The 52,638-nt window shown below is 35.7% G+C and overlaps 4 protein-coding genes and 1 long non-coding RNA gene across 5 annotated transcripts; 3 read left to right on the forward strand and 2 right to left on the reverse strand.

Annotated features, from left to right (window-relative positions):
* Positions 1–14,837: 14,837 nt before the first annotated feature.
* LOC110271158 (uncharacterized) lies at positions 14,838–17,128 on the forward strand. Its single transcript, XM_088485815.1, has 8 exons — positions 14,838–15,191; positions 15,453–15,488; positions 15,597–15,665; positions 15,819–16,109; positions 16,294–16,389; positions 16,481–16,578; positions 16,685–16,769; positions 16,864–17,128. Exons 4-8 carry the CDS (start codon positions 16,023–16,025, stop codon positions 17,011–17,013), a joined length of 516 nt encoding a protein of 171 aa, XP_088341941.1. The 5' UTR covers positions 14,838–15,191; positions 15,453–15,488; positions 15,597–15,665; positions 15,819–16,022; the 3' UTR covers positions 17,014–17,128.
* Positions 17,129–18,235: 1,107 nt separating this feature from the next.
* On the forward strand, positions 18,236–19,271 carry LOC148568896 (uncharacterized). The gene is made up of 3 exons (XR_015881357.1): positions 18,236–18,675; positions 18,957–19,120; positions 19,203–19,271. It is a non-coding gene; the product is annotated as an uncharacterized LOC148568896 (long non-coding RNA).
* A 3,771-nt stretch (positions 19,272–23,042) lies between these two features.
* Positions 23,043–25,894, reverse strand: LOC148568897 (uncharacterized). Its single transcript, XM_088483275.1, has 3 exons — positions 23,668–25,894; positions 23,222–23,382; positions 23,043–23,087 (listed from the first exon to the last, which is right to left on the reverse strand). Exons 1-3 carry the CDS (start codon positions 24,215–24,217, stop codon positions 23,043–23,045), a joined length of 756 nt encoding a protein of 251 aa, XP_088339401.1. The 5' UTR covers positions 24,218–25,894.
* Positions 24,611–25,894, reverse strand: LOC107636925 (protein FAR1-RELATED SEQUENCE 5-like). The gene has a single exon (XM_016340396.3). It carries the CDS (start codon positions 25,892–25,894, stop codon positions 24,611–24,613), a length of 1,284 nt encoding a protein of 427 aa, XP_016195882.1.
* A 6,484-nt stretch (positions 25,895–32,378) lies between these two features.
* LOC107639691 (uncharacterized) lies at positions 32,379–39,210 on the forward strand. Its single transcript, XM_088485744.1, has 6 exons — positions 32,379–32,646; positions 33,437–33,732; positions 37,072–37,283; positions 37,364–37,452; positions 38,137–38,253; positions 38,740–39,210. The coding sequence occupies exons 3-6, from the start codon at positions 37,100–37,102 to the stop codon at positions 38,983–38,985; spliced, it is 636 nt and encodes a 211-aa protein (XP_088341870.1). The 5' UTR covers positions 32,379–32,646; positions 33,437–33,732; positions 37,072–37,099; the 3' UTR covers positions 38,986–39,210.
* Positions 39,211–52,638: the final 13,428 nt, after the last annotated feature.

The raw sequence follows: 52,638 nt of genomic DNA on the forward strand, positions 1-52,638 counted from the left end.
TTAAAATTTGAGTCCTTGATTAACCTAGGATCCCACTAGACACATAGAACAACCTATACAACTATAATACATTACCTAGCTACCCTTGAGTTTCACTTTCTTGCATACTCATGCATTCTTTTTAATTCACACCCATTTGTATTGTTTTCTTCATTACTTTGTCTTGGGGTTTCTTTGTCCCCTTTGTTGCTTATATTATTATTTTTTTTATCCCCTTTTCTTGGGGCCTTGTGAATAAAAGTTTCAATGTATATAGTCCAATCATTCAATGCATGAATATGTTCCAAAATCCTAGAATTTTCAATTACACTACAATTACACACCTATATATCTACCCAAATTTCCCAAGTATACCCTAATTGAATGATACACATCCTAACTTACCTAAGCCAATCAAGGATCCAAATTTAGGGACATTCATGGTTTTTCGCTTAGGGTTGTTGATGTGCTCTATTTAAGAACAAAGAAGGGTTTATTATGGGCTCAAAATTGGTTAGCAATGGTAGATAAGAGGGTTAAGGCGATTTGGGAAAAAGTGACTATTGAAATGATGGCCTCAATCATGTAAATGCATTCATACACAAAGTAATGGACATATAGAATCAGACAAAGCAAGGATCACAATCATAGAGAGAGAGAGAGATATGCACACAAGAATGGAATTAATGGTTAGAAGGTGTAACCATGCAATAGGCTCAAAACTTTCATGCTTGTGTTCTTAGCTCAATCACTATGTTCCAAAATACATTCTTAAAGCAAGTTTACTGCAAAAATTTTCAAAAATTTGGTAGGGTAGGGTACCCCAAAACACAGTTTCTTGGAAAAGAAGTTATTGTTTTGACCAAGTAACTCTATAGAAACTAACTATCATGCAAGGAGTATTTACAAGCAAAACTAACTACACATGCAATGTACTAACTACTAAGCAAAAGATAAATCCATGGGTATTGAAGGAAAGAGATTGTTACCCATGGAGATCGGTCGAACGACCTCCCCACACTTAAAATTTAGCACGGTCCTCCGTGCTATGAACAATGCGCAAAGGGCCGTCGGGACCGGAACCGTCACTATCCTCTCCTTCAGAGCTCCCATCACTCGGGTTTGAGGTCGATGTGAATATTTTGGGTTCCTCCATGCTAGGGGTAACACAACGCAGAAGCTTCTTGATGTAAGTATATCGGCGTTGATTGCGCCGCTCATATCTATCAAGCTTTCGATGAAGATCTTCTATCCTTTGATGTGTGGATCTTTGCCGTGGTGGTGATGATGAAGTGGAAGGAATAGTAGGTAGAAGGGCTATGTCAAGGCTTGGGTTGTTCATGGAAAGATGTAAGTATTTTCCGGTTGGGACCACATCGCCCTTAGTCGGAACTATAATCTTTCTGTCCTTTGCTTCCCAAGGAACACCCGCAGCAGCAACTAAATCAGATACTAATGCTGGAAATCGTAAATTACCCCGGTCATGAACTTGACTCATCGCTTGCTTGACAAGAAGCGGAATGTTCACCGGCTTCTCCGTGAGAACACACCAAACGAGCAAGGCGAGGTCTGCCGTGAAGGACGACTTGTGGGTGCTAGGTAGCACATAGTGAGATAGGATCTGGGCCCAAGCTCTAGCTTCCACAGTGAGAAAGCGAGCATCAATGCTCTTGGGCCTCATCCGGAGTCGACCTTGGGTCCAAAATGTCTCTGGCTCAGCAATGACTCGAAGGATCGAGTCCCAATCAAATCCAAACTTCTCTGGCTGGCGTAAGACTTCTTGGTAGCCATCCATGTCACTTGGTACCGGTAGGACATTAAGCACTTGCTGAATAGCCTCTTCCGAAACTGAAACTTGCTTGCGGCGCATGTACACCAATTGAAGGGAGGAAAGATGGTAGTTAGTGTAGAATTCTTTAACCCAAGAGAGGTTGATTTCCCTTGGTTTCCTCAAAAGAAACTCCCATCCTCGTCGTTCAATGCGGGGTAAAATGCAAGGAGCAACCTTGTCCGGCGGAGCAAGTAGATGCTCGGGATTATAGTTCCGAACAGCTATGGAGGGGAACATAAGTTCACAGAAGCGGTTGGGGAACCTTGAAGAATCTTTCGCCGGCTTGCTCTTTTCCTTCTCATCAATAGGAGCGGGTGTCTTTGCTTTCTTAGTTAAGGATCCGACTCTCGATGAAGAGTGCGCCTTAGAAGTGGATCTTTGGGGTGCCCTCTTTGCGGCTGGTTTCCTTGGAGTTTTTGCCTTGCCTTTCGCGGTGGCCATCCTAAGAAAGGAAGGGAAACAGGAAAACATTAAACCCAAAGTGTCATTTTAATAAAAACATGCAAGTGAAGGATAGGAATCATAAAGACATGGGTCACAACACTTGGCATGGGATGCAAGAGGAAGTAAAGCATGCAGTGGCATGAGAGGAGTAATCTCAAACATCCATAACAAAGAGCAAGTCATATTCAATGAGTATCTAATTAGCAAGCAAAGTGAACTCAATGCTTGTAGAGGATAACAAGTGAATGAGGAGAAGCATACAATTGAAAGTACATTGTCAAAAGAAACCAAAATGGTATTCTTGCATTTCCTCAAACACTTGGTGTGCAATTATTAAGCAAAGAGTAATTATGAGATACTTAATCAATTTAAAGCCCAAAATGGAACATCAATCATCACATAAACATCACACATTGGCAAAGATAAGAAAAAAGAATGATAAAAGATCTATTAAAGCAAATTAAACTCAATTCAACATCCATGGAAAAATAAGGAAAAAGGAAAAATAAGCAAAAAAAAAAAGAAACATCATCATGTAAGTAAAAGAGAAACTAAGTAAAGCAACAAGAAGCATCTAACTAGAAGAAATAATGCAAAGAAAATGAAAGAAAAGAAATGAAAGAAGTGAAACCTTGAGAAGTAGAAAAGAACAAGGTTGAATCTTCTTTTGTGAAGATGAGAAAGAAGATAAGAGAAGTGTAGTGCCACCAGAAGAGGTGGTTGTCGCCGGTGAGTGGCCGGAGACAAGGGTGTGGATTGTGGAAGAAGAAGAAGAAGAGGGGTGTGATGGAGGAAGAAGAAAAGTGGAATTAAGAAAGAAAAGGGTTGGGAATTGGGAAACAGAACAGGGCGCAAAGTTATAAAACTGATTCGCGCAACCGGCGCGCGCGCACACAGTGCGCTGGCGCGTCAGTGAGGGTGTTAGCAAGGGCCGCGTGCGCGGCAGTGGCGCGCATGCGCGAGGGGAGTTGTGCCCCTGACACAGAAGTGGCACAAAGTTGGCATAAGTCTCTGGATTTTGTACCAGAGTTGGTGAATGGCACAGGCGCGCGGACGCACACTTTGCGCGGACGCGTGCTTGAGAGATTTCGCGGCTGGCGCGGGCGCGCACAACGCGCGAACGCATCAGTTCTGGCATCAGGTTGGCCCAAATGTGGCACAACTCTCTGGTTTTTGTACCAGGGAGTCCAGATGTCACCATCGGCGCGCGCGCACAATGCGCTTGTGCGTCGATGGTTAAATTGTAATGGCACGCGCCGGCGGCAAGTACGCGGACACGTGAGTACCTGGCGCGAGTTGGGCACAGAATGGGCATAACTCTCGGGTATTTGGCCCAAGAGGTAGAATTGCGCCACACGCGCGCGCGCGCACAGTGCGCTGGCGCGTCGGTGCTCATTTTTCATTTTTCTATCTCTTTTTTTTTCAGTATAACAAGACCTATTCTAACACATTCTTGGTAGGTGCTTAAGCTAGTAGCCAAAGAGAATTCTTCACAATATCATTCACAATCCAAAATATAGCATTCTCCCTACTTCACTACTTCATCCATACCAAAATGAGGAAAACTACATTAACATTCTAACTATTCAACAAGAAGACTAAAACTAACATTCCTATGCAATCAATCAATCATCAAGAAGTCACAAAATTCACAAGAAATTGAAGGTTACACACGAGATGGTATAAACAAGGAAGATCTTACCACGGTGGGGTGCCTCCCACCTAGCACTTTTCTTTAACGTCCTTAAGTTGGACGGTCCTTTTCTTAACCTTCTTCTCTCCTTGGTGCATCCTCCAATAGGTACACCTCTAGCTCTTTTGGGGGCTTGTAACCATGATACTTCTTCACTCTATGTCCATTCACTTTGAAATTTGCTTCACTCTTGGGATCAAACAACTCCACCACTCCATATGGCTTTATCTCCTTCACCTTGAAAGGTCTTTCCCATCTAGAGTGGAGCTTGCCAGGCATGAATCGAAGCCTTGAGTTGTAGAGGAGGACTTCATCACCTTCTTGAAAGTCCTTCTTCCAGAAGTGATGGTCATGAAATGCTTTGGTCTTCTCTTTATAGATCCGGGCATTCTCATATGACTCATTCCTCAAACACTCAAGCTCCTCTAGTTGTAGCTTCCTAGCTTCACCCGCCTTGACTAAATCCATGTTGCACTACTTTACCGCCCAATAGGCTCGATGCTCAATCTCCACCGGAAGATGGCATGCCTTACCATAGACGATCCGTAAGGGACTCATACTTATCGGAGTCTTGTAGGCCGTTCTATATGCCCGTAGTGCATCTCCTAACCGGAGGCTCCAATCCTTTCTTTGTGGATTAACCACTTTCTCCAAAATCCTCTTAATTTCCCGATTGGACACTTCTGCTTGTCCATTTGTTTGCGGATGATAAGCAGTAGCAACCTTATGTGACACTCCATAGCGCTTGAGCAATGCTTCTACCTTCTTGTTACAAAAGTGGGATCCATGGTCGCTCACAATTGCTCGTGGCGACCCATAACGGCACACAATGTGATTCCTAATAAAAGAAACAACGGCATTGGCATCATCAAGGCGGCTAGGTATGGCCTCTACCCACTTTGACACGTAGTCAACCGCTAACAGAATATACAGATACCCACTAGAGTTGGGAAACGGTCCCATAAAGTCAATGCCCCATACATCAAATATCTCACAGAACAACATAGGTTGCTAAGGCATTTCATCCCTTTAGGATGTGTTTCCCGACCTCTGACACTGATGGCAAGACACACACAACCGGTTAGCATCCTTGAATAAGGTTGGCCACCAGAATCCACAATCCAACACTTTTTTAGCGGTCCTTTGTGGGCCAAAGTGGCCACCACATTCGGACGAATGACAAGCTTCAAGAATTGGTTGGGTTTCAGATTCCGGGATACATCTTCGAATTACTTGGTCCATGCCTCTCTTCCACAAGTGAGGGTCATCCCAAATACAGTATTTGGAATCACTCCTTAACTTGTCCCTTTGGTTTTTCGAAAAGTTGGGAGGGAAGATTTTCACAACCAAGTAGTTCGCCATTGGGGCAAACCAAGGAAAGCTATCCGACACAGAATGCAAACTATCCAATGGGAATGAGTCATTGATTGAAAATGGATCAAATTTTAAATTCTCAATGCGGCTTAAATGATCCGCAACCAAGTTTTGAGATCCACTCCAGTCCCTAATCTCAATGTCAAATTCTTGCAAAAGCAAGATCCAACGTATGAGTCTAGGCTTTGACTCATTCTTTGTCAATAAGTACTTTAAAGCTGCATGATCTGTGTATATCACTATCTTTGACCCTAGCAAATAAGATCTGAATTTATCTAAAACATGAACAATAGCTAAGAGTTCTTTTTCAGTAGTGGTATAGTTGGATTGTGCTGCATCTAGTGTCTTGGAAGAGTAAGCAATGACATAAGGGAGTTTACCATCGCGCTGTGCAAGCGCGGCACCTACAGTATGGTTTGACGCATCGCACATTATCTCAAATGGCAACGTCCAGTTGGGGCCTCGCACAATTGATGCCGTGGTAAGAACTCTCCTTTGCTCTTCAAAAGCTTTCACGCATTCACTATCAAACTCAAAATCCACATCTTTTTGGAGTAGGCGCGACAATGGCAAAGCAATCTTGCTGAAATCCTTGATAAAGCGCCTATAGAATCCTGCCAAGCGGTCTAGCATCTGATCGATGAAGGGTAAGGGATAATGGTCCTTCCGTGTAGCGGCGTTCAGTCTTCTGTAATCAATACATACTCGCCACGCATTTTGTACTCTTTTAGTGACCATTTTACCGTCGTCCTTCTTGACCGTTGTAATGCCCAACTTCTTGGGGACAACTTGAACCGGGCTCACCCGCTCACTGTCGGCTATTGGGTATATGATACCCGCATCCAGTAATCTGGTGACCTCTTTCTTCACTACATCGAGGACGGTTGGGTTGAGCCTCCTTTGCGGTTGCCTAACTGGCCTAGCTCCATCTTGGAGATATATCCTATGCATGCACTTGCGGGGGTCAATTCCCACAATATCCGCTAGGCTCCATCCTATTGCTTTCTTGTACTTTCTTAGAATATCTAGGAGTCTCTCTTCTTCTTCACTTGAAAGCTCACTAGCAATAGTGACCGGAAATCCTTGGTTGTCCTCTAAGAAAGCATACTTCAAATGAGATGGAAGGGGCTTCAGTTCACTTTTTACTTCAAGCTGGGGCTCCTTTTCATCAAGCTCATGGAGTTCATTCATGAAAACTTTCTCATGTTTATCCTCTTGGTCATTCGTCTCCTCAATAATAGGGTAGCACAACTTGTTGTGGTCTTCTTCTTGCACTTCTGCTACCACTTCATCAATTACATCATATCGGAACACAGAATGTTCTTCGGGAGGATGTTTCATGGCTTCCTCTAAATTGAACTTGATAGTCTTGTCTCCAACCTCAAAGGAATATGTGCCGGTGAAGGCATCTAACTTGAATTTAGAGGTCTTGAGGAAGGGTCTACCAAGTAGAACAGAGGATGAGCTTCTATTTTCTGTTGGGGGCATTTCAAGGATGTAAAAGTCAACCGGAAAAACCAAATCCTTGATCGCCACAAGTACATCTTCCGCTATCCCCATCACCGTGATCACACTTTTATCGGCTAAGGCAAACCTTGCCGCCGACTTCTTTAATGGAGCTAAATTCAACCGCACATAGATAGAAAGTGGCATGATACTTACACAAGCTCCCAAGTCACACATATAATCATGAAAAGTGCATCCACCAATACAACAAGACACTAAGCAAGGTCCAGGGTCACCACATTTCTTTGGAATAGGTTCCATCAAGGAAGAAATTGAACTACCCAAGGATAATGTCTCCAATTCTCCTATCCTATCTTTGTGTGTACACAAGTCTTTCAAAAATTTTGCATAATTCGGAATTTGTTGAATAGCATCAAGAAGGGGTATGGTTACCTCAACCTTCTTGAACACTTGAAGCATGTTTAAATCGAATTTCGGTGTTTTCTTCGCCTTCTTCACCATGGAAGGGAATGGAATAGGAATGGACTCGTCCACTATAGCTTTTCTCTTGGGTTCCTTGAGGTTTACTCCTTCTTCTTCATGCCTTTTATCTACCACCTCCTCTTCATGTGTAGCTTCAACAACCATTTCTTCCTCATGAATGTCTCCCATGACTCTTGGAGGTATCTCCTCTAATGTAGTTTCCGACCATAGAGTGATGGCGTTGAGACCGCCCTTTGGGTTTGGTTGGGGTTAGGATGGAAGGTTGGAAGAACTTGAGGGTTGGTTGGTGTTGTTGTTGGGAGTTGGTGTTTGGTTGGACATAGTCATCTTTGAGAACATGTTGGTGAGGTTAGCCAATTGAGTGCCCAAGGCATCGAATTGAGCCTTGTTGCTCTTATCTCGCTTCTCCATGGCGGCTCTAAGCTCATCAACTTGATTGTTGGAAGATGGAGGAGTTTGGTTTTGGTTTTGTTGTCTATGGTGTGGTGCTTGGTACTTGGTGTAGTTGTTTTGGTTTTGGTTGGAGTGGCCTTGGTTGGCTTGGTAGTTGGTGTTGTTATGGTGGTATTGGGATGAGGATTGGTTGTTGTTGTGGGGAGAAGAAGAGTTGTTCCATCTTTGATTTTGATTGCTTCCTTGTGCATTATCCCTCCACCCTTGATGTTGATTACCACCTTGATGGTAATTATTTTGGCCTTAGGGTAAGGTGGACGGTTGTTGTAATTCACATTGGCTACTACAAAAGCATGTTCCTCTTAAATTTGATGGCATTGATCGGTGTAATGTGTGGTGCTAGAGCACAAACCACAAATCCTATGAGGGCCTTCAAGTTGAGCAACCGGAGGCGGGGCTTGGATGGCTTGGATGGAGTAGTATTCCTTTTGATCCTTTTGTATCTAGGTGAGGATGGTAGTCATATCCCCAAGTGCTTTGGTTAGACTTGATTCGGAAGGAGATGGGTCTACCACACCCTTGAGAGGATTACTTCTCACCCTTGTGTGTTGTGTAGCCTCGGCAACATCCTTTATCAAATTCTAAGCTTCTCCCTCCGTCTTGTTTTTCGAAAGGGAACCACCACTAGAAGCGGTAAGCAATCTTCTATCTTCCACACAAAGACCTCCGGTGAAGTAGCTAATGAGCAAGTGAGTGTTCATTCCATGATGTGGACAAGATTCCAATAGCCTCTTAAACCGAGACCAATATTCATATAAACTCTCTTGGTCTCTTTGCATTATGCCCGAAATCTCTTTCCGGATGTAGTCGGTCTTCTCCGGTGGAAAGAATTTATCTAGAAACTCTCTTCTCAAGAAATCCCAATTAGTAGCAATCTCATCCGGTAGCGAATAAAACCATGTCTTTGCTTGCCCTTCTAGAGAGAAAGGGAAGGCAAAAACCATGATAGCCACCTCATCGGCTCCATGCCTTCGAGCAGTAGAACAAGCAACTTGAAAATCTCTTAGATGTCGGATGGGGTCTTGGCCCGGCAACCCATGATATTTAGGAAGTAAATGTATCAAGCTACCCTTCAATTCAAAATTTGGATCAAGGTTAGGATACCTTGCTTGCAACGGTTGAAGTATGATATCCGGAGCTCCTTGCTCATGCAAAGTGATCTGTCGTAGCTCCGCCATGTGTGGCTCACCTGTAGGATGTAAAGATGTATTATTAGTGCCAACAGAAGAATAGGAATTAGCGGACTCCAAGTCACTCTCGGTACCGCCTAGTGATTCGGTATGTTCCTCAAGAGAGGCCGAAGTACTAGCCGTATAGTCCAACCTCCGTCTAGCTTGCCGAGTATGTAACAAAGTTCTTTCAATCTCGGGATCAAAATTGGCTAAGCTAGAATTCGGTTGAGACTGAGTCATCAAACTTGAGAGTCATAGCACAAATATAAAAGAAATCTAAACTAGAGCTAAGTATTGAAAACAATTAAAATATCAACAATATTCACATATTCACATAACCAATATCAAGGCCTATGTTGCAACCATTCTCCAGCAACGGCGCCAAAAATTTGATGGTCACCCAAGGGTGTATTGGTAAAGATTTTCCTTTAATGAAACTGCGTTGCAAGTATAGCTCTACGAACAACAATCTTCGGGCGTCAAATTTAGAAGAGGGATTTGGTTGTCACAAGTTCAACCCCAATAGAAATAACCGAAGTATTCAAACCTCGGGTCGTCTCACAAGGAATGGGCAAACATGTGCTTCAACATTGGTCAGAAATCCGGGGTTGTGAGTTATGAGCATAAAAATAAATGGGAATCTTAACAAGCAAGTAATCTTAGATTGCAAGAAACTAATTCAATTAACTAAGCAATATATGAGTCATTTCAAACTAACAAAGTAACATCCAATATGATTCTATTCTAATTTAAACAAGTAACTATAACTAAAGCAAGTGATTGGGAATTTTGGTTTTCAAGTACGAATAATAAAAGCAACTCTTGACTAGGCATGGGAATTGGGGTCACCATCCTTGTCTAATAACCATATCATGACAATTATGAGGAACCAAACTCATTAAGTCTACTTCTATACTTGAAGTACGTCAAATGGTTTGGTCAACATTAATCCATAAGTTCTAACCTTACTACTAATTGACTTAGTAGAAAGTTAACGTCAATGGTTATAAAATTAACCACTAAGGGCTCCCAAATCATCAAATCCATTAGACCCAATGACTCAAGTTTACCCAATTCCCTTGACCTAGGCCAAGAGTAAAGAGAACTACTCCATAATCAAAGTAAACATTTCGTCAAACACATGGTAAGCATTAACAAAAGACATGTTCAAAATAGCAATTAAATTGAAATCAACAAGTACCCACTAACATTTGTCAACATACAATCATCCAAACAACATAATTAAACATAGAAATCATCAATATAACATCAACAAGACAATATTCACAACATTCATGGAATGGGTATAAAATGATAATTGACAAGAATTCTTAAAACTATCACAAGGTATAAGCAAAACTATACTAGGAAATTCAAATTGAACAATTAAAACTAGTAATTAACAAGATCCAATTCACAATTTAACAAGGGAAGATCAAATTAAAACTAGATCTAGAGAGAAACAAGGGTTTCTCTCTCTAGAAGAACAAAAGAACCAAAAACTAGCTAAAAATTGTGTCTTAGTGTAAAATGGTTGATCCTTCCTTTTTCCCCTAGCATCCTTGGGTCTTTTTCATGCAGAAACAGCTTGAAATTGGGCCTGATGAGCCTCAGAAATTTCCAGGCACGATTTCCTTTAATGAGGTCACGTGCAGCTTCCCACGCATGCGCGCCAAGTGCGCGTGTGCGTCGATAGGAATCTTCTGATCCACGCGGATGCGTCCATCCTTGCGCGCCGCTTCCAGCCAACCTCATCCACGCATGCGCGTGGAGTGCGCGGGCGTGCCAATGCTACTTTTTCCAAAATTTCAAGTCTTCATGTTCCTCCCTTTTGTACATGCTTTCTTCCTCTCTTCTAGGCCATTCCTACCCTATAATTCCTGAAATCACTCAACAAATACATCACAGCATCGAATGGCAATAGAAGAGGATTAAACTATGGCAATTTTGAGGCAAAATAAGCATGTTTTTCATCATGGGGAAATATTAGGAAGTGAACATAAAACCATGCATTTCTTGTGAATAAGTGTGAGAAATATTGACAAAACCCCCCAAATTCTACATAATATAAACCACAAAATTGGGGTTTATCATACATCTCGTGGTTAATGTTGTTAGCCTCTTGTCTAAAGCTCTAATGTAAAGCTTTGAATCTTTTAATTTGTTAAATCATGTAAAGGGAATTCAATTCAGTCAGTTATAAGATTTCAAGTGTGATTAAACAAAAAGGTGTACGGTGTATTGACGTTTCTCAAGAATCGCGTTTAGAAAAAAAAGGAGCGCTTACAAAATTAGAGATTGCTTTATTTTACACGAAAGTAAAAGTGTAAAACTCAAGACTAAAATACAACTAGTTCTCATAATAACTGGAAATTACCTAGAAATTACAGAGCGATCGCTTCAGTTTTAAATATTTCTGTTGTTACCTAACTAGACGTACACTCAAACAATACAAAAACCTAGTAGTCATTTATTTTTAAAGAAAACTTATTGATACAATGACCAATGTCCGACTACATAGGGAAATTTTTATTTTAATGTAAGTATAAAGTTTTTTAAGATTAAAAAAAATTATTGATTAATGCAATAATGAAGAATTAAAAATAAAATTATATCATATCTAACACATTAGGAAACAAAATATCGGTACAACTGTATCACAATTGTCTTCTATTCCTGCTAGAATGAAAACCACTTTAAGTGGCCCCAAATTTTTTATGGCATGACTATAACATTCCATCACGATAAATGAAATGGCCACACACAGCTTCAGTATATTTCTTACTGACCCTCTAAGATAATTCAAATCTATACATTTATTATATATTGTCCAAAATATTGTATAACTATGTTTCAATTTAATTATGTGCCTAGCACAACTAGCAAAATTCAATTGCAACTTGAAGAGAGGATGCAAGTGAGGAGAGCAAAAAATGGGATCCATGAGGTTGATGGAAAAGACAAGAAAGCTATAGACATAGCATTGATTAGTATATATTCAGAGTAACTTAATATTACATAAGATAAATTAAATTCTATGAATCCATAGGAGATGATTTCACGTGACTTTGTTAATTCAATTGGATCAGTTGGACTAGTTATAACACTTTAAATATAACATTTTATATGAAAAATATTTTAGTTTAATAATTTAAACCAATCAAACCTTTTCATTAAACAAAAAAATCAGTCATTTTTAATGTAAGAATCTTTTTCTTATCTAATGATTTTGCTAGTGTATATATCAATTTTGTGTTGTTTTACTTAAATCATGGATTATTAATTGAAATCCTTAATTACTTTTTTTTCTTTGAACGATAATCAATCTTTAAGAATGAAATCACATAGTTTTTATGTCAAATTTTTCTTTCCTTTTTCTAATGATATCATCAATTTTAACTATATATGAAATACAAAATATATATAACTTTTCTTTATAAAAATGACCAATATCCGACTACAAGTGAAAATTTTTATTTTAATTTTAGTATAAAATTATAATTATTAAAAAAATTATTGATTAATGCAATAATGAAGAACTAAGAATAAAATCATATAATATTTAATACATTAGGAAACAAAATATCGGTATAACTATGTAAATTACATTAATCACGAGATTTTGAAGCATGAATAAAATTTAAAATATTATTCTATTCTCAAAATTCAATCTAAAAATTATGTTTAATAACTTAATTCACTTAATTAGAGTATATTCATTAGAATTATTTTTGTAATAATAGCTAATGAAAATAAATTTATTCAGGATCAAGTTTAAAATAAAATAATAGCAATTAATATGAATTTAAGCAAGTATTAAAATAAAATAATGATAAACTATTGTTGTATTGATATAGTGGCATCCTGAATTTGATTTGTTTATAGATTTATAACTGAGTTAAGGAAGAACGATAGCCAACTCAAACTTACTTCGTTAACAGTTTGATAAGTTAAAGTGATGATGTTGATGGCATATTTTGAACTTTAATTTGAACTTATATATTAATGTGAATTTAATATGGTACTGAAAAAAAAAATAAGATTTTTTTTATGACATAAAAGATAGCCAAAGTAAGAAAAAGAGAAAACAAAAATTTCATGTCTAGGACGAAGACTGGGAGACTGAGACTCAGTATCATGTTTGTTAGTTCAGAAAATAGTACTAAAATTTTAGTATCTGTTCCCAAAATTTTAGAAGTACCTCCAAAAAGTGGAGACAGGAGACTGAAATTTGGTGGGACGAAGACTAAAACTTTAATAATATTTTACACCTAAAATATCATCATTTCAATTAATTAATTTCAAGTTTACTCTGTGTACAAATTAAATTAAAGCTTTATTCTTATTTTAGTCTCTGTCTCTCAATCTCAGTCTCTCAGTCTCTGTCGCTCTTCCAAACGCTACCTAACATAAGCGCTGACGAAAACAATGGTGAATATTATCTTATCCGCACTGTCATCGCATCGGATAAGATCCACACTCTAAAAGGATCGGTGTGGTTGTAGGACGTAACAAATTTTCTGTTGGTCTATGATGGATACCAATCTAGAGATACCATTTTATCAATACTCTAAAAATATATTTGTTTCTTGAATATGATAGAAAAAATAGGTTTAAAATAAAGAAATAAATAAAAAATAACCTAAAAATATAATCTTTTACAAAAAAGATTAATATATATATATAAAAAATTAAAATTAAAATAAAAATTAAAAATATGAGATTTTATTAATAGTTATAATATTATATTCTTTAAAAAAAAGGTAATACGTCTGGGTTTGGTTTCTATAATTATGATTTTTACTTGTTAGCATTCTCTACATTATATCTTAATGACATCAATACATGTTCAAAGTATAACTATTCAAGATTTTTATTTCTCTACTGTATGACTGAAGTTAGAGTTTTTATCCATTTCTATCACTGGATTAAAAAATTGTGTAAAATTGAATTTAAAAAAATATAATAAAAGACTATCAGAGATATTTAATTATCAAAAAGACCTTTAATATAAAAATTATTAAGTGAGAATAATTTTTATAATATTTATAAAAATTAATTTTCTAAAATTTCGAATGTATATGTAAACTATAGCCCACTTATTATTATTATTATTATTATTATTATTATTATTATTATTATTATTATTATTATTATTATTTATACATATTTTAAGTTAATGTTGCCAATTTTTTTGTAAGGATTTATACATATTTTTAAGTTGATTTGATTATAGGATTTTACCATGTCAGACATAATTAGCATGTTATAATTGAATTGAGTTCTTTAATTTTCATAATTTTCTAAAAATAATAAATAAAAATATATAATTTAGATGTAAATTTTGAATAAAAAAATACTTATTCATCAATATGTATTCGTTATATTTATTCATTAGTATTTAACTCTAAATTATAATTAAGAAAATATTAATTGCTATGTTTGATTATCTAAACCGATCAGTCGCGGATATGTACCTGCAGATCTGATATGCAGGTTCACATATTCACACACCTAATAAATGAAGAGTAAATTATTTGTTCAATTATAGTATAATTTATATTTAGTATAATTTGTAATACATTAGAATATTATCTTTCTCCGAATAATATAAGAGTTTATCTATCTTGTACCCATATTAAAGTTACAAAATTAGAAAGAAAATCAAAAGAATATCAAAATTAGAATAATATAAGAGTTTATCTATCTTGTACCCATCTTAAATGTTTTACTATTTTCATTCTATTATCATTATATTTATTTATTAGCATTTAAGTTTAAATTATAATAGAATTGTCTTAATTTAATTTTAAAATAAATGTATAAATAAAAAAAATGCATTAGTTATTTGGGAAATTATGAAACCCTACTAGCTACTAAACTCTTTGTTTTCATCTACACTGTTTCATTTCTTCATTTTTACTTTCACATTTTCCTTTTTTCCTTCCCCTCCATCCACTTCTCAGATCTCTGAATCCCCAATCTACTTGACCATCACCACTGCCGTTTCCTCTTCTCCGGTCTCGCATTCCCAATGCCTCCCCACATCGCGACAGTCTTCTATTCTCTTCTCCAGGTCTCGCATCCCCAATGCCTCCCCACATCCCTTCGTCCCTTCATTTCACCTCAACAATTGCAGCCACTGCCGTTGAGATTACGGAGACAATATGGCCTACGCATAACAATTGCAGCCACATCCCTTGGTCCCTTCTTTTCACCATTTCTGAGTGGTGGTTTGTTATTTCTCATAGCAACGATGGAGATTCATGGAAGCAGCCACTCTCATAACAAATGGGTAAATTAGAATTTCAATATAAGATCTTTAATTAGAATATAAAATCGTAAATTGGATTAATTTTATTATTTGGAGGATATTTTTATAAAAATTACTAGATTGAATTTGATTTTGAATATCAGATTTGAAATTAGAATATTGTTATTATTTATTAGGATATCTTTATAATAAAATTAGATTTTTGCACCATTTTTGTTGATTATCGCTATAAATAACAGTGTTTTACGTCATGTTTTAAAACTAAGCACTCCTTTTTTTCAGGTACAGTAAACTGGAGGAGCAAAGAGGATGAGTAAGGTAATCATACTTGTTTTTGTTAAATAAAAAATATGATTATCAATCTTTTGTAATCTGTTTTTATCTTTTATTCTAATATCAATATTGAAATTTATTTGGTTTGACTAGCAAACACCGGCAGCCTCTGTAACTTTGAAGGGAGAATCGAACATGCACTTTTCTGCTTTGGATGAGAAGGTAACGTATTTTTTTGCTGTCATATCCGAAGATGCCTTGCTTTTTTAGCAAGTTTTTTTTTAAAGTGTGTAGTTATCTTTTGTGATGTCTAGATTTGCTGTGTTGTTACCTTATTATTTAGTAATGCGTGTCTTATTTTATGGCATCTTGAAGCTTGGAAAGGGTGTTGTCGAGGCATTGTCAGCAATAATACGCAAAGTTGTTGTGAATGGAATAACAACGGTTCTGCCAAAGTTTGTGGAAACGGTTGGTTCCTCATAAAAAATTGAGAGTCACGGTGTCAAGCTTTTGGATACTGCTCCAACTGTTACACCACCGTCAGACAGTTTGAAATGCTTCCTTGACGCCAACCCCACAATGTATTTGGGTGAAGAGCCAGTAACGAAAAAAAGGACACCGACGTGCAAAGGAAAAAAGCGTGAATTACCGGTCTCCGAAGTTAAGGTTTTATATTTTTTTAACAAATGTCACAATTTGTTTTTTATTTTTAATTATTGTTATTAATTTTTATAATTATATTTTTTATCATTATTCTTTTTTCTTAAATCCTTTTAAATAAAAGAATAAAAATAAACCAAACTGTTACCCTTACTTCTTAAATTAATTGTCATGTTTTTTGGATTTGCAGAAAGAATTACATTTTGGAGAGAAGCTTCCTCCAGGCCGTTCATGGCTTTATTACAATAATTACAATCCAAATATGGATGGAGATGACATGCCACATGTAAGTTTTGGTCTTTAGGATAACATTGTTATTAATAGAATTTTGTGTATACACTTTGACTAAATAATTAATGTTGACATTGTTTTTATAGTGTTTGGACTTTTTATTTCGACCAACTAAAGAGATAAAATTTTTTGAATATGAGCTGGCCATTACTGCTTACATTTTTGGAAACAATTTGGATCCAAAGTAAGTAAAATTAATTTATTTCTCATTTTAATTGTTGATTTGTCATGTAATTATTTTTTTAACATTTTCTAACACTATAGTATAATATTCTTTTACATGATTTAAGGGAAGTGCTTATTCCAGACGATCATTGTATGGGCACACGTGAGACTCTTCTGACTGTTATGCCCGGCAAGCCAATAATTGGTGATGTAAGAATCATTTCAGCAGTATTTCTTTGTTATGCTTGCAAATTTATAAAATTTGGATTAGTGCAACATAACCGTGATTGTCTTTTATCCATAGGTCCTTACCTTAGTTTGTTCGATGATGACCAAAGGGCCATTTAGGCCAAGTAAAGTCAAATTAGACAACAAATGGTTTTTGCCATTGACATTCTCTGTAAGTTTATTAGCAATTCAAAATTTACTCTTCAATATAAATATATCTTCCTAGTTAATTTATAAATATAATAAGATTCCTCACTTAGTTCAATATGCAAGGTAGCAAATTGTTTTAAGTTCGAAACAGAAATGTTCCGGCATAATGAAATACATCAAGGATAACTTTATGGGAGACCTCGACGGTTTACACGAGGTTCGTTAATTCCGATCAACATTCAATTAATTGGAATATTAATATTTCAATGCTGTTTTTATTAAAAAATATTTTCTGAATGTTGTAGATTTTTGTGCCAATTCACCTTAATGGTCATTGGTTTTCTCATAGTGGTTAATTTGCTTTATGAAACCGTGAGATATATGGACTCGTTCAAGCGTGGTACATCGATGACAGAGCGTAAGAAAGTCATTGACGATGTGTTAACTTATCTTGAGAAGTTTGTATCCGACAAAAACTTCCAAGAAACACCTTCACATAAAAACCTTCAATTTTCTAAATATAAATTCTCTAAGTCAGCTGTCCCGCAACAAAAGGCCAAGTCGTAAGTTTAAAAATATGAATTTTTAGAGTACAAGTTAATTTTTCTGGCTGTTTGTTCTTTTATATTATTGCTTTGTTAATGTGTGCCTTGAATTGTGGTGAAGGAATGATTGTGGTATTTGGGTCACTGAATGGATGATCCTCAACCACTATTGGGGCGTCAATAAGCCATGGGTAGGAAAATCGTCTATGGATTTTATAATGTTTAGTTTGTTGGGTTTATTTAATTAAATAATATCATTGTAACTGTCTGTTAGGTTGTCAATGATTACTCAAGGATGTGATTGGCTGTAGATTTGGTGTACAAATGGCACAATCCGAAACGGGATATGATAAAAGAGCTTGCTGTTGCTGACTGGAATAAAAAGATGCAGCAGTCTGTCCTTCAAACTTAGGATTTTAAGACGCCTCTAGTTAAAATTTTATTAATCGTAATCGTGTATTTTAAGAACACATTTATTTAGTTAAGTTATGGATTGATTAGGCCATTTTAAATTTGTTTGAAGTACACTTTATCTTTATATTTAAATCTATAATAATTTATATATTACTGTTTTTGGACTATTTAGATATATATTGTTCTTTTTTATTTATAATAATTTATACATGATCTTTCTAGCAATTGTTTCAATATTATTGAACCTAACCTAAATTTTAAGTTCAGTAGTATACTCTATAATTTAGATATATATTATTGAATGGATGAGAATTCCTTTAACCTTCCATGATGCAGTCGCAGTGGTTATGGTAACAACAATTACTATGTTAAAAATCTGAAGTGCATATGGCAGATATTGTGGTGGCAGGTACTTTTGCATTTTAGTAATAAGGAATGGTTAGGGTGAGTTAGGTAATTCTGTTATGGCCATTATAGATTATTTGCATTATAGTGTTTCTATTCAATTTTTTGTGTTACAGCATAGTACTATATACTTATCCTTTGTGTTTGTGAGAAATCTTTTGAGTGCAAACTGAAACAGAACTTTGTGGTTGTGGCAGCCTACAATAAATCCAATTTCCGCAGCTGCTGCTAGTAGTGCTGCAATTTTAGAAAGGGCCCCATCTGTGGTAGCTATGGATGGACTGGCACCATTTTTCCTGCAGTTCCTCTTTTGAAATTTATTTATTTATTTCTGTAGATCCTTGAAGCTACCTAAGAATGTACGAGTAACCAAGGTATGTTCTTTACCTTAGGCATACAATATTGGAAGTTTAGTGAAACTTAGTTGTTTTATAAATCATTTTAATATCTGGATATATTTCCCTTTTTTATAAAAGAAATTTTAGTATGAAGAGAAGAAAGGAAAAATAAAAGAAAAATAAACCTCACATGCAATTTCCTGGATAAGTGCTACCTTTGGTGGATAATGTTAAGCCCTCCCTCAAGTTTCCTTCTTCTAACCCCCTTACCCTCTTCAAACTAAGTAATATGATCATCTCTATCCCTATTATGACAGATGTCAAGGTTGATATACACTAATTCAGGGAATGCTATTCTGGCATTAGCTTCAAATTCCATTCATCTGCAACCTTTCCTGCTTTCCATCCTCAGGATAACAATATCATTGCTATAGGCATGGATGATTCTTCAATTCAGATATATAATGTCCGTGTAGATGAGGTATGATTGATGTTCATAAACTGTTTTTGCTAACTTATGATTTGTGTAATTTAGTGTTTATGCATAGCTTTCTTATTTGCAGGTTAAAAGTAAACTCAAAGGCCACACTAAAAGAATCACAGGTCTTGCTTTCTCTCATGTATTGAATGTCCTAGTTTCTTCTGGGGCAGATGCTCAGGTAATAGTCGTTCAGTGTAGATTTGCCTCCACAATCTGTTGATTAATTTTGCCTCCAAAATCTGTTAATGCCTTGTTTGATGGATGTTTTATCTAAGTTTGCAAGACATTCCTTTCCTTGCATTATTAATTTGTTTTAGTTATAATTTTGGAAATACAGAACATTTTATAGGTACAAATTTCATGTAGAATTGTTTAATTTATAATCGTTATTCATTCTCTATTGGAAGCAAGCAACTTGATACTCTGCTTTGAAGTCCTTCAAAGTCCACAATAGTTATATATGTGCTGCAAGAGACTTATGTGAAGATAATTGAGTAAAGATATTCCAAATTGTTTCGGTAACAGCTTTTTAGGCTGCCTTGAGCTTCCAATTCCAAGCTTTTGAGTTTCACTATTTTTTCACTCTAAAATGTCTGTTGAATTTAGAAGTTAATTATCATTGACAAACATTGGATTGAAGTAAATTATCATTAATTATTATCTGTGTATTGTGTTTCAGCAAAAAGAAAGTTTTGATGAAAGCAACAATGCACCAATTAGAATGCAGCAAGGAGTCTCCCAATGACGAGGATTGAATACAGCAAGAATGCAACATTACAGCATTCTATAAGTAGTTGAAGCTCTGAAGAAGAAGTAAAGAACAAGTAAAGAACAAGGACAAGTAAAGAAAAAGCTTTGTAAGCCATTAGAGATAAGATTTTGATTTTGATTTTGTTTTTGCGTGTTGAAGCTCTAAAGGAGTGGCTGCATTTTATAGTTCAGACTTTGGTGTAACTATGGCGGTGAGTTAAATGTTTCTCGTGGAATGCAATGGCAGTTGCCAACGACTGTGTGATGGATGGAGCCTCTTTGTCTTTAGTAGTTGTTATTTGGTTAAAATGGTTAGTGTTATATGGCCTTAACTTGTATTACATGCTATTTTTGGAAGATATTCACCAATCTCATAGTGGCTACTAAATGTAACATTCACATGGCTGAGTTGTGTGCTGTAAAATATCAAGAAAACTATGAATCTTGGATTTACCTCCAGGTACAAATCTAGTTGTAAAAATGGTGAAAAAATAGTGTTCAAACAACAGCTGGAATTATGTAAATCATGCACATATGCAGAAACAATCTTTTTATAAAAATACCGAGTGAAGAGTACTGTTATTTGAACATCTAAAATTTAGTGAAGCTTTCAATGTACCTAGATGATTAATCCAATATTGAGTTCATATTAATACTCAGTTTTGTGTAAAACAGTGTCATGCAGCATTTCATTTAAAAAAAAAACACAATGTTCTTTAAAGGCTTCTGCTTTCCACTTAAACACAATAAGAGTGCAAGCTTGAAACCTAGCCACTAATTTAATAAAATGTTGAGTTCCATAATAAAATCTTAACCGTGAAACCCAAAGCCACTTTAACGGTTGGGAAGTGACATTGGAAGTTGAACCACCTCATAATAAATAAATAACACAAAATCCAATGTAAAGAAGTAAATGAAATTTATTTCACACAACCAAGCCCTTTCATATGCCAGGGTTAGCCTTGGATAAGCCACGTTGAACTGGGGGCTATGTATACCGAACTATAACTCGTCAATAATCATTTAAAAGCTCAACCTGTCTCCCCCAAATCAGGCCAAGCTTGGGGCTGTGATATGACCAGTAAAAGTCGGTTACGAGTTATAGCTCGGTAACGCATAATCCCCGATTGTAACCGAACATGCAGAATAATCAGCATTTATTTTCGACCAATAACGTCGGATACGCAGTTAATTCTCGGACGTTACAAGAAAATGATCAGCTTCATCCAACCAGATATAAGGAGAAGGGCAAGAACCGAAAAGGTATTCAATCTTTTCCAAAGCAAATATATACACATATATTTCTTAACTAACTTGAGCGTCGGAGGATCTTTGCAGGTACCCACCACCTCGGTTCTTCCATCTCTGACGTATTTCGTGTTCCACCTTGGGAGTCTGCCGACCTTCATTGGAGAACGACCTATAGCTCGGCACAAATAGGCAAGAACACACAAGAATAGCACTATACTGTTGCTGAATTCATTTCGTTTAGTGACATAACTTGAGCCTAGTTTTTTACACTTGAGTAACTAAATAAAAGAGCATCAAAACTACTGAGATTTTCCTCCTTGAATTCCCTGTTTTGACAAAGGTATTACAATTTTATAATGTTCTCATCAAACCAATAAATATTCTATGAGGCTTGCTTTTGCTTTTCCTCAGAAAATCTAGGAAGTTGGACCAATGAGTTTTCTCAGGTGACACCTTCCAAACTCGACCAATTTTGATCTTCAGCGGCTACTACTGCTGAAGCTCCATCCTCACCATCAACAGATATTCCTCCATATGTTTGATTTTCTTCCGCGGTTCATAAGTAGCCTAAAAAGAAACACAGGAACTAGTTAAAATTTTAAATGTTGCATTCAAATTCACCATATCATATGTCTATTCACTTACAAAAGTAAACATACACATAGATGAGAATGACATGCTTTTCTTGCTTACATGGGTAGAACTATTATGCATAGCAAAATTTTCCTACAGCAAGTTATACATAGCTTAAACTAAGTTACTTTGATTTGATGACTTTCACATGGACCAAAACAACAAAACAAGAAAAAACTATGCATCTAGGAAACAGAAAATGCTGCAAATGCTCTATGCTGAGAGACTTTAGCGATAACTGTAACATTACTGTGGCAACTGAGACCACAAGAACAAATAAAAGCAAATATATTTTCGAAAGTCTTACTCCATCCGAGGCAAGAACAATGAACTCGTCTTTGTCTGTAAGAAGCCGGTGAGAAAATTCTGGTATAGAAATGACACCGTAATCCTTCAAACAAAAATCGCCAAATGCTCTAGCCATTGCTAATCTAGGTGCATCATCAAAAGGTAACCACACCCTTGGAACTTCTGGTTCATCTTGCAAGGCAAATACCTTGCCCTTGCACCTTTTGATTCTTTCAGCTTCCTTGTAAAAATTCAGATAAGATATCTCAAAGCAAAAACATAGACTGAACTGAGAAAGGATGAACAATGATGACAAAACTAAGTGATAGAATATACTAAAACTATGTAGGATGATTGGTCCCTCCTCAAGAATCACATTGACAACATCAAACTCTGAGGCTCCTGACATTAATTTAATCCATAAACTATGCATTGGAAAACTAAACTTAAGTAGAAAAAGCAGAGAACACAAGAGGCTTCAATTTTCAAAAGTGTTAACAACTAAATTTCTATGCATTTTCTTTCACAGAACAGAACATAAATCTTCATAAAATAGAATATCAAAATAAAGAGCAAGGCAACACACTTGTGATAGTGTCCAAGTTTTCTCATTCCATAGCAAGGAGGAAGAATATAAGGAACAAAAACCAATCTTTTTTAGACGGATTTAGATTGATGATATTCAAATTTTATTATCAAAACTAATGAGGCTTGATGTAAAACACAAGAAAATATTTGGATATTTAATCTGTTATTGAAATATTCATAGCCAACTAAGACAATAAACCTGTCATGACAATTGGAAAGTAAAAAAAGAAAATAAATCAGTTTAACAATCTGTTACTGCACCTATTTCAGAAGGTATTAAATTGCCTAAAATGCTCAAACAATGATTCAAGATATAAAAAATTCTCATGGAGTACAACCAAACATTAAATTGCTACTGGTTTTTCTTTGATACACGGTCTAGCAGTCCCCATCATATATCAACCTCAATGCACTACTGCATCCTATTGAACTTCGGATATTGTCCTTGTTGTACAACCTGTTCTCCACAGCACAAACAAATTTGAGAGAAAAAGAAAGGAATTCAGCAAATCATAATGGATATCAAATAGTTTAAAATTTACTAATCACTAAGTTATAACAATGCAATAATTCATCTCTTATTATTGATACCTGTAATAGCCACTGATTACTTCCATATGGTGGGATGGGAGCCCCATGGCTATTAATCAATTCTGAGTCACCTAGCCCAAACCCTAACTGCATAGATGCATTTACTTCTGTATTTGGCACTGCTAATGTATCTTGAGAAGTCATAGTGTCCTTGAGAAGCTCTTAAGAAAAAATGATACATGCAGTCAAAATTTCTATCAAGTATAACTACAACATAGAATTTACCAGTTTATTTTAATTCGTGTAACCACTATTGTAATATTGTATCTTACTAACCTCTTCTGTACCGAAGCTAGCTTGCGTCCCTTGAGAAGCCATAGGATCTTTGGAAAGCTCCTGTGACAAAAGAAGGCATAAACTCAAACTTGCTATCAAGTATAACTACAACATAGAATTTAACAGGTTATTTTGATTCAAGTAAAGCATAATGCCATTTTGAATTTGACTAACCTCTTCTGCACCAAAGCTAGCCTGTATGCCACCACCAATCTTATCACCCAAATTGTCACCCTCATTCTTCACAGGACAATTCTTCTTTACATGACCAGCATTGTTGCATTTAGTGCACCTCCGTTTTTCTCTCTCTTTTTTTCCCTTTGGTGCACCTTTTGTCTTGACAACTGAAGGGTCACCAACAAAGTTCGGCATGGGAGAATCTCTTCTTCCTCTTTTCAAGCACGACTTTTGCTCTAGTGTTTTGGTCAAACGAGAGACTTCATTCATAGTGTCATGGAAAGAAGGACCATCTTGAGCTCCTAAGAATACCATCCACGTAGCTGCCATTGACAATGCACCATAGCGCATTAAAAATTCTCTTTCTCCATCTTGCACAGTGCTTCCAGCTGAACTTTCGTCCAGATACTTTTTGGCATCCTTGGACCATCTTCTCAAAAGAAGACTTTCTGGAAACTTCTGTAAACCTACCCTTTTCATGGCACAAAACATGTGGCTACAGGGAATGCCTTCACTACTCCACCTACTACATTCACACTCCATATTCTCGGTGTTGCGCTCATAAAGTACGGTGTATATATGTTGTCCTCTGTCATACTCCTTAACTTTTAAAACAACAGTAGTTGATATATTTTCCTAATTTATAACATCTAATGCAACCACTCCTTCAATCTCTGTTTTTACTTTGCCAAACATCTCCCGTGTGTAAAAATTTGCAGCACAAAGCTCCAATGCAGCTAAGCGAGTTGTTAACACAGGCTCTCCGTACACCGTCTTAAATCGAGAAACTAATTTGTTGTGTCTATAATCCCTAAGAGCATGTTCAAGATTCTAGACTAGCTCTAAAAGACTTTGACGAATGCCAATAAACCTCTTGATGAAGTTGTTTATCCCTTCACACCTTGATGTTGTTCTAAATCCAGCACAGAATTTATCTCACAAGTAGGTGCTTGCCCAGCTTTTCCTCTTTTGATACTCATTTAGTACCCATTCATTTTCCTCCAACCCATATTTTTTTATCATATTCTCCCAATATTCTTCAAATTCATTCGGATGCCATGGAGCATACAAACATCTTCTGAAGTCGTCGGAAAAACCTTTGATTTTTATGTTTGCCGTTACATTTTTCTGAATGTGCCAGCCACATAATCGGTGAGTTGCATTTGGGAAGATTTCTTGAATTGCTGCCTTCATTGCCTCATCACCATCTGTGACCACAACACTAGGAGACTTGTTCAGCATGACATCTAGAAAGTTTTGCAACAACCACGTATATGTTGCCGTTTGTTCGTTCTCTATCAAGGCAAAGCCAAATATGCATGTTTGACGGTGTTGGTTACAACCCGAGAAGATAACCAACGGTCTTATGTACTTATTTTTCTGATAGGTTGTATCAAATGCAAGCACATCTCCAAAGCACTGATAATCCGCCCTACAAATGCCATCTGCCCAAAATAGATTCGCCAGCCGACTTTCATCAGTAGCACTGTACCTTGCCATGGCCATGGGGTCAACATCGGCTTTTCCAAGTAGATAGCTAATTGTTGCATTAGAATCCCCACCAATGAGCTTTGCACGACGAGTTCTTTCAATGTGGTTATCCAGATCCTTCTTTGTGAACCCGACATTAGCATAACCCCCGGCTTGGCCTACCATTAGTCCCATTATCTTAGCGCTTGGAAGACCATTATCGTGCATGGTGTTTGCCTGAGCTTTTTGAGCCTCATTCATCCCACGGTGGTTTGGAATTAGGTGTACCAAGCATTGGGGGATAAGATCGTGGTTGTGCTTCTCAACTAATTTTTTAACTCTCCAAGCTGAAGTTTTGGTGTCAAAGTACACCGCAAGCATGGCTTCACAACCCGTACGAGTCAGCGCTTTATGCTCCCTCTTCCTGTTCAAATTAGAGATGTATTTATCGGCTCTCTTTCCTTCCTTGTTGTAAAAAAATCGCCTTCTGCGTTGTGTTCCATCTTTTCCACGCGCTGTATCACCCTTGCGAACTCCGAACCCGACACACCTTGCATAACGCACATACAAGTGATAAGCTGCATCCGATGTTTCAAATCTCTGGTTTATAATATCATCGACTATCACAACAACACACTTGCTACTGCTGCCACCGCAATCACAAGTGCAATTTACAGTCTCTTCCACACCAGTCATCAAGCAATCTTCAACGTTCTCTTCTGAATTGAGTGGTTCCGAATCAACATCCATTGCACCCAGACTCGTTTTCTTTCTAATTCTATATATGTAAAAAAGTGAAAATTTTACCCCCTAAACAAGAACAGGTAGAAGTAGGAGATATACATATAATTTTCTACTTCTTCAAGACACCTTAGAATTGTATTTTGCAGATCTCAGTATATTTAATAGATTCAAATTCAACTCCAGTATTTTATCCAATATATTTCAAATAATTTGATTCAGAGCATAATCCTAATTCAGATACAAAATAAATACCGAAAAAAATGACAAGTCTAAATCAACAAAATATACTTTAAATTTAGGTTAAATTTCAACTCCGTCTAAGTTTTGCACACCCTTACCAAGTTACCAAGGTTTCTCAAACCAAACAAATGAACACTAAATTAGATGGTTGCACACTAAATTAACAAAAAAGTCAAGCTTAGGCACTAATTTAATTGCAGAAATATCATTTCTTCAAAAGTAAACACTAACACGTCCAATATCATTTACAGTTTCATTTAATTAAGAAAAATAAAATTGGTCAACCAAACATGGCAAGCACTTAACCCAAACATGCAAATATGAATTTAACATAAGTGAAATGTGAAATGGAGAAGGAAATGAAAGAAGGTTGACAGGAAAGCATGAAACATCCAGCATAGACACATTCTCTTGGGTATTGCTTGAAATTACCTATTGCTTAAAATTCGAATTTAAAATTTAGAGTTCAACAGAACTCCTACATTCTTGATCTATTTCGTCAGAACAAATGATCATTTGTGCTATATATATATAAAAGGAAATGAGATTTTTTTTTATTATCTTCTTCGTTTTTATTTATATTTGTTGGTTTCTTTCTTGACTCATCTATCTACCCTTTTGAGTTCTAAGGTATGTGTAACTGTGTCCACAACAATGTTATACACTATGCTTATTTTTTCAGTTTGTGATCAGACACGCAGGTCAATGCATAATTGTTATTGTTAATGGATAATCTTAAGAGTAATTGTAAAGCTTTAAATGATAATAAACTTTTCCATCAACGTATAAGTTTTGTTAGCACACAATGTAATTGAGCTTAACCCTTGATATTATTAATTTATTTTTTGGTTTCAAGGAACCTAAATAAACCCTTTTATTAGTATAACTTTCTTTTTCTCTGTACATATGTACACACTCAGAAGCTATTCATATTCATACTTCATTTATACACTGCTTTTGACAGAGAATTGAAGGATGGCAAAAAAACAAAAGGGTCCTGCAATAGGAATCGATCTTGGAACTTTATTGTTAAAGCTTAAGACAGTAATAAAGCAAGAATTTTATCTTCTATGGAAACGTCCTAATAGCATAGAACTTGCAGGGACTCGCTAACCGTGGTTGCTCAATCCGTGTGGGAAGAGACACAGAAAAGAATGACAAAGGTAAGTTTCCAGTAAAATTGCAGTAGGTTGAGTTGAAGGAATTGTAACATTAGACTACCTATTCCTTCTTTAGAATATTTGCTTTGCTAAATGCTAATGTATCAACTTGAATTTACTAATGCTAATGCCACATATACTGCTATGAAAAAATGCTATGCATCCCTTGTTTATTTGCCCAAAATCACCCCGTTAAGTAGGTAGTCTATAAAAATATAAAATCCTAAATTTTTGTTGCATCTTTCTAGCACTTTAAATTCGGACAAGAACCCTAGCTATGTAACATTGTTTTTCTGGTATTACTTTTCTCAATTGAATTTTACTTCATTTCCTTTTCCGTTCCAATTTTACCTCTGCAATTATATTTTTTTATATTACTGTTTCCCTTTCATCATTACTTCTTATTTCAAAATCAATTTCAATTTTAGTTACCAGTTTTTTGCATAACCCATTTAATTCTGTTTGATCCCAATTATATAATTATTAATAAAATAGTAAAAAATCCCAATTTTGGCTTCAATCATTCATACCGTTCATCTTTTTATGAATACCCATGTGCCCATATTGGTGATCTTCACTCAATGTGATTATTTTTGACAAAAAAATCAAACACAGCAACCAAACACAAAATAGACGAAGAGGAAAATTTGTTGAAAACTCATCAGATTGGGACCAGGTTGTGCGAAGGAGGCCGAGGAGTTGCTGAAGGCGAGGAGGAAGTCGGGGAATTGCTGCTTCTGTCTCGGCGTCGACGGGCGCAATGACGGTGCGAGACTGACTACGAGGCAGTGACAAGACAGGGAGCGGCGACAACGTCCAGGTCCGGGAGCTGCTGCTACTGCCGCCAGTGACGACGACGGCAAGGAAGGCACGCGAGATTGGAGCCGGGAGAGACTGACGACGAGCTTGTCGGATGATGCTGATAGAAGGAGAAAACTTGGGTCAATGAGATATGAGAGATGAGAGAGCTTCTGTGAAAGTGACGTTGAGGGAGGAGAAGGGATTATAAAATGACGTAGTTTGGTGGACTGAAGAAAAGGACAAAAAAAGAAAAAGACTCGGACCGGTTTATTTAAACCAGCTAGGTCGAACCGGATTTAAAGTATCTGGTTTAAAAATAAATTTTATTAACCGGTTTTATAAAACACCAATCATAAAGTGACACGTCAGCAACTTTAAAAAAAGTTGTTTTTGTCAACTTTATGTGAGTCTCCCCCTATATTTAATTGACTAAAAATGTTTGAGAGTAAAAGAAATATGGGAAGTGGCCCCTGTGTCTAAAATCCAATCATGTGAACTCACAACACGAGTGAAAAAAAAAAAGATATGATATATATCTATTGATGGTGCATGAATTGTTATCAAATTTTTATTATTAGAAAATTCTTGATGTTATTAAAAGAGAGCTATTAGTGCTTTCTTTTGCTTAGATGAAAACAAGCTATCTAAATTGATGTTCTTATCCTTTTTAGGAGAAGGAGTGATGCTGGCTTCTTCATTCTCTATAACATTGATAATATTAATAGAAGTCATAAAGTGATTCACTGCCTTAACTTGATTTTGTTGCATGTGTGGTGGAAAGTCATGTGTATGGTATCAAGTGTCTACCAAATGTCCTGTTTTACCACAGTATGAACATAGTCAGAATGCACCTCTTTCGTTGCCTCTTCCACGTACACTACGCTTCCTTCCTTGACCAGGAATATTAGAGGATGTGGCTCAAAATTCACAATTTTATTGACCATTTGGTTTTATCTCAAAAACATTAATGGCAGCAGAATTTACTAATGCATTAGAATTAGGCTCAATATTGTGCACTTGTTGTCTTTCTTGTTAGAGAAGAAGAGAAAAAGCTATTGTAACATCTGGAAGACTTCACGAGTATTATTTGAGAGTGTACATTTACATATTAGTCATTAAGACCTCTGAGAAATCGAATCACATATGACTGATGTCTATAATGGTGCATTATATCCAAACCACAACTACAAGTGCTTTCACAAAGACAAGTGGGTATAGATCGAAATTCATCTAATTCTTCCCAAATAGCTTTCAATTTTTTGTAATAGAGGTGGTAGACATCTCATCTTACTTTGTGGTGAACAAATCTTCTTCCAACTTAGCAATTCAAAACAAATCATTCTCATAGAACCTGTGCTTTAGGTCCTTCCAAAGCTCATATGCCACACCAAAGAACGCTTTGCAGAATTTCAGAACTCAGTGAGCCATGCAACCATGACAAGACAAAGAAATTGGACCGATCCCATGCTTCATAAGTGTCATCATCTTTATTGGGTTTTAAGAGAGTGCCATCTACAAATTTAATTTTATTCTTTGATTTTAGGAAAATCCAAACGGATCTAGACCAACTGTGATAATTTAGGGTTGTTAATGAAGTAGTTGTGACTTGTGAATAAGAGTCCTGGAATTTCACTGGAATGTAGGTAAAAGCAGCTCAATGGGTCTTATGAGCTTAGTTTTGTAGTGCTCGTTTGGAGAATTGAGCCATCATCTTAGCAAATTTGTGAAAATCAGCAGCAGTGAAAGTTTGATATTCTAGATTCACCACTACTTTATTTTCAGTCATCGTGGATGAACGAATTGACAAGCTCTTCTCTCACGAACATTATGCAAAAGTATACTTCATACGTGGTGAATAATTCACCTTTTTTGTTAGCTTCCACGCTCACTATGAAAAATTCATTCTTCAACAAAATATAGTTTCATACATTAAATGTTGTTTATAGATAAATTTTTTAGATTAAATTATTGCACCTGATTGTTATGCCGCTTCTGCTATTTCTTTTACTTTTCGCATTGATACATTTTAAAAGTTTGATTTTGATATAAATTTATAGTGTCAAAATTTTTACATTATTTTCTAATTAGAATTAATTATACATCATACAAACTTTCGGTATCTCATCATTTTTTTATCTTCTCTTACTCGTATATTACCTATACATAATACTAAATATATTCATATATACATGGACGCTATCTGTATATTGCACGTGTTTTAAACTTGTAGTATTTTAAAAATTGGATCGTTCTAGCCAATTTAGTAGAAAAAAGTAAAATGATCATTTTTACCATTCAATTAAGAGAAATAATTGCCAATTTTATATAAAATTTGTTTCAAAAACTCGTTAATTAAAACTCAAAAGGTTCTTGTTTTTTTTTTTTTTTACAAAACAGACTTATACTCTAAAAGTAAATAACAAAATTGACAAACCAATTTTAATTAGCACGGAAGGTCTTAGATTTAGTAGTAAAAATCTTTGCTTTATAATAAATAAACCCAAATTTGAGACTTGGCTAAAGCAAGCAATGATGCTAATCACAACTCCAACCACAACTTATTCTCCACTTTTTCTTTTTGTTAGGGATGGAAATGGGTCAAGCCGGCCCAAGTTTCAACTTAAATGAGTTTGGCCTACGTTGCAAATAAATAGCCTAAGTCTAGGTCTATTACCTTTTATAAACTTTTTTTAAGGCTCGAGTCTGGCCTACTTAAAAGCCGGATAAGTTCATGAACCTATTTGAAAAATTTGTTTCATTAATTATAACTCAAAATAATAAATTTAAAAAATATAAATTGACATTAAATATATTTTAAAATTTATAATTCATAATTTGTAAAATATAATTCATTTATATATCAATTGTTAGTGACATATCATGATCATACTTATAGTCCATAATCATAAACAATTTCTTTAAAAAAAAGTTACAAATGTTGATTAGTTTTAATCATTAATTTTTTTAATTTTGTTTTATATAAGTAAATAGTTAAAAGTCCAAACTAAAAATAATTTAATTTTATAAAAAAATATTTTGATGAGCCAATCCAATGAGCTTCTTAAACTTTTTTAAACTTATAACCTGACTGCTTTAACCAATAAACTTTTCAAAAAGCTCAAACCTAGCCTGTTTAATAATACAAGTTGAGTTGAGCCGATCCTAAAATGAGTCAAGCCACGAGCCCCATTAGGTAGTTTGACCCACTTTTTCTACCCCTACTTGTATAATTCTAAAGATTAGTCAGTTTTGATTGAGTTAACTGAAAATCGATCCTCTAGTTAATTTGACACTTATGAAAATAAATTTTTATTGAATCGATCAAGAAATTGCTAGAATCGATGGAAAGTTGGCAAACCGATTGAACTAGCAAAGGTTCAGCTCAATTGGTTTGTAAATTTTTTTTAAAAGGTTTTTAGCGTACAATTTTTTTTATAAAACCTTAAATGACGTGGTTTACATTAGGGGTGGCAGGCGGGCATACCTGCCCTCAAAAGCCCATTATTTGGCGGTCCTAAATTTCGAACTCAGCCACTAATGGCAGATTCGCAGGTCGCCAATTTTTTTTTTGAAAAAAATTATTAAATAATTAAATATTAAAAAATATATAATTTCATAAATATTTTAATAAATTTATAATTTTTAAGGATAAAAAATTATAATTTCTAAATTCATAAACACTAAAAGCTTTATAATTCTAAACATCTAATAAACATAATCATCAATTAAGTTTTTTAAAATAAAATAATGAAATTAACATTGTTCAAAGCAAAATAAACATTATCCAAAATATAGGACAAACGAGATTCATACCCTTGACACTTGCTTAAGTGGTCTAGTAAGCTAACTACTTAATTAACCCAACTTTGTTATAGTAGTCTCAAATTTCTAATGTTTTTTGATCATACAAATTTCTAATTCGATTATCCTTTTTAGTGAGTTACGTAAAGTGGCCCGGCAAATTTCGACCCAATCGTTATCCAAAGTACATCTTAAAAAACAAAAAAAAAAAAGAAAGAAACTCTAAATCATTCGAACTCACTCCAATTCCCCAAGTTAGGCAAGTACCCTTGTCTAGGGGTGTTTAAAATCGATTGGAACTAAACAAAATCGACCAACCAAACTGAAAAAATTGAGAAATGAACAAATTAAAAACCAAAAAAACCGAAAAATCATGTTTTCATGTTTTTTTTATGGTTCGGTTCAGTTTTCAATTCTGCCTGTAAAAATCCTAACCGAACTGAACCGAATCGGTCAACTAAAACCCCTAAACAACCATTAGATAACCCAACCCCACTAGGCATTTCCCATCCCCATCAGATAACCCTAGCGCAGCCAAAGTCTCAAAGAAACCCCATTACCCCAGCCCCTCCCAGCGCCGCCGAACCAGCGCCTCCCAGACCCTCGCAGCAGCGCCGGACGACCCCCCCCAGCAGCCCCGAACCGGCGAACCCGGCCCCTCCCAACAACGCCAGATCAGCCCCTCCCAGCAACGCCGGGCCAGCCGCTCCCAGCACCTCCCAGCGCCGAACACCAGATATGGAGCCTCCAAGTCAGGTATTAATTTGAATAATTTCTGTTCTTTGTATTATGTATTTGTTGCTGATTGTTGTTGATTGTTCATTTATTTGTTGTTGATTTTTTGAAATTGTTAATAATTTTATTTTATTTGAATTTCTGCTTCTGGTTGAATAATCTCTGTTCTATGTTCAGTGTATTTTTGAAATTGCTGATTGTTGTATTTGTTTATGCAGTTTGTTGTATTTTTTTTTTTGGGGGGGGGGGGGGTAGCTTCTGAATGTGTATTATTTCTGATTTAGGGTTCTAGGTTCTGATTGTTAGAGAAGGAATATTTAACTGCATTTTATATATAATTAAATGCTGGATTTAAGATTTGTGTGTTGATGTAGTTGCCATAAGCCGATAAGGAATTCATTTGGTGCCACAAATTACCCTGTTGTGTTTTAATAAATAAGGAATTCATTTTCTTTTATGCGTTTGTGTTTTGCTGAATTGTTAACACATTAGTCACTTTAAACAGTGGAATATGTAGTTCTTTGATCTATAACTGTGAAACATTAAGATATCACTACCTGCTATCATAATGATTTGAAGCCAATGTATAGGAGTAGGACAATTGGAAGATTAATGATGAAATACTATATAGGAAGATCATTTTATTGGAATATTATTCATGTCATTCATTGTTTTACTTGGTGCTTTGTTTCTAAAATTCTACCAAAACCTGTGAAGGGTCAGCTTTGGCTATATCATATATGACATATGAGATATTTAATGTTTTTTCCAATCTTATCATTTGCCACTAAATATAGCATTGTTTTTACAGGGAAGGGGGCTGGAGATTGTAGTTCATGTGTAGGTGTCATGTTGGAACTTGCTACTGCTGCTGCCTACCTTCTTCTTCTCTGCTTCCTCATCCATCTCTGTCTTCCAACACTGCAAGAGTTCGTTGCCACCAGCATCGTTGCCGCCAGCATCGTTGCTCTGTTTTCTATCTCTCTTCCTGTGCTGCTAATCGGTTCAACTCCTTCAACTCCTGCGTCTTCGCCCGCGACGCTGCCACCAGCATCTCTGTCACTTGCGTCTCTATTCGCCTCTTGTTGCTGCCCTTTCTCGTCCCTTGTAAGTCTTACTGCTTTCTCAATTTCTTCATTGAATTTTGCTTCATGATTCATGAATTTGATTTTATCCTAATTAATAAGAAGTTTATGTTATGGGAAAACTTTCAAGTGTGCCATTCACTTTATTGTAATACTGGTATGTCAAGTATGGTCCGGTTAAAATTAAAACTTTTGTCATATTGTGTACGATCAATTACCATAAATATCCCTTGAGTTTTGCTTAAAAGACCAGTGGCTGCTGACCAATGAGCACAAAGTTAAAAAATTGTTGAAGCCAAGTCTAGTGAAAGGAGGCTGTGAATAATATAATCCAATCATACAATGAAGCTCCACTTGGCATAACTTTAATTAGTTATATATGTGTATTTTTTTATATTGATAGTAATTGATGAATATTATTAAATATTAAAATTATACATACTATTATTTTTAATAAAATTCTCAAGTCATTATGTATACATAGTAGAGTCGTGCTAAGTTAATTTATTCCAAATCATATTTATGAAAAAGAAAAGGTTTTAAATACTAATATATTTTTAAAAAGTTATAATATATACAGGAAAGCAAACTCAATTTAATTTTAAAATTTTATATTTTTATTAAAAAATATAAATAATATTAAGTAAGAAAAAAACTAAAATTATTCAAAGTGTATTATTAATTTAATTATGAAAAAAGAATAAACGAATGATATTTCAAAGCATGTGAAAAAATAAACCTATTAAATATTACCATATAGAAAGTGCCAAGAAACATAAAACAAGAAAAGAAAATAAAATAGAAAAGTACAAAGTTTTTTTTTTTTATAAAAAAACACAAGAATTTTAGTTATATAAAATAAATTAATTTTGAATTGTATAATTATTTTGTTGAATAACAATAAAGAAAAACACCAAAATTTTGTTTCATAAACAAAAAGTTATTTTAAATAATGCAAATATATATATATATATATATATATTTTATCTTTTTTCTTCTTCTCTTTTATATGTTTTATTATTGACATAATATAATTTATGTGTTTTCGTATATTTCTCTAAAAAAATAGTAAATTTCATTTAAACAAATTAGTTTTTAAGTTAAATTATATAAAGATATAATAAAAAAATAACAAAAGGAGATAAAAGCAGAGAAAGACGGGAGAAAGAGGATGGAAAAAAAGAAAGAAGACACTTACTTGTATGTGCATGTAACTAACACGACTTGGTTAAAATTTGATTATTACAAAAATGAATTTTTCAACTAGTATTTTTGTAGGTTTTGTTTATTAATATTTTTAAATAAAAATTAAAAATAATAATGAATCCACTATAGTAATACAAAAGACAATTAATAAAATAAAACAACAGTATTGTATTACATTGTTACGAGAACACCTAAAAGAAAATTAAGGATTTTAATTTATTTTTTATCTTCTTAATATTTAATAAGTTCAATTTCAATATATATTTAAAAAAACCAAAATGATAAGAATTTAAAGCTTTTAATTTAAAAATTAAAAAAATAATTAAAATAAGTTAAAAATTCAGTATTTTTCAATTGATAAAAGTAGTTCAATTATTACGAATAAAAGATAATATTTATTGTGAAATTAAGATGGATTAATAGATAATTTTTTACTAATACTTATGTATGTTTAAAAGGAATAGATAATTTTTTAATTAGTGTTCTAATATGTTATAAACTTATAATGACCCCAACAGAATACATAGGTTATATAATTAATTATTTACCTATTCTGTAGAAAACAATAATTAATTAGACATATATATTTTAACTATTTTCTTAATTTAAACACTAATATATATATATATATATATATATTTCATCACAAATCTAAATTAAACCACTACACTAGTCTAATGACAAAATAGCATCCCTATTTACTGAGGCTCATTTTTTTTAGAAAAAGAAATCCATAATAGAGCATTGGACCTAAGTCCTAATATAATTAAGCTAGCTGAACCAAAAGCCATTTATAAGCCATCAACGCTAGTACGCTACAATAGTACAATCCACCAAGAAGAGGGACACAAAATTTTCCTGCAACATCTATGTACAACCGACAAGACAGGTCTATTACACACCATGTTCTAAATATTCTAAAAAGCACTTCGGTTATTTCCTCTAACATCTCAACTGTTTCTATTTTTTATTAATATCTGGATGACTATTATTTATTGTATACCAGTGTACCAGTCAAGTACACTGGTATATGTGAAAGTCTTCCTATGTTATGTAATTTGTTTATCATAATTAGTGATAAGTTTCTGACTTTTTGTTAATCTACTAATTCAGAACTATGACTATATGTATGAAATAATTTAAGTGATTACTGATATACTGATCTTTATTCTTTAGATGTATTGGAGATTTTGTGACGTTGATTTGTTGGCTGTTGTTGTTTGTTACAAAATGAGTAAATATCTAAACTAAAATTAGTAATTACTGAAATTTTGTGATTGCTTTGACTTGTTTGCTGTTTAATAATTGTCATTGAATCATTGAAACTTAGAGGGAATGAGAAGTTGACTCAATGACTAAGCATTAAAACTAAAGAGTGATCATAATCTTTTTATTTTAAAGGAGAACTGCCTTTGTTTAAAGATAGGCAATTCTTGAAAGTAAGAAGGCCATCAGGGATTAAAGTGGCATCAACTTTGTCATATATATCACTTTCTTGCTCTTAGGCAAGCATATTATTATTCAATACCCATTATCTTTATTTGCATTGCAAAGCATTCTTCCAAATTTGATAATTACAATTGAAAATTTCATTGAATCCCATCCTTTATTTACTATTGTGTATCTCAATGTTCAAGCAATTGCTTAATTTTCTCTGCTCATGGAGTTTTGGTTTTCAGTTTTTTATCCTTGAATACTAATATGCATCTCTTATTCCCTAGCTATTTTGATAAAAGAACTACAGTGACATGTTTTGCACCTAACAACCAACGTAGGAAGTGTTAAAATTGTGAAGGGTACCTATGCTTTAAGAATAGGAGACAAATGCAATGCTTTTGAATTTTTGTTTTTTGTGTATTTTATTGATTTACATTTGAATATATTTGTGTGTTTGTGTAACTGTTTATGATTTCATATATTATTTTATTATAATCTAGTTATTCCGGTTGATTCTAGTTGAACCTTTCAACCTTTGATAAAGTAGCCAAAACGGTTCGATTAGTTCAATTTTCAAAATCTTGCTTTAATTATATTAAAAAAGTTTAATTTTGATGCACTGAAGAGGAGACTTGTGGCCTTTTTACGACGACGCTCTTCCTCTCTTGGAGCAGGCAGTTCACAGCCTTCCTTCCTTGTTTGATCCTTTTGTGTGCAGGGTTCCATCCAGAAAGAAGAGAAGAAGAATGGAGGGTTCGAAACGGTTACAAGGAAACTCATTATCACTTTTCAGTGAAGGCATTGGCTTTGTTTTGTTGCGTTGGTCCGCTCTTCGTGATGCCGTCGAGAACCAGTGGGGTGGCCCTGACTCCCGCCTCAAGGCCGATAACCTCGCCACCGATATCCTCTCCTGGTTCACTCAATCCAGAGGTTGCTTGCTATTACACTGCTTCAATTATTGTTATTTTGTTTTAGATTCTTAATATTTTTATTTTTTGAATGATTCGCAGAACCGCTTTATATTGATGACTTGGAGGACAAACTCTATGATGGGATGATTTCGCTCAATGTAGTGGTTGAGGATGGCAGCACTGAAGAGGTGCATCTTGCTTTCTTTATTGGATTAATACATATTATTTGTTGTTGAATTTTGCTCATGTTGCTTGTTTGCAATAATTAAGGGTTAAATGGTAGTTGTTATTGTTAGTTTACCAGTGTTTGAAAATAAAGTTACCTAATTTGTTAAGCTCAATGGAAGTGGGTTGAATGTTAGTTGAACTTTAACTACAAGGTTGAGGGTTTGAATCTTAGGAAACTCTCTTTGGAGAGGGTTGCATTTTTTTACCACCTCGATCACATCAGTCTTCCCTGTCTTTTTATTCATAGGTGGAAACTGAAAACTTAATATTTGGCCATCATAGGCATAATTAATAGTAGTCTATTTAGTCTTTAGTTTTTGGAATGAACATATCATTAGTCACCAATTTTCATGTACATGTCATATGTTTCTATTTTGTATTTTAAAATCTTGATATACCTTTTGTTTTGTATGTATTTTATTTGAAAAGAAGCAGTTAAGTAGGGCTCTGGTGTCCATATTCATTTGCAGCATAGATTAAACTTAATGTGAACTGTGTCCTAAGGTCATTTCTTCAAACTTAAAAGAAATTAAAGCCGTGTATGCCACTGCTAATGACTCCTTTGTGATGTATTTGAGTATTTGCAGTGTTTTCTTGTGATTCTCATTTTTTCATGTTCATGTTATTATTACGAACTAATGTAGGTAGCTGAAAATCTAATGGTTATGCACGAGGAATGCTTAGAAGGAAACTTTGTGACCATTGAGCGTTATAGGCAGGCCATTGTTAACCAAGCTGCGCATCCTCGTGCAGTGCCACAGGTAAATGACAACATAATATTTTGGAATGAGTATGAACCTTGATTGTGTTATATTGCTATTCTATAAATTTGCATTTACACTTATGTATATGATTGATTTAGGCTTTTCCTTGTCCTATATGACTGGATATTTTGGAGGGAGCAACGTTAAAGTATATTATTTGATGGGAATGTGATGCATGAGTTTGCTTTGCCCATACTATATTTAGGTCATATTATAGGAGGAGAAACATTAATATTTTAATTCTATAACTTCTAATTTCTAAATGAGCTTAAATGTTCAGACATGATTCATAATAGCGCATCATGGTGTCATTTTGGTTCATGTACTCAACCCCACATATAATGAAAAAAGTTTTGTTGTTGGTTGACACGTGAACATTTTCTCTTGTTACATCTTTGCTAAGATACAACTGGAAGCTCATCCACATTACTTGAATTTTGTAGTAGTAGTATTTTTTTTCTTATGATTTTTTTTTTGAAATAGATTGTGAATGATAAGGATGATGATGAGGATGAGGAAGATGATGATGTCCAAAGTGGTAAAAATGGTGAAAGTAGTGCTAGGCAAGCTACTTCTTCAAACATGGATGTGGACATTCCAAAATCTGAATCAAACATGAGTTCGTGTAACATGCGGATTTATGATGAGCCTCTCAAAAAGGATGCAGGTGAAGCAGAGGATGGATGGGTTGTAGTTTCAAAGAAAAAAAATAAGGTTAGAAAAAATTAGACGAAGAATAGTTCAAATTTTCCTTTAGGATGGTGCAATATTCTTCTGGGTTTTTTTTACCTCAAAGCTAATTAATTTTTGTTTGGTTATTAAAGGAATCAATCCTCTAAGCCCGAGGTCTTTAAAAATAGTAAAATACCTCAATGCTAACATTCCTAATATTATATATCCTTTAGTTTTCGCAACCATTATGCAAAATATGAAATCAAGCCTTGAATTGTGTTATCCTCGCATCTATTTTCCGAGCACTTTTTTATTCTTCAATGCATTGACTGAATTATTTTTTCTTGCTCCTACATGAGTAGTATCCTGCACTCTCTTGAATTTTTACTACATCTAAGTATATTAACCAAGTATTTCACTATTTGCAAGAAGTGAATAAAATGGATTTATTACCTTTGGAGCAGGCTGGACTTCTAGAGTTTCTAATTTTAGGAAATAAACCGAGGCATCGATCTGTTTTTATTGTGCGGAATGCGGAGTAACTTATAATGAAAATTTGAAATTGGAGATAGTTATTGAAATAATTTGGAATCCAAATCTTGGTGATATGAAAGGCTAGTTTGAAGAAAGTCCTTAGGCTCTTATTGCGAACTGCAATTAGGTACCTTAATAGATTTATTTGAGTTTATCACCACAAATCTAAGAAAAAAAAATGGTAAAATAACGTTATAGAGAAAAAAAAAAAAGAAGTTACTCAATATTCTGAAAATTGGTTCAAAGCTAATTAAAAATTGGCCGATTTTAAAATTTCATCTAAACTAAACGTTGGTCTTCAGAGCCAAAAAAGAAAAAGGAAAAAGTAGTGGAGGGAGAGGTGGAGGGGAAGGGGAAGGGAGGAGAATTAGAAAACAGAAGAATATCATCTTTGTTTTTTCCCTCTCAAAGACGCTCATCTTCTTTCCCGCACCATGGTGTGTAAAATTAGAATTCGCACAACTTCACTGGCAAGTGCATCGGGTCGTCCAAGTAATACCTCAGGTGAGTGAGGGTCGATTTCACAAAAATTGTTGGATTGAGCAAGCAATAGCTATCTTGTTGGACTTAGGCAAATAGTAAAAGATGATGGTTGTTTGAAAACGCATAAAACAATTAAATAGGAGATAAAGTTAAGGTCTCGGAGATGTTTATCTTTTCGGATTAATACTTCTTATTAACTATTTTAACAATGAATGATTTATTCCATGACAAACTGTAAGTGATTAACCCTAATCCCTTAGTGATTAATCTCGTCTGATCCTACTAAGACGCCACAGACAAGGTTAGTTACTTTCGAATCAGAGGATGAAGTTCAGTAGTCTAGTTTATACCACAAAGACCCTAATCACCCAGAACCCGGCTGAACAGATGTTTCCATGTCCCCAATGAGTTGTGGATTAGCCATCTAGGAGGTGTGTTCTCAAGCTGTAGTTCGAATGACCTTGGCCAAGTATCACAAGAACTCATGTAAAAAAAGGGTCATACTTCCGTTCCACCCAGTTTCATTAGTATTAAGAACGAGTCACACCTTCGAATGGAACCAAACATATATTAAAATAGAAAAGTAATAATATTAATCCATAGAAATAACAGAGCTCCTAACTTTAACCAGGAGGTTTAGTTGCTCATGACTTACAGTGAAAACAGTTCTAAAAGTAAAGAAGATCTGAATGTAAACCTAAGTGATCTCCTCTTTAAATAGTAAATGCTAAACCTAAAAGATATTATTTTAAATTCAAAATTACAAAAGTAAGATAAGATAGGCCTAAGGAGTGCTAAAATCCACTTTGGGGGCTCACTTGGTGAATGCTTCGGTTGCTTGCTGGCGTTGAACGCCAATCTGGGCGTTGAACGCCCATAGGGGAGGAGTGCGTTCTAGCTTTAGCTCCCTGGCTGGCGTTGAACGCCAGTTTGGGCGTTCAGCGCTGGGAGTTACTCCTTCTTGGGCGCTAAACGCCAGAGTTGGAGTTTAGCACCTGATTTGGCTGTGATTCTAGAAGAAAAGTATAGACTATTATATATTGTTGGAAAGCTCTGAAAGTTAGCTTTCTAACGCTGTTGAGACCGTATCAATTGGACCTCTGTAGCTCAAGTATGCTCGTTGGAATGCAAGGAGGTCAGAGTTGACAGCATCTGCTATCCTTTCTTTGTCTCTGCACAAGACTCTGCCAAATTCATCCGAAATTCACCTAAGATCATAAAAATACCACAAAAACTTAAAGTAGCATTCAAAGGTGAATTTTGCACTAAAACATACTAAAACTTAATAAAATCTAACTAAAAACACTATAAAAACAACTAGAAAAATGTTATAAAATGCTCACGCATCACACCACACTATAAAAACACTATACCATGCCCATAGTATTCCAAAAGTAAAGGCCTTGATCAAGATCTAAACTTTTACGAAAAAGTATTTTTTAGTTTCTATTTTTTCAGTGATTAATGTTTTTGACTAGGACATTTGGATGGTTGCTGATATCTTTCTGATCATTAATAATGTAAATAGTAGCTTGAGAGTCACTTTCCACCACCAGTCTTCTAATTCCCATAGTTTAGGCAATTTCCAATCTTGTTATTACTCCTCGTAATTCAGCTTTAAATGCTGAGCAATCACCAATGAAAAAGGAGAAGCATGCGATCCAACTCCCTCTTCTATCCCTTAATAAGCCTCCACATCCAGCTCTCTTCAATCTCCCATCTGCTGACCCATTAGTATTTAGGGTTATCCAATTAGGAGAAAGGGGGTTTCATCTAATTACAATAACTTTTCGTTAGATGGATTATTTATCATTAGAAAAAATGCACTTAGATAAAGGATTATTTATCACTTATCCAAATACTATTCATATTATGACCCAAATAATAAAAGTCATAACCCAAATAAGTTAGTCTACTAAAATTGAGCCTACTCTAATTGAAAAGAGCAGCCGATACCCACTAAGGCATGCTTTAAGAAGATACAGGTCAGCCTACCCAACTTGCTTGGAGTGCGAGTAGTACAATCTATGCCCGACCTGACTTGGGGAATACTTCACTATTTTCCTCTACTATTCTAAGTATCAGTTACAGATCATCAACCACTTAACGTTGGAATACTTCCCCAACAATAAGAAAAAAAATCCACTATTTGTCTTTGAAAAATTTATGAGTGATAAATAAATTATCCTCTCCTTTATAAATATCCTATCAAACTAGATATTTTTTAATCCCAATTTATTTATATTTACACAAAATTCTTGCTAACTTAAGTACGCCTAAAATAATAATAATAATAATAATAATAATAATAATAATAATAATAATAATAATAATAATAATAATAATAATAATCATCATCATCATCATCATTGGTGCGACTGCTATTCAATATATCGTACATTACATTCACATAGAGAATTTGGATTTGGCAATTGGGATAATATTTAGGCCCATTAAATACAATGGTTATCGTTTTTGTTTATAAGACTTTTTATTTTTTAGTCCGAAAAACATATATTTTTATTTTTTTTGTTATAATAAAATAATACATTTAATTTAAGCTAAAGATATATTTAAAACTAAAAGACCCAGACTACATTTGTTTCTCAAATAAAAAAGAACTAATAATTTTTTGTGTATAGTGATTCTCTGTTATTCTATAAAATAAAATATATAATATCATGAATTTCATACATATATAAATAGTAGTGTCAATTGAGCCCAAGATTTTAGGGTTGGCCCTAAATTCTTCAATATAATTTCAGCTCACAACCTTAAAATTACAAAAAAATACCCTAATTAAGCCCTAAAAAAATTGGAATAGGATTGGCTCTAAAAGCAAAGTTCTGAAAATCGGTTCGGACAGACCGATCGAATCGATTGAACCGTGAATTAACACGACTCGGACAAATAGCAAAACCAGAGATTTTAAAAATCGAATTTGAACTAGTGAACTGGCCGGGAACCAGTCGGTCGAATCGAATCGTGACCCAGCTGGTTTTTTGAATGGATAGCCAAACGTTGCCGTTTCAACCTCTGCACTTAGCCAGTTAGCTCTAACTCCATCCTGATGCCCAGATCCAGCTTCCAGAAGTCCAGAACGCCTCTCTCACACGACAGGACTCCTCCCAATATCATCGAGCTCCTGGTCGTCCCTCACCTCCGTCCAACCACCGCCTCGTGCTGCCGTCATCGCTACAGGGCTCGCTCTCTTCCTCTCCATTGCGCAGGAGCTATCGCAACCTTCCTTCCCTTCCATCGCGCAGCCACAGTGGGAACGTCAAAGCCTCCGTTGCGCAATACAAATCAGAAAGTCAATCATAAACTTCTAATGTTCGGTTTGCATTTCTATCTCCCTTCTGTGACATGTTTTTTCATCAAATCAAAGTTGAGTAGATAGAAAGGGAATTCTAAAACATGACTATTTTGTAGATATTCCACAAAAAGATGCCTCCCGAAGTAATTGATCTTACTTCCTGGCTTCTACAGTATTCCCCTAGTCTCTGATGTATTGCAGTGCGTGAAATTGCTGCAAATATGATTTACCTGTTTAGTTATTGGCTGCTAATTTTACATATGCATAAATTAAAAGATAATTTAGAAGTTTGAAGATGGTTCTACTTTTGTTCTGCAGCTAGAAGCTTGTGCACACCCATTCTTTGATGAACTCCGTGAACCCAATGCTCACTTGCTAAATGGTCGTCCATTTCCACCACTATTCAACTTTAAAGAAGAGTTGACTGTGCTAGAGCTTCAAATTCTTGGAAATTTTATTAAATTTGGATAATTTTGAATAGTCTGATGCACTTTTCTGATCAACCATTAATATAAACATTCTATCTAAACAACTATGAATATAAATATAGTCTTGAGAAAGAAACACCAGTTTTCAATTTGTCAAATTGCTTGTACCAAGGGTACCCTCATAGGAGAAATAATGTTAACTATGAATCTACATGATCTGATAGCTATAGTTACTTTGGTATCTTAACTAGTAGTGATTTTTACTTGTTATGTTGTTTGTTGTTACTCTTTACAGTTATCCACAGCACCTCTAGAGCTTGATAACAAGTTGATCCTTGGCCACATGAAGCAGCAACTAGGGCTGCAACTTTCCCATTCTGCAGGAACATGATGTTAAGCCGAGCGCACAGTATTCTGGTTGATAAGTTAACACTTAACAGAGGGGGTTCCATCATTTGTGTAATTTGGCATGTATTTTGCTGCACAACACAACCAATGTAAATTTTGCGCCCGACCGAAACTGAGGCTCGGGTTTCTGGACGGATGCAGTTGATCCATCGGTTCAACCAACATATGTACCTACTAAACTCCTTTTGCTTCTTTATGGTGGATTTATATTTCCCCAGGCATATGGCTCTGGGATTCCATGATATTTGTAAACATCTACTTCTAGTATTGGTCACAATGCTTCTGTGAAGGGCAAAGTAAACCAGAGAGAGGATGGTTTATGTAGTAATTTTAATTTGGATGATATTTTAAGTTTTATATTAGATTATAATTATGTTTTAATGTGTTTATTTATATTTTATTTATTATTTTATTATAAAATAATTTTTTCAGTTCAACCACGGTCGAACCGGTTGAACCTATGAACCAGTGAACCAGTAGCTAGAGCGGTTCAATAACCGATTCGATTTTTAGAACCTTGCTTAAAAGTCCCAAATTGAAAAAGGTCCTGCCTCAGACCTCACACGGTGTTCACTCTTCGCCATTATTGTCACTTGCCAGTCTGTGAGTACCGGAGAAGACAAAATCATTGGACGACACGGTGGCTGCCTCTCGTGATGAACGATGCGCGCGGTGGCTGTTCCTCCTTCCTGACGCGGTGGACGATGCACGTGGTGGCTGTTCCTCCTCCCTGACACGGTGGTTGCTCCTCCTCCCTGACGACGCAATGAGTTTCTTCTTCTCTCCCTCTCTTAGAGTTTTTGCTTTGCTTAATTGCTTGTTTCTTCTCCCCCTCTCTGTGATATCAAAATGGGTAATATTCCTTTTCCCTACCCAGTAAGTAGCAGCAACAATAATATTCCTTTTCGATAGGCTTTTAAGTTTCAAATGATCAAAATCTCTATTTTGGTGTAGTTTGACTTGATTGTTGTTGAATGTTGATGTTTGTAATTCCCTCACTCCTAAACTATTTGTTAATGCTGAAAGAGTAGTTACTAGATTATTGCTGAATGTCTTGCTATTTTATATGGATCTATACTTTGACTATTTTTGCTAACTTTACTGTGATGCTTTTTGTAATATAAATCTTGATATTTGGATATTTTTTTTCTTATTCAACGCTTATGTTATACTTATAAAGAAGAGTAAATGCTATTTGGTCCCTAACATTTGGGCCAAATCTTAATTTAGTCTCTAACATTTCAAACATCCTATTTTAGTTCCAAAAAAAAAAAAAATCAATGTGTCCCACCGTTAAATTTGATACGAACAATTAATGAAGTGAGTGATGTGGACGCTGATAAATCATATATTCTTATTTCTATGTGTTAGATAAGCATAATGATGAGCGGATATTTTATACGCTTTTTGGTATCACTTTCATATAGTTTTTAGTAGTTTTCGTTCAGTTTTTATTAAGTTTTTATAGGTTTTAGTGTTAAATTCAAATTTTTGAATTCTACTATGAGTTTTTGTGTTTTTGGACAATTTCAGGTATTTTCTAGCTAAAATTGAGGAGCTGGAGCAGAAGTCTGATTCAGAGACAGAGAAAGCACTGCAGATGCTGTCCGAATCTGACCTACCTGCATTTGGAAGAGCGTTTCTGGAGCTACAGAAGTCCAAATAGAGCGCTATCAACGGCTATAGAAAACTGGTGTCCAACGCCAGCTTCCTGCCCCCTTCCAGAGTCCAGCGCCTAAAGAGCAGAGCCCAGCATCCAAAGGCCCAGAGAGGACCCCCTAGCTAGCGTTCCATGCCCAAGGAGCCTCATAGCACGTGGATCTCATCAAAGTTTAGCCCAAACACTCCCCAAGTGGGCCCCAGAAGTGAATTTTAGCACTAAATAGACTGTTTTACCCTTACAAGTCATCTGTTTAGTATTTAAGGGATTATATTTATGTAATTCAGAGAATCTGAGAACCTCTTCATGCTATTTTCGAGTTTTACATTGTATTTTACTTCATTATGAGTTTCTAAACCTCCTAGGTTGAGGGGAGGGGCCCTGCTGAGTCCTATGAATTAATAAAAGTACTATTGTTTCCCTTTAATCCGTGTTTGATTAATTCCAAGATGTATATTCGTACTTCATCGTGGTGAATAGGATGATCTATCTGTTCATCACATTAAGACAAACGTGCCTGACAAACACCCGCGTCTACTTGGGTCAGAATGCGTCTTTCACCGGACAAGGACGACCAACAGCTTAAATATACATCTCTCAGACGGCTAATCACGATTTCAATGGGGACTTCTCGAGACATCAGTTCAACCGATTTTCAGGGAGATTAGGGTCTCTGTGGTAGAGACTAGAACCCAATTGCAGCATTCTCTGATACGGAAGATCCGACCTTGTCTGTGGCATTTTGAGTAGGATCATAAAGGAGAATGAACTGTACGCGCTTCACCCTAAAGTAGAGATGGATCCACACTAAACCTGGGGTTCAGATCCAGAGGAGTATTGGCAGCTGCTCAAACCAGTGTCAATCCATACAGCCTGCCATTGAATAAATCACTCACAAACAAGGAGAGCAGTAGTACCAGAGTTAATTCAGAAAGACAAAGTGATACAAGGATTTTATGTCAGTCTAGAATCTATCAATAAATTCCGTCATGAGTATAGTCTAAACCAACAAGCACTCCCGCACCAAATTTAGAAAATGTGTCACAACAATTCAAAATCAATAACCGGGAGTAGAATCCCGAGTCGTTCTTCCTAGGAGTTACCCTAAGATACACATCATTGGTTAGGAATTCTCTTGGTATTTTGAAGTTGAATACAAGAAAAGTAAATGAGCATGAATTAAAACAACGAACAATTAACAATTGGGCTAAGGAAACCAAGAAATTAAGCTAAGAAGGTGAATGACAATCAATCAATATAAAAATCCTTGGCTAGGGGTGAGAATTGGAATTCCTATCATCATTGCCTCCATCAATTGTGACAAGAATTGGTTATTGCTCCACTTAGTTAACCTCTAACTATGAAGAAAAGTCAAGTGGAAATAATCAATTTGAATCCACAAGTTCTAGTCAAATCCTAAGGAAAGACTAGTTTTAGTGGCATGCAAATCAACTAGCAATTTCCAATTATCAATCAACAAAGGACATTGACAATTCAAATGTCTCTAATTGCCCAACCCCCAAACCAAGAGTGAAAAATCTACTCCATAACTATAGTTGACATTTCCTCAAACACTTGGTGAACAGAATTGAGAGACATTGTGAAATTGAGGAGAAAATTCAAATCAAGGTTGTCTACTACAAACAACTAACAACAATCAAGCAATTAACAACAATGAACATAAAATTCCTCAATGCATTAATAGAAATCAAAGTAACAAAATCCAAATCCAAGATCCAAAGTAATTAGAGTAACAAGAACACTAAATGAGAGTAGGACAATTGGATCTACAAATTAAAGCAAGGTAAAAGTGAATTCAAAATAGATCTAACCAAAGGATCCAAGTAAAACTGATATTGAGAATGCCAAAACCTAGAGAGAAGTGAGAGTTTTTCTCTCTAGAAAATATAAACTCCAAAAACTAGCTAAAAAATCTCTAATGTGTCCAACCCCCCCTAATCCTTGGTTCCTTGGGTCTTTTTCTTCCGGAATTGAGTTGGATTTAGGTCTGGAGCTCTCCTGAAATCGCCAGCTACAATTTCACTAATAAAGTCACGTGCTGAGCGTCACGCGTGCGTGTGACCGATGAGCTTTTCGAGCCACGCATATGCGTCAGGCACGCATACGCGTCGATAGGATTTTTGCTCATGCACGCGAATGCGCCAACAGCTTGCGCCAATTCCAGCAACGTGCATCCATGCGTGCGCGCAAGCCACACGTGTGCATCGATGCCAAATCTCCAAAGCTCCATTCTTCATGCTCCTTCCATTTGTGCATGCTTCCTTCCTCTCTTCTAGGCCATTCTTGCCCTATAAACTCTGAAATTACTCAACAAACATATCACGGCATCGAATGATAATAGAAGAGGATTAAAATATAGCATATTTAAGGTCAAAGGAGCATGTTTTCAACCATAAAGGAAAATTAGAAAGGAGACACAAAACCATGCAATTTATGTGAATAAGTGTGAAAGAATGTTGATAAACCCCCTAAATTCTACACAAGATAAACCCTAAAATTGGGGTTTATCAAACCTCCCCACACTTAAACCAAGCATGTCCTCATGCTAAAAGAAATTAAAAGACCAAAGAATCATAGGAGAGTGAGGTTTCTGCAATGCAAATTGCCTATATGAATGCAACTAAATGCAATATGACTCTATCTACTTGGTCAAGAGTGAATCAGCTTCCAAGAACATGTATGAGCACATAGGGATAAAATGGCAAAATAATTCAAGAACTCTACCAATTCAAACATCAAAGTGGGGGTGTATACAACTTGCATGAAGAAAGCTTGTGAAAGCCGGGAACAAGGAGTTGAGCATCAAACCCTCACCGGAAGTGTATCCGCTCTAGTCGCTCAAGTGTATAAGGTTGACCACTCAATTCTCCTCTAATCATACTTTCCAAGATTTATTTTTCATCTAACAATCAACAATTATTCAATTCATGCATACATTTATCATGAGGACTTATTCATAGGTTGTAATGGGGCTAGGGTAAAGGTAAGGATGCATATGGTCAAGTGAGCTTGAAATTTGAATCTTTGATTATCCTAAGCTCTCACCAAACACACATAACAACCTATACAATTCTAATACAATACATAGCTACCCATGATTCCCAATTTTTTTTTTCACATACTCATGCATTCTCTTTAATTCACATTCCATATGCATTGTTATTGTTATTTTACTTTGGAGCATTTTTGTCCCCTTTTATTGCTTTCTTTTTCTTTTTCATTCATATATATATATATATATATTTTTTTTTTTTCTTTTTCTTTTTCATTCATATATATATATATATATATTTTTTTTTTTCTATATATATTTTTTCTATATATTTTTCCTCTTTTCAAACTAAAAATATATACAAGAGCATCAATGCATATGGTCTAAACATTTGATACATGAGTATGTAACAAATTCCAAGATTTTCAATGAAATTAAAAATACACTCTTGCCTCAACCAATGTCCCAAGTTTTTCCACACTTGAATCATACACACACTCACTAGCCGAAGCTAATCAAAGATCCAAATAAATGACATTTATTGTTTTTCGCTTTAAGGCTTGTAATGTGCTAAAATTAAGAACAAAAGAGGTTAAAATAGGCTCAAAGTTGGCTAACAATGGTTGATAAAAGGTAAGGCTATTTGGGTAAGTGAACTAAATAAAATGATGGCCTCAATCATATAGATGATCCATACACAAAATAATAGACATATAGAATCAAACAAATCAAGGATTGCAATTATAGAAGGAGAATAATGCACACAAAAATGGAAATAAGTGGTTATAAGATGTAACCATGCAATCGGGCTCAAAACTCACATGCTTGTGTTCTTAGCACAAAAACCATGTTCCAAAATAAATTCTTCAAGCAAGTTTAACACACAAAGAAATAATTTCAAATTGGTAGGGTGCTCTAAAAATGATTTCTTGGAAAAGAAATCATCACCCTAACCAAGTAGTCCTAACAAGAACAACTACCATGCAAAAAGTGTTCAAAACAAGAACTAATCATGCAATTTATCCTAATCCACAAAAGAAAAATCAAATCATGGGTGTTGAAAAGAAAAGGGGTTGTCACCTACGAAAGTCGGAAACGACCTCCCCACACTTAAAAGTTTGCACGGTCCTTCGTGCTATTGGTGAGGTGCAAGGTGGGCTTGGGGTCGGCATCTCCACTGTCCATCTCTTGAGAGCTCGTATCACTTAGGTCTGAAGTGGATGTGGAAATGTCCGGCTCTTCCATAGACGGGTTAACATAACCCCAAAGCTTCTTCATGTAAGCATATCGGCGTTGGTTCCGCCGCTCATATCGGTCCACCTTTTTAGTTAGCTCGAGAAGCAGTTGGCGGGATGACTTCTGTGGTGCGGATGAATAGGTAGGAACGTCGGAAAGGGGAGCCATGTCAAGGCTTGTGGTGTCTGCAGGAGGCTTGTGATATCTTCCTCTAGGGACGATGGCGCCCTTTGCTGGAATCATTGTCGTCACGTCCTTAGCCTCGCGGGGGAAACCAGCAGCAGCGATCAAATCTGTCACCAGGGCGGGAAATGGGAGGTTACCCTTAGCATGTACACGACCCATTGCTTGTCTGATGAGGAGAGGGATATTGACCGGCCTCTCAGTGAGTATGCACCAGACAAGGAAGGCTAAGTCTGCTGTAATTGACGACTTATGAGTGCTTGGAAGAACGGAGTGGGACAAGATCTGAGCCCACGCTCGAGCTTCCACAGTAAGCGTGCGTGCGTCAATGCACTTAGGCCGGAGCCTAAGTGCCCCTTGGGTCCAATGTGATTCCGGTTCGGCAATGACTTTAAAGATAGAATCCCAATCAAAACCCCGTGTGCAGCACCGTTTTAGGACCTTTTGGTAACCATCTGTTTCTTCCGCCACTGGTAAGACTTTAAGTACCTCTTGAATAGCTTCTTCCGAAATTGGGACTTGCCTCTGGCACACAAAAACTGTCTGAAGAGAAGGGGAGTGGTAATTAGAGTAGAACTCCACCACCCAAGAAAGGTTGGCTTCTTGTGGTTTCCTCATTAGAAACCCCCATTGTCACCGCTCAATACGGGGTAAGATACACTGAACAAGATGCTCTGGAGGGACGAGGAGGTATTCAAGATGATAACTTCTCTCAACCATAGCGGGGAGCATGAGCTCACAATAGCGGTTGAGAAACCTTGTGAGGTCCTTCGCAGGGTTGCCCTTCTCTTGCTCATCAATATTAATGATGCTTTTTGCCTTCTTGGGGAGGGGTTTGACTTTTGGTGCAGGGAGCGCCTTAGCAGTTGTTCTTCGAGGTGCCCTCTTGGTAGGCGGCTTTTTCGGAGCTTTTCCTTTGTCCTTTTTGATAACCATCCTGAAAAGGGAAGGAAAAGAGAACATTAAACTCAAAGAAACAACATTACATAATAACATGCAAGTGAGAAATAATGCCATAAAGGAGTAAGGTGTCTTGAAGACATGACAGCTGCAACATGTAAGCAAGACAACAATGCAATAATCGGGGCATATCACTAGCATGAGATGCAAGAGTGAGAAAGGCTTGCAAAGAAGGCATGAGAAGAATGAACTCAAACATCAATAACAACACAAAGTGACATATGCAAGAAAGATAAGAAGCACAAGAAAATTAATCACCTAATCTAGCTCCAAGACAATAAAGCATGCAAAAGGAATAAAGTAGAGTTAGAGAGGGTTGAAACACAATTCTTGCAATATGACATAAGGAAGAAAGTCATGGGTATGAGCATATGAATGGTAGAGATGAAGTGCAATAAGCTCAATGCACAATAAGAAAGCAAGTGTAATGAGAGAAAAGCACAAAATTAAAAGCATAGTGTCAAAATGAACTAAAATTGTCATAGGTGCATTTCAACAAACACTTGGTGTGCAACATTCAAACAACAAGCAAATTGAATAAATTAAAAAATGTAACATCCCAAAATGAAATACCAAACATCAAAGCAACACCACATAATCACAAAGGAGTTAAAAGATATCAAAGCAACCCATCAAAGCAAGAGCTAACTCAAAATGCAACATCCATGGAAAATATAAAAAGAAAGAAAGCAAATAAAGAAGAACAAATCAAACAAAATGCAACTAAGAAGAAATGGAGGAAAGTAGATAAATGCAACTAATAAGAGAAAAATTTAAACAAAGACAAAAGAGAAAGAGGAAGAGTAGGACCTTGATAGAAGAAGAAGAAGAAGGTAAGGCAAGGTAAGGTGCAAGTGAGGATAGAAGAAGAGAGAAGAGGAAGAAAGAGGAGAGAGAAAATGGGACCGCCGGAGGTGGTGGTCGCTGATGGGTGAAGTCGCCGGTGGTAATGGGCGGAAACAAGGTGGTAGGAGGAGGTAAGAAGAAAGGAAGGAAAAATGGAAGAATGAAATTGAAGAAGGAAAGCAAAACAGGGCGCGCAGCATATCAGTTGCGTCGGGCACACGACGCGTGCGCGCCGTCTACGCGTAGGCGTGGATGAGCCGAAAAGAGTAGGGACACAGAAGTGCCACCCACGCGTACGCGTGGGTAGCAGAAAAGGGAGAGGACGCGTACGCGTTAGGTGACGCGCACGCGTGGAGTCAAATGTGCGTTGCGCACAATGGCAGCATAAAACTCACACAACTCTCGGGTTTTTGTACCAAGAGATGGCCGCGGAGCAATCGACGCGTACGCGTCATATGACGCATACGCGTGGATAGTCAGAATGGTATACGACGTGTAAGCATCGCCCACGCTTACGCGTGGGTAGCAGTTGTGCTCCGAGCACAATTTTTGCACAATATTCGCACAACTCTCGGGTTTTTATACCAGGAGTTGTGGAAGCGCAATCGACGCATACGTGTCGCCCACGCTTGCGCGTGGGTTG

Source organism: Arachis ipaensis, chromosome B4 (assembly GCF_059453495.1).
Source record: "Arachis ipaensis isolate K30076 ecotype BB chromosome B4, ASM5945349v1, whole genome shotgun sequence".
NCBI classification, from domain to species: Eukaryota; Viridiplantae; Streptophyta; class Magnoliopsida; order Fabales; family Fabaceae; genus Arachis; species Arachis ipaensis.

Bases quoted from the DNA above. Each gene is read 5' to 3' on its own strand.
- LOC110271158 (XM_088485815.1), top strand. From the start codon at position 16,023: ATGTATTTGGGTGAAGAGCCAGTAACGAAAAAAAGGACACCGACGTGC. The intron at 16,390-16,480 runs GTAAGTTTTGGT...TTGTTTTTATAG, and splicing joins ATGGAGATGACATGCCACAT to TGTTTGGACTTTTTATTTCG. The intron at 16,770-16,863 runs GTAAGAATCATT...TTTTATCCATAG, and splicing joins GCAAGCCAATAATTGGTGAT to GTCCTTACCTTAGTTTGTTC.
- LOC107639691 (XM_088485744.1), top strand. From the start codon at position 37,100: ATGGAGGGTTCGAAACGGTTACAAGGAAACTCATTATCACTTTTCAGT. The intron at 37,284-37,363 runs GTTGCTTGCTAT...AATGATTCGCAG, and splicing joins CTGGTTCACTCAATCCAGAG to AACCGCTTTATATTGATGAC. The intron at 38,254-38,739 runs GTAAATGACAAC...TTTTTGAAATAG, and splicing joins ATCCTCGTGCAGTGCCACAG to ATTGTGAATGATAAGGATGA.
- LOC148568897 (XM_088483275.1), bottom strand. From the start codon at position 24,217: ATGGAGTGTGAATGTAGTAGGTGGAGTAGTGAAGGCATTCCCTGTAGC. The intron at 23,383-23,667 runs GTCAAATTCAAA...TTTTTTCTTAAG, and splicing joins CTTTGGTGCAGAAGAGGTTA to AGCTTCTCAAGGACACTATG. The intron at 23,088-23,221 runs GTATCAATAATA...TGTGGAGAACAG, and splicing joins GTAATCAGTGGCTATTACAG to GTTGTACAACAAGGACAATA.
- LOC107636925 (XM_016340396.3), bottom strand. From the start codon at position 25,894: ATGGATGTTGATTCGGAACCACTCAATTCAGAAGAGAACGTTGAAGAT.